Below are 52,195 nucleotides of genomic sequence, written 5' to 3' on the forward strand. Positions count from 1 at the left end.
GACTTTTTCATCCTATAAAAATGCTAACTTCAATTCATTTTTTATTTTCTTCTAATGAAAATTTTGAAAAGATAAAGATTAATTTAAATCGAGATTAATGTTAATTTACATTGGTAGATAAAAATGAACATTAGAAGGCATAACGAACAAAACTCTTACGTTATACAATATACAATATTTATTAAGCCAATTTCGTCGTGTAATTCGCATAATTGAACAACATCGCGCACTAATAATAGACGTTGTCCGTTGCGGGACTTCCGTCCTTCAAGGAGCGCACAATCGATCCTCGAGGAAAGGAACCCCGGCGTCATGAGGACGGAATTGATACATTTTATTCGAGTTGTATACGCCTCCCTGCCACCCGTTGCGACGCCATTCATTCTCGATACACGGATGCCAGCGGTTTGTGGTCCACGAAGAAGTCGTTGACACCATAATGTGACGTGCAAGAAACCCTCTCGATTCGTTCTAAAGAGCCGCGATCGCTCGATCTTGCTGATGGGACAATAAGTTGCGCCGATTCGCATTCGTCATGATGTCCTTACCGTCACTTTACTTCGCATGTCTGATCGAGCACGATACAGACAGTTTCGCTAAAATGAATGAAATTGAGATAGCGAAGATCGAAAAGTATAAAGGAAACTTTAGATTTTTTTTTAATTTAATGGTATGATATTTTTAGTCACAACTTGGAAGAACGGAAGGAAGTTAATAATACAACATGATTATTTTTATTTACAAAACATGAAAACATCATGTAACTTTGATACATGCGTTTTTCTTCACTTCAAGAATAGTTTATGTCCTCATCATAAAAACATCAAATCGGTACAGTTCCAATTAAGAAATAATTGAAGTGTGGGCTTCTATTTATTCATCACTATTATCTCAGATCAGAACATAACGTCAAAAGCAAGAAAACACGTGATAAAAATGTTTGCAAACCATGTTTGAATAGAAATATTTTTCAATAAATAATTATAATACGAAATTGGATCGATGAAAAGAAATGTTTAAATGAGAATAAATTTTTTAATAAACTGCATTTGCAATTGATATAGACTAGACTTATTATTTTATTAAAAATAATTTGGAAACCAATACATTTTTTATCTCACGGGCAATAAAAATTAAATCATATTTATTTTAATATATTATTAATTTGAAAATTTGTCACAGCTGTCTATACTTATTTCTGTTTTTTGCTGAACATCATTTTTAATGTATATATGTGACTATTTATCAATTAATGAAAGAAGAGTTTTCAGTGTATTTTACAAATCGGTTTTATCGATTATAAATTTCTAATTAATTTCTTGTTAAAGAGATGATAACAAATATAGAATAATTGCACAAATCGAATGATTATATTATCAAAATAGTAAGAATTCGAAAAACCTTGCTGGACAAATTTAAAAAACTCGGAACTGACACTTCGCGTGATCGTTATAGCATAACATAACGATTTTAATCCGTGTTTATTACATACTCTCAATCATCATTTCAGCAGTCTCACTTTCCTTGTCCTCTCCAGAGCATGAACATGGCACGGCGCATTGACATTGATTCCCTTTGTCGGAGTGCACGAGGGTGACGCGGACGCGAGAAGGACGGTTGCGTAACAATGCGAAAACGCAAGAGAGCATCCGACGAAAAGCTCGTATCGCATTCCCATAAGTGGCGGAGGGAATCCCGCAGAGACGTCCTCACGTTCTCTACCCCATACATCCCGCGTTTCAACCCCCGTCGTCCCGTCTCGCGTCCCAGCAGCTTGCACGCTCTTTCTCGCTCTTTCTCGCTCTCACGCGAAATGAAGGGGGAGGCGCCAGGTAGGTGCATACACCGACGGTAGAGCGGCACCGCGATACCCCGTGGCGAGGACTGAATAACTCATAATTGGGCCTCCTGGCCCACTGCCATTCACGCCTCCGTCGCGATACAAAGACGTCTCGTGAAGGAGCAAAACCCCCGTAAGGCTCCGCATTTGCGTTTCACTCGTTCAACTCGTATTTGTCCCTCGGGGAGTAATCGACGATCGTCCAAGTCATGCTGAAGAGTAATTTTATCTTATCGTCTACAAAGTGAAATCTGGTTAAGTATTATTGGGGGATGATCAACTACTATTTATAGCGAAGTAATGTCGTGAAGTAATTGATTACTGTATAATCAGAAAGATCACAATGTTCTTGACTGAAAACGAGATACCTTCGTATGTAAATGTATATTTACCAACGCCATTATATGTTCATATATGAGGAAAGTAGTTATGTTTATATGTATCATTGCGTCATAAGAAAATTGCGTGCTTGCAGGCATTGTTTTTTGAAAGAAAAAAACGCAGATATTTTTTAAGTGCATATTTTGAAAAGAGCAAAATACAGTCACATTACAAGCCGGATTAATTTTTTATTTATTACATTACCAACAATTCATCAAAGATATCATGACAAAGATATTATGACAAAGTGTAAAACAATTGTAATACAATTTTTTTTACTACTTATATTAAATTAATATTTACTGTGACTTTTGCGTAAGATTCAATTGATTTTGGAGACCGGTCGGTTAGTGATCCTCGTGAACGTCATCTTCTTCGTCCTCATACTCTATTTCAATATAATTCGGCAATTCATCACCATGAATAAAATCGTCGCCATTCGCGGAATAGTTCTGAACTATTTTATCATCGTTCATAGTTCGTCCGATAGCAAAATCATCCTGATAATCCAGTTTCGCAGTAGAGAACGATCGATCAAACATTACATTGAACAGTCCGACATCCCTATAATTACGTTGTATGAAATAACTCGTTGTTGCAGCAATAAATGATCATTGATCGCAAGTGTACAGTTACGATAAAACGGGTAATGTGAATAATCTCGATAACATAAATTACAAAAAAATCAAAGAAATTACTAATCAGAATAAAAAATATTAGAAACATATTTTTAAAGAATATTATTCTTTCTGAATTACAAGTCCTCAAATTTTGAAAACGCATTTGCCGACAAAAGTAAAATCCAAGCGAGAGAACTAACTTGGCAATAATTGGAATCGTGCCATTAATAATCCTAGATTGAATGTTGAACCACTTAAACACGGCGTCCGTAGAAATGATTGATTCGTTACGTGTGCTTACAAACTTTTCGATATCCTGCTTTTCCTGTTTTTTATATGAATTGATCATGCGATCCAAGCCCGTCGGCTTTTCTGAGGAAACCATTTTGACTCTATCGCTCTTTTTCTCTTTTTTGAAGCCCTTCTTGCATTCGTCTATCTCTTTATACTCGCGATCTATCTGTTCCTTCATCAATTGTCCCATAGACTTTTTATCTGCAACGAACAATTAAAGGAATTTATTACAAGAATTTAGTTATAGTTGCTGCTCTTTCATGAATCGTAATATAAAGAAAGAATTAAAAAATCCATAATTTTTTCATAGAATTTACCTTTTACAAGTGATGGAGGTGCTTTCACTGGTTCTTTTTTAAGCCTTTCGTCTACAACAACAAAAAATTAATTAAAAATTTAGTAAAATTGAAGAATTTCTATAAATTATAATACAAAAAAGAATTAAAGATTTTGAGATCTTTATGCATACTTTTAATTTTTTGGAATGGAATTTGGACACAAACTTTAGAGAATGGTAAAGCTTATGAAAAGAATCAACTTTTGTTAAGAAAACTGTGTCAACACTGTCAACACTGATACATTTTTAAGGAGCTACACGTCTGGTCGCATTATATTTGACAATGCCAGCTTACATTCTTTGATTTTATTTTTACAAAGAGACAATAAAAAAAGCAAAAACTTAAATTAGTATCGTCAGAGGAAAACGTAATGCTGCCGCGCTATCGATTATGTATCTCATATCCGGTCCAAACAAGGACGCATAGCTCTTTAACAATGCATCGGGGAGAATGTAAGTTTCTTAACAAAAGTTGTTTCTTTTGATAAGATCTATCATCCTTTAAAGTTTATCCCTAAGATCTCAAAACACTCCGTATAATAATTAGCTATAATTAAATTAAGCTAAATAATTAAATTAAGTTTATCTTACCTCTTTTAAGTTCTTTTTTTCTGCTGACACAAAATTCTTCGTGACGAGATTTTTTCGTGGATTCACAAAATTTCTTGTCTTCGTCTTTTTTCGTAGATTGATAGATTTGCGTCTTATCAGTAGTCTTTTTTCTCGACATACATTTAGCAGGACCTTTCACGCACTTTTTCTTAATTTCCTCTTTTTTCTTGGTTTCGTACTTCATTTTTGGTTTCTCACAAGACGGAGCCTGTCTTCGATCTTTTTTGTTTTTGCTGCAGTTAACATAAAATCTCTTGCTTACATTTATGCGAATGATATCGGAAATCGAATTGGAGAAAGATTTACGATTCGGCGGGACGGAGAAAATTGATTGTTTCGTAATATCGCTTGTTGAGTAATATCGCTTTCCGTCTACTTTGCTGCAGCTTTTATCACTAGTTCGGGAAGAATTTCTTTTACGGTAGCTGTTAGATCGCTTTCGATTGTTTCCGGAGCACTTTCGTCGTTCTTTCTCACTAATGTCGCACTCTACATGTTGCTTCTTGCATCTTGATTCAAATTTATCCGTTTTTTTCATAGACTCTTTACAGACTATACGTGGTTCATCAGCTTTTTCGCAATCGTCACGTTGCTTATATGATTTTGATTGCCGTTCTGATTAAGATATTAAAATAAAACATATAGTAAAAAAATAGAGATAAATGCCAAAATAAATTAATAGATTAGTGAAGAAAGGATATAAAAACGTACAATAGATGGAAAAGGAAACAGGAAAATTAGAGAATGGACAAATCAATACACCGTATAGAATTTCATCAAGATGTGCTATAAAGCTAAATACTGAATCATAATAATGTTAAATTAATATAATGATGACAATAACAGCTAATGTTAAATTAATATAATGATGACAATAACAATAATAATTTTGACCTACTATTCTGAATATATGAGATACATCAATTTCAGATGTTTCATGAAGTATATACGTAAATATTAAATTAAATTTTAATATTTCTTAACGAGAATTATTACTACTATAACAATGATTATGTCGATCTGCTTTACTTTTATTACATCTTCTGTTAATATCTTGTTTCTGTGAATAACTCGAATCTCTCGATTGCCGTGCGCGATCCTTTGATGAGACTCGTGTTTTATTCTCGTCACACTTCCGATGAGTTTCAGGACATCGCTCCTTATTCCAAGTGCATGGCTTTGGTCGGTTCAGTTCGGGACATATGTACTTTTTGTTGAGCTTAGATTTTCTCTCTTGTTGTTTCTCACCCATGTCATCTTGAGACGAGACGCACGTGTCCTTCCGTCGCGTTTTCCCGCAGATTTTTTTACTTTCAAAGCGGCTCCTCGCAATGTCTTGAGAACACGTGTCGTAACCTTTCTCGATCTCATCTTCACATTTCGATCGATATGACTTATCATCCTTCTCGCAATCGGCGGATTTTTTCGACTTTGAAGTGTCGCAGGAAAACGATTGCAGTCTCATCAGAGAAACGCGATCTGCGATTGTCAGTCTCATTAAATATCAATCGTTAGTGTATTAATATTATTATAGTTGTAAACTATACAACGCTTTCCATTGAATTACTGCATGCATATATGTATATTCAAACAATATTAACCCTTCGTTGACATACTGTGTGTGACCCACAAATTATTTTAATTCTCTCTGAAACTCAATTCTTTTATCTTATAGAACAAAAATACAATGTTTATAAAAACATCACTGTTTTTTCAATTCCCAAAATAGCCAACATTTAATATGCAAAATAAATACTTTATCCAAAACCAACTTACAAATTAATTTTTTTTTCAAAGTATCATATCTGTGAACAATTCTGTAAATTTTTAACTTTTAATATTGAATTTTTTAAAAGTTACAATTTTTCAAAGATTTTACTCATTTTTTCTCTATTCATTGAATTCAAGAATTTTTTTCGCAAAAACTGTAATGAAATTTCAATCAAAAACTATTTGAATGTATTCTACAGACCTTGAAATTGACCCATAATTTTTTTACTATTGATTGGATTCTTTAAATAAGAATGTCAGTTGTTTAAACATTGCTCTGGGTGTGAGCCACCCAGTGTAAAAAAGCGAACCGAAAAAAGAGGTGTGTCAACGAAGAGTTAAATTGAAGATTATTTAAGGCTCTTGTCCATTCGTTACGAATCTTTAGACCGATAATATCAGAAGCGGAGCAACATAATGAAAATTTTAAAGTAAATTAAAATAGGAACGTTCAAAATAAAACTTCTTTAACTATATTAAATATATTAAAATAGAAATATTTTGGAATAAAACAATATTTGTGTTTCATAGAGTATTGTAAAATATCGCGAAAACTCTTCTTTTATTCCGAAATATAATAAAATCATATCTCAATTTGATAGCTGTAATACAGCTTATGCTTTGTTTTTTGGTTAGGTATAATTTAATTTCAAATATATGGTTATTTATTGATTATCAGAATACAAAGGTATATTTTACAACTCTATTCTATTAAAAATGTTGTTTTATTAAAAAATCACATTTTAATACAGAGTATTTTTCTCGCTTTGTCATGATCCAAGATGACTGTACTGAATAGACAGGAACTTTATATATAAGCTATAAATTTAAAAAGTTTAGAATTATTATAACTAAGACTTCAAGACACCTGGATACGATCGCGTATTTCTCAAACGAATAATCAATGTATTCGCGCTCTGATCCTCTCTCTTCTTCAAGTTTTCAAACTCTCGAATAGATTGCTGAATCACGGTGCAACTTTTTGAGGAGAAAACACGACGCGATACAGAAGGTAGACACAACGAAGTATTTCGAAATCCTTGATTTCCCAAACTTCCGGAGTAGGTCAAGTTACCAAATCGAGACGATATTTTCAATGTTTCAAGTAAAGATGGTAATGGTTTGGAGATATTTGTAGGCGTTTGCAAAACACATCGAGAATTATGCAAAAACTGAATCCCTTGCTTCGTTGTGCTCGAGAGATCTTTCCACATGTAATTCTGAAATTCTAGAGATTGCGACGAGTTATATTTTCGTGAATATTGATTGTCCTGTAATTTGAACTGATCTCGTGACTCTTGCTGCTTGATTTTTACTGTTTCTAATTTTAACTTTGTGCAAGACGAAGAATCCAAATTTTTCCCAGTGGTACAAATCAATAAATTATCAGTTGATTCTTGCTCGATTGTATGATTAATTTTGGGTTCTTGACTTTCTTGAAGAGTGAACATTATTTTTGAACGGCAATCATCGCAGTGGACATTACTAGGTTTTATCACATTGTCGTTATACATAAAATCAAAATCATTAACCTGAATGTTTAAAAGCCTTTTGTAGTATTTGTCTCTAGATACTGGATTTCCTTCTAATAACTCTTTGTACTTAATGAGAGGTTTCAATGCCTCTGGATGCGTTATTTCCGTATTCACTTTGAGAGACAAAGGCAAAAAATATGTGGGCAATCGAGAATTGAAGGATGTCATAGTGATTTCAGGTAATGCCATCCATGTTGTAAAGATAGGTTCCAGATTATTGGAAACTGTTGTTAAATTAATTCTTCTGCTCTCACGAGCATTCTCTTGCTTGCGAGAGGAGTTGAGGAAATTTGAAAGACAACGTTTAAATGTATTCGTGGACGCGTGCGTTTCATGCTAATTTGTGTGTCGTAAAGAAAAATATTATTCAATCTATAAACACAATTAAATATTTTTCTATTTAAAATAATTTTAGTTATCTTTATGTATTTATATTTTATATTAATATTTATTATTTATTTTACTATCTTTATCGTAAATTAGTTTTGATCAGATTTTTAAAATTATTTTTATATATTATTTTCAATATATAATTTATTTTAAAAAATTAAAGACAAATTATCAAAACTTTTTAGAAATGTTATTACAAGACTTAATATCTTCTTGTCACATTATTTATAACTAAATTATTAATTTTTTATTAATTGAAGAAAGGTTAATTTTGTGGAGTACCTGCAAGGATTTAGTAGGCAAAATATATGATAGATCATGCAATGCCCAATTCCTGAATCCATTCATGTTTGTTCTTATTCATGTAATATTTAATTAAATTAGTTTAAATTTCGATCTACTTGGAATTTTGAGAGTTTGAAATAATACAGAAAATTTTGTTATAAGTGTCAAAAATGGTTTGAAGTTTTCAACACATCGCTCTAAAAGTGACATTGCATTCAACAATCGACAGTCGATCGGCTAAGTAAATATTTAAACGTCTTAATAAAATATCGCAAATCGAAAAACTTGAGAAAATCACATTCCTAGACGACATTATTGGATAAGTCAAATATAAGTAATATAAATAAAATATTATTATCATAAACAAGGACACTGTGTGTGTGACAATATCTTTCTTTTAATGATCGAGAGTATCGTTAACAAATATATCGGTTACAGAATTTTCCGACGATAAAAACCGCATCATCTGTACTCGCGCCTTTGAAATCGAAAAATCTTATTACACAGAAAAATCTGATCGGGCGTCGGTCGAATGTGTGTAATACAATATTTACATTTGCTGCAGTTTTTAATGTAACGTAATGCTTGTCGCGCGAACGAGTTTAATGATCAGCGAACGTGACTCTACGCTTGTTGACGTTTGCTTTTCTTCTTCCACGAGCCTTGACCTTCTTTGGAAACACAAATTTCAAAGTCTCGAGATGTTCATTAGATTCCTCCTTTGCAAACTCATCGCCATCTTGCGCGCTATAGTCGGACGTGGGCGGTTGCAACGAACTCCAAAATTGACTCTATATATACACGTAGTTACATTTATTCGCTATTAACTTTTATTATACTTTATTGTTACATTTACTTTTAATTACAACTAATAATTAATAAGTTATAATTGCAATCTATAATTTATAAATTCACGAAATTCGTACTGCGATTATTATCGTACGAGAACCTTCTTTTACTTTGATACAGAAGATTGCTCTTTATGTGTGTGTGTGTGTGTGTGTGTGTGTGTGTGTGTGTGTGTGTGTGTGTGTGTGTGTGTGTGTTCATATTTATTATTTACCTGGCACTGAGAGGTGGAAGTTGGCTGGTTCGGATCCTGTTTTGATGGTCGCGCGGTACACGAACTTCTATCCAACAGAATTCGCTCTTTGCTGTTCTCCATTGATCGAAAATTGAGCGAAATGGATCCCACAACTTTGTCTCGTTATTGTTGCAAGCATGCACCTTCGAAATGCACAAGAGTTAATCGAATCTTTGTATTTTCAACATGATTTAAATTAAATGATTTTATTAAGTCGCAATACAAAATTAATGTTGTTCTTACCGATATAGCGTTCTTGAGAGTAGAAAGTAGTCTGATTGAATTCTTAAAAGTAAAAAATAATTTTTGTGTAGTGTAGATGCTGTTTATATTCATGTCAACTTTAGATATAATTTGTGTAATAATTCTTTCTCAGGAAAAATTTAGGTTTTTATAACCAAAAAAGTATTTTGTCATCACGTTTCACATTGCGAAACAGATTACGATCGGTATTCCAGGACGTAAATTTTCATGATGTAAGAAGATATTTTCAATGCAATAAGCACGACATAAATATGTAAGCATATTCGCAATCGTGCGAAAGTATAAAGCAATCATAATTTCTCACGGACAGAAAAGACTGAAAGTTTTAATACATAATTTTCTTAATTATTTTAATATGACATATAAATTTTTTGTAATTATATGTTTTCTATTCGTCTGCTTACATTTCTAATTGAATATATTGCACATACATTCACATTATCGCGTGTACGCTCTATCGTTTACGAAGAGCATACTGTTATAATCAATGTAATCATCGCGTTGCACAGTATTGTCCGTTCAAGTCGAGTACACCTACGAAGCGTTACTTAATCCATATAAGGGTGTTGAAGAACTTGGAACTTGGTCTACGTCGTTTCCGACCGCATTAACGAGCCAAGTTCCCGTTGTTGACGACTGATACTCGCGGGGGAGTAATTTAATCGTGCACTTCGTTGCAGGCGGTGCAACGTATAGTTAATGAGTAGAATCGGCAAAGCAGTTCGTTAAAGCATAAGTACGACGGCACGAAGTTGCACAGACAAGTTATAAGTATATCAAAAGAGGCAACAGGGGTTGAAAAAAAATCAGTAGTGCTTGCACATACCCTGCAGTATCTCACCAATACTGATTACATTATATGTGATCATTAAAAACAAATTTCTTTCCAATTGGCCTCAAAATTAATCGATAAAAGGGACAACTCTCTAACGGATTTAACTACGGCGATAATTCTTTAATAAATTCATAGATCCAATTCATTCAATTTTTACAAATTAGTATCGATTATTACGGCTATTATAAATAGCTATAATAATCAATATTAATTTGTAAGAGTTAATTGGATGAATTGGATTTATGAATTTATTAAAAAATTATCGCCGAAGTTATGTTCTTTACACGTTTGCCCTATCAAAATCAATTCAACAGAATTTATTCTACTCGAGTATATTTCTACGTCTGACTGATTCAATGCTCGTGATACGGCGACGGCAATCAACTTTACTTAATGAATACCGTTCGCGCGAAACGAGTGCATTTCTCCACGGATGCCTCGAGTTCGATTAATTCGAAACAAAGTTAAAGTCAGGTGACGTCCGGTCGGCAGCGCGAGCGAGCGCAATCGAGCGAGTGCAAGCGGGTAACGTAATACGGAGTCAGACTACCTGAGCGATCTGACAGCCAGCTATAGGAACAAAATCGGTCGACGCATCCGATCGTCCGGCACAGCTGGGTTTTACGAGGCAACATTAAATTACGAATAAATTTCACATAACACATCGAGCCGAAGCGTTACACAAATATATGGTTGAAGAATAATAATGTAATCTGGTATACAAGATAGCGCCTATACTCGCGCAATTAAACGATTGCACCGACGAGTATATCAATAACGAAATTACTAATTAATGTAAATAATATGACAGTAAATTAATATTTCGTTATTTTGTTGTATATTATGTTGTATATTGCATGTTATATATATTTAGAGAAATTATAATAAAAAAATAGTATAAATAGTATTAATTATCAACGTATCCTGTGTTGCTAAAAATATTATTAGTTGTTATAAAGAATTAAAATATCGACCAATGTTACATATTTCTTTTCATATTCAATGATTAAAATTTTAATTTATAATTTTGCTGGTTGCTAATTTTATATCTACCTTAAAATTCAGGTTTAAGTTACTAAAATTACTTTGTTACACATTTTATATGATGCATATAATATATATGCATATTATAATGTATTATTACGCAATGACTCGACCGAGAAAAGCCGGTTTCATTGGAGCATGCTCTGTGGAAGAGACAAACGTCAGCGGCGAACAGATCGATTATTTGCGTCCATGGAAACCACAGTTGGACCAATGCGAAGAGGCTAGTCTCCTTTTTGGACAGGCGCATCTGCCTTTTCCACCCACGCGGCTTTCATTATTGTGTTATAAATAATTTATATATATATATATATAACTTTTCAGTGCCAAGTATGTCTTACCTACTATTATTTTATATAAGTCTTTTGCATAACATTATATATGTATATATCTTATTTTATTTTATTGTTTTATATTGATTTAATTATAATTTTATATAAAGTTCATTAATAGAATTTCATTAAATACGGTTAATTATCAATTAAATGACAACTTTAAAAGAAAAAAATTTATGTGTAATGTACTCGCATAAATCTATATACATATATGTGCATATATATATATATATATCATATATGCATAGTAAAGGTGTAAATATAGATATTCACTTATTAGCAATATACGTACCAAAATGTATAGGTTTACTATGACAAACAGCTCGCAATATTATGCTTTTACTAATGTGTTGTAGCAAATATATGCATTGCGTCTAGTAAATAAATACGTTCACTAGAAATAGTAGACATTCTTATATTTAGGTGATGTTAATTTATTTATTAATCCACATGAACACATTAATACTAACGTATTAATTAATAAAATATAAATTGTGTAGTACACGTAAGTTGAATTGTATTATGTTACAATAGAATTGAAAAGAGACAAACAAAACTGCATTAAACCAGTGTACGCGTCGTACAAGAAAGGGAAGAAGGTGGAGCCACTTCTCTCACCCTTAGCTCCGACGAGACTTCCTTGTTGTTTGCATAACTCATAAATCCCAATAGAGCATGGGCACAAGATACGATGCAAAAATGCCACGTAATCTACTGCCGCTCGTGGGCGTGAGTATCGGAGCAAGAGCTACAGCCACAGCTCGGAAGCGCATAAATCTTTCGGTATAACTTCCGGCTTTCCCGTTCTCGAGGTCTTATCGAAGGAAGAAACGATAGTTAACCTTTACCTCAATTGAAAACGCTATTCTTTTGAACGCTTGTCTGATTTTAAATATATTAGGAACATGTACAAGAACATTTACATAAAAATTTACGTGAATTTGTACATTTTTAATGCACGATATAATCTCTTTATGTGACTCTACATATAACAAATAAAACAAGAGAGAAATGTAATATAATAAAGTAAAACAGAAACTTATTTAATTATTTTTATGCAACAAATAAGTATCATCATAGTGGTAGAATTTATATGAATGTGTAATTATATTGTAACTTTTGACATATGATATTATATTATACGTTCATACGTATTTTATATTCCACATAAAATTACAATTTTACATGATGCACGCTATGCCCTCAAGCTTTAGTGTGCAATTATAATTCAGCACATAATTATTGTCACTTCAATCGTTATACTCGTTATACTTATAAGTAGACATCTTCTGTATTGTAAGTGCATGTGGTGTACGTAATAAAACATCATGTTTTTTTGTGGTCGGACTAAGAGAAAAAAAAAGTTGCAATTACCACAATTTAACTATAATTTATAGTCTTTTTTTATCATAGTTTGACTATAACGTAATCAATTATGCTTAATATAGTCACACACATATTGCTTTAAAATCTTTGAAAAGACTACAAATATATGGTATACACGCAAGTACATATATGGTATATATAATAATTCAAGATTGAATTATTTAAGCAATGAAGATCCAGCTTCGACCGTTATAAGCATTTTAATTTCTATAGTATTGGTTGTGTTCTCACATATGCGGTCTAAAATAAAGATTCTTAATATTGTTTGAAATCTTTAGTTTTTTCTTAACATATATATTTCTTAGTTATTATTATCATATAAATAATAAGTGAATGTTAAAAAATAGTTCAATATATAATTGCGATTGCATTTAATAAATAAAAACGTTTTGTCATTTACATCTTGATAATTTATTTTATTTTTTCTATATTGTTATTTGAAATTATAAATTATAATATAATTTTTTCGTATTCGCGAGATAGCTAAGTATATCATATTATTGCTAACGTTATAGCAGTAATAACCATAAATGGAGCTTCTAATCATAATAATTATTTTACCATGCAATTATAGTCACAAACACAAACATTTTTCTCTCAGTGCGCGGGAGGGACAAACGATGCTGCATCGTTTAGAGTTAAAATAATGGCAAAGTCGTTTGAGTTTGATCTTACTAAATATGCACACCAGGCCGTACACTGACGTGTAATACGTGCGTGTATGCGTGCACACGCATTTGCGTACGTGCGCGCAATGCACAAACGTATCGCATTACTCGCAGAGCAACGCCCATTATCAGTTTCGGATGGCAGAGAGCGTGCACGCGAAATCGACTGGCACGCACCAGCGCAATATGACAAACGCCGCGTGTACGTGATTGACATTCGGACGACACGTCGCGCTGCGCCGTATCGCGTAGTTTACGAAAATTGCATTGTCGGATACAATGCGGTTTGGGTACGCTAGAAAACAAACGGCGTAGCGTGTGCCGGCGCGATCAGAAAAATCATGCGGACCGATTTTCCGCGCAGCGGTCACCTTTCAGGGCAAATCGCTTTTGTGATCCTCTGCTTTTTCTCCGTAAACAATTCAGTAAAAAATTGATTTTTTTTTTATTTTTTACTATTATTATTTTTTATTTTCAACAAAGGAAGAGAAAGAAATTATAACTATATCGTATTATATGTATATTAAGAAGATATATCGCTCACTTACTACACACGCAACTAAAAATTGTCACTTTTTAGTTGCTTGTAAAAATGAAAAAAAAAAGTAAAAAAAAAGAGAGTATGTTTTAAAGCAATCTACTTTTATTTTTCTACTATTAATTATTTTATCTCTCAACATTGCATTTAAAAATTAATATTACAACTTTTTAATAATTCAAAATATTGAAACTGATATTCTGGAAAATTTTATTTTTTGTTGTGTCATTGTTGTAGCAAATGAACGATATACAATAATAATTTTATTATTTAATAATAAAAGATATAAGAGAAGTGCAATACACAAGATATGTGCTTTGAAATTTGTTTTGTATTTGAATTTATTCGACGAATTTAATTTCTTTACACCTCTTTGGGCTTCAAGACTTCTATATTTTTAACCTTCGAATTCTATAGGATATATATTTTATAGTTGAAATTTTTGATCATCAGGTACATCCGATCTTGTTTGACTCAAAAGATACCATCGCCATCAGCCGTTTACCGTTCACGATTTGTCGTTTAACAAATTGCGCGTTTGCAAAACGCAATCCACCTAAGAATCTGAGTCTCCGGAATCTGATGAAAGGAAGAGAAAGAGAAGAACGAAGGACGCACGCTTCGTGTCGATCGTATCAGGGCCCCGAATCTTGGAATTCGAATTTGTCGCCTTATCTGCGGATTCCATCGTAATTGCTTATCTACGAGGTGCCTGCACGCACTGGGACCGCCATATCCACCTATTTTATGTCTCGTCCTACGAAACACGCGCGCGGTGCAGTCTCACGTGTTCGCCCGTCACCCGACTTCGTTTATTGTCGGTAGGCACGTCGTATACACGTTGGCCCTACGTGCCCCTTTTCCACTCATCGGCGAATTCCGGTGGCGCCTCCTCTCGCGGTCGGTTACAAGAATTGATATCTTCCATCGCGTAGCAAAGTCGTAGAATCTAATTTAACCCGACTCAACTCAATTCTATACATGACGTTAAGGCCCAGTGAGAAATGACATTGGAATCGATGTCGAATCGATTCTTGTTATCTCTCACTGAGGGTGGGTCCAATATTAATAGGCCTTTTTAATTAAAAATAATCAAATATATAAAATCTATACGTACACAAAAATTAATATTCTAGAATTGCATAAGAAGAGAGAATACGAAAAAATTTATAACGATCGCAACAAATATAGGTACTTTGTAGAAATGTAAGGCTGGATGCTTCGTAATTCTTTATGCAGCTCCCGTTGGAATTAAACACAAAAGCCAACAACATCGTGGAGGGTCAGAATCGAAGTTCCGCGAAGGAAAGGTGGAGTCGTAGGTAGACTTGTACGGTCTGCGAGTGTCTGGCACGAGTCAGTATGGTAAGGCTGGCTTGGCTGGCTGGCCTGGCTTCGTAGCATGATCGGACGTAGTTAGTTCGGGACCGAGCAGCACGCATCCCAAACTTTGATTAAACGAGTCGCAGGGTCTCGCGGCCCGACTCATTTGTCTGCCGTCCGCCCTCCCCGGTCTTCTTCCACCCACCCCTTCACCTTCTTGTACCATACGTCTCTCACGTAGCTTCTGCTTGGCTCTACCAAGAATCGCGAGCATTCTTGGTAAATTTAGCAAGACCGCGCTCGAATATCTAATGTCCTCTCGAAACGACCCTGCGTTATCGCCGAGACAATCGATGACGAGCAAGTGCAATTTTCCTGTGTCGCACGCGTCCAATACATTACTGAAGGTACACAGGGTGGTCTGCGCGTGAAATTTTACAAGCTGTTTGTCTTGGTCTGAAACTTATTAAGGATACAAGTATCCTTAAAATTCTTCTTTTGAAGTTTGTCGTGGCTCTTCACTCGGACAAATGGGATACCACTGCTGGGCCACTTGGGAAAACAGTGGGACAACTTGGTTGCCTCATTTTAAAAAAATAGAACCGTTTTTTTTTCTTATATAAGTCAATTCTTCTAATCATCCTGTGCTTGTAAAAGTACTGAGACAAGATTTATGTAAGGAAAATATATGGTTTCACAGCTAAAAAATGGGAGATTCGTTCTATTGTACTCCTAGAGATAGTATCCATTTGTTTTATAAAAGACTTCTATCTTAAAACATTAGAAAAAGATTTTGTGTCTCTAATAATTTTTCCCAGAAAACACTTTGTTATTCTTTACATGGAATCATTTCCGTGTATTAGTGTCAATATATTATTTCATGAATTAGACATATTCTGTTGCTATTTACTCATCAAAGTGTTTCCAACTTTTCAATCGCACAGTAAAAAAATCATTTTCTAATCTGCACAAACGCAGTATATTTCCTAAAAGATTACAATAACATATTCCATTTACTATATATACATGTATTTCGTTAAAACTGATTCGATAACTATGATACGATTTAAGGAGATCACTTTCTTAGTTTAAATTCAACCTGGGCTAGATTGATGTCAATTGTCGTGGTGTAACTGACTTGTACGTAACCGTGCGAGTGATGCATCGAATCGTCACCGATTCGTCGCGCGTACGGCAAAATTGATTACCGTTATCGACGACTGGGCGTCACCGCGGTTCCATAAACGGATAATGGTACACCACCTCGGTCCTATTCCCTTTGGAACATCTGTATGGAAGCCGTCTGCAGGCCGCGAATGGGGCAGATATCGTGTTACTAACGTCATCGTTGGTGAAGCGCTCAGGAGAGCGAGAGAGAGATGAGGGAAGAGGAGCGGCGAAGAGGGCTCGAAACGGATGGTAGGAACCCATGCAGACCACACAGACGGTTTCCACCGGTGCGAACTACCGTTCTGGATCCCTCGATCTTAACTCTATCGCTTGGCGATCGAACACAGACACGACAGCCATCGCGCTAACTTGAAATGGAAACTCTTCGGCAAAGCACATACATTCCTCTTCATAACTTAATAAAAGATTCCTCAGAGGGAGCAATGACACGTCCTTGCTGTCTCATGAGAGAGAGAGAAAGAAAGAGTGAAATCACCTTAAATACTAGCAAAATCTATTTCTCTTAAATACTAGCAAATAACATAACTTCATAATTATTAATTTCCTTTTACAATTATGAATTAAGAAATTGCATGTTTATAAGATTCACAAATATATTAGTCGTCATGCTTAACCCTTAAACGCCATACTGCGGGAACAATAACACTTGGCGTACCCAATCCAATTTGATTGCTTATAACTCTTCTAGAAATGAACATATCGTAAATAATTTTTTTTTAATTGAACCACTTGACATTAAAGAACATATTGGTATCAAATAAACATAAGTATCTTGATTAATAAAAGAGTTATAAGCAATAGAAAAAACACTGAAAAAACATTGGAAAAGAAAGCCGGGTATGCTATACCGAAAAGGCATTTAAAAGTTAACATCCTAATCGAATAAAAAAAATGTGAATTTTTGTTACGTATAAAATCATTTTTTTGTTGTTGTAAATTAAATAATTAAAGACACGTTCTAATCTTATTTTATCATATATTATAATATGGATCATGATAACACATACCATATATTTTCTTATAAAATTTGATTTTTGTTAATCAAGTCTGTGTATAAATATAAATCATTTAAATTACACGTTGGGCCTTAATTATGTACAGAACTATTTTTAAAGCCAAGAATGTTCTACTATCAGTACGCCGCGTGTGTAAGGGCCACACATTATTACGTAATATATACATGACAGCACGATGAATGGAACATGTCAGTTTTATCTGCCTTTACGCATCATCTGTCGTTCGTCGCGCGCGCGGGTGCGTGGAATAAAGAGCGCCGAATTCTGGCGATGCACCGATGCGATGTATCGAACGTGTGTGGGTGTCACGGGGTGGCCACCTGTCTAGCGAGGTATGCGCTGATAACATCACTGGAGAGAAAACCGAACGAACGAGAGAACGAACGAACGAACGAACGAACGAACGCCCAGCGCTAAGCAAAGACAAGGGCGGTAACTCACCCCGACAAATTATAGAGTGGCCAGACAGCGCGTCTCTCTTTCTTTCTTCCTCTCTCGTTTAGCTTCTATCCTGCTTCACCTGGATCTTTTATCCTTTCTCGCTGCGCTTTGGAATCTACTCGGTCCACCGGATTTTCTTGTACTTTACAGGAAAGCGGAAATCTATTCGCATCAATGGATGACGCAATCTGACAATTTTGCAGATGTAATTTTTTTTCTTTGTTGTAAATTAAAGACATGCTCTAATCTTATTTTGCTATATATTATATATAATATGGATCATGATAACACATACCATCTGTTTTTTTAAAAAATTTGAATTTTGTTCATCAAGTGTGTGTATAAATACAAATTTATTTAGTTTAGAGATTTTTTTCTTTTAAAAATATATTGTTATAGATTTGATTGATACATCAATTCCCAGTAAACAAGAAACGTTTTGAAACATTTCAGTAATGTTTCTGGCTTAGTGGGTTTATATATTTATATCTTAATATATGCATTTTTTATATGTAATATAATATTATATTTATAAAAAGTATAAATAATTATTATAATAAATATATTAAGTGCGTGATGATGCAAGGCTATATTTTGCAAATCTAATATAAAAATCTACAATATCAAAAAAACGAATTGCCCGAGGAACAGATACATTATTACATTCCACAAGATATACTGTACTCCTAATATGGAAATTAACAAATTAATAAAATTGGCAAAAAGTTGTAAAGTACATGCTAAATTTTTAAACTCGTTCGACTAATGTTAGTCAAGAGAATTATGTAAATTTCGTTTCCGATCGCGCCATGCGTGTGCACACGCGCGTGAAATTCGCTACACATTCTAGCCCCTGACTTAGCGACTTAACGAGGCGTACCTCACCATGTAAATTACAAATAATAAATATCCGGTCGGTGGTCTTATCGAGTCCGACAGATCGGAGATTTCGGCAGCCGAGGAAAGGGAGGAGCCCCCCTTGCGCTGCGATGTGGGCGGGCCCCTCCCTCCCCTCCCCCCTTCTCTGTAAGGACCCCCACGGCTATAAAAAAGTACACCTTGCTTCGTCCCGACGGGACACTTAACCCATTGCACTCGTGCGTCGCCTGCACGCAATGCATCAGAAGTCCTCTCGCGTGAATGCTTCGCGAAACTCGATGATCGAACTATTTTTTCATCAAGCACGTAATTTCGAACAGGAACACATAATCGTTGAGATAAAATCTCGAAATTAATTAAAGATAATTTACAGCAATAATTTATAATTTTTTAAATCTAATTTAAGTTTTCTCCCAAGAATAAATGCTCGTAAATTAAATAAATAAATGGTAAGACAAAAAAGTGTGTATTTATAAAAGTGAAAGAAAATTAGATGTTTGATTTCATATGTTGTTCTGATTAACTCCAGTGTCTACACATATGATTTTTTTTTTCATAACGCTCGTGTATTCGCGCGCGCAACAAGCTGCGGACCCGGTTTAGAGAAGGCTGTCCCGTTTGCGGGACACCCCGTGAAGGAAAAATGTGTCGATACAGTTCGGTAGGTTAAGTAAGAGAGTTGCCACATAGGGGCTCTCTCGCGGTGGTAATTCAATCCCCTTGGACGTAGGTAGGTGCGTACTTACGTGCGGGCGTGTAAATGCGGCACGTAAGACCGGCCACACACCGATGCAAAAGGACGAGGACAGCAAGAGGATAGAAGGAAGTGTCTGCGTCGTGCGGTGATCTAAAATGAAGGAGGATGAATGCCGGGGATGGAGAAAGAGTTATTCAGGGACGAGAAAGGGAGAAGGGGATTTGTGGAGATTGTTGATCTGGTAGCCACCTGATGCAAATAATACTAGTAGTTGCGACAATAACTATATGCGCGGTCGACGATCTGTCACATTTATTAATAATATTATTAAATAATCTAATCCTTCGTACTTTAAACCAAGTTACGAATCTCGCCTTACCACGAATTAAATGAAATAAGATAGGAAAGCGTGATGCTTCAATGTTCCAAAATTTGTTAGAGAGTTTTTTTCGTAATTATAAACAGTGTAAACTAACAACAATTTGCATATATTTCAGCTTCCAGCATATCCGAGATTAGTATTTAAGATTTAGATGAATCAAATTATAATATTCCATCGAGAAATAATAATACTGAATAATAAAAATCAAAAATGAGGAAGAATTCTAAGTACAAAAAAATTATCCCTTTATCATTCATGTCCTTTCATCTTGTTCTATGAAGATAAAAGAAGACATAAAATTATCTTGTTTAATTGAAATAAACGTTTTTAGACGTGAAATATAATATTTGGGTTAGATGAAAGAGTACTGAATAGACCAAGAAATCACCTTGTTCTAATTACAAGAGAAAAAAAGAAGATCTAGCAAAAGTCAGGGTAGGGTAGAAGAGGGGAAAGGAAAGCCTGTGCGGAAAGACAAAGGGGGAGAAAGGGGGGGAGGGGGAGGAGAGAGATATAGATGAGAAATACGAAGGAAGAGCTCGCCTTGCATGGCGGCCTCGAGTACCGACCGACTCCCACCGGCTGGCTGCACCATCGCCATCGTCTCCACCTTCTTCGCCCCACCTCCTGCCTACCTATCCACGCCGCGTATCCTGCACCTTCAGGGTGGCGTCACGCTCAAGACGCTTCCGGTGTTAAATTACCCCGTACTTCTCTCTCTTCCTCTTCCCCTTCGTTTCCTTCTCACTCACTTTTTCTATCCTGCCCTTCGCTATATCCTTCATACACTTCTGCAATTCTTTCTGTTCTAACGACAGGATTATCACCATCCTTGAAAAGTATGCAACTTCTAAAATTCACAAACGATCTGTCGAACGGTCCTCTAAAAAGTGTTTGTCTTTACCATGTGATTGAACTTTTTTTTAAGAAATGCATAAAAGAATTTTTTTTAATTTTTAGACAGTATAGATAATTTCTAAAATAGATCTTACAAATCGTACTTAACTATCGTTTTTTAACTGAAATTATCTGTACTCTCCAAAAACTAAAAAAAAAAAAAAGATTCTATTTTAAATATAACTCCGTATGTAATATGTTACTTGTAAATTAGTCATTAATTAATTTACAAGGATTAATAATTAAATTGGTTTCATCTCCTACTTTTGTGCTCTTGTAATGTTCAGTCTCTGTAATATACCGCGAGCTCGTTTATATCTGTCGAGATGACATCTCTATAATGTGTAAACGTTGTATTATATTTGACACGAGTGTATCGAAATTGAATCTGTAAAAGCCAAAGGATATATATAAAGTTGGAGACAGGGGGAAAGAATTTTGGAAAGAATAAATACATATCTTAAGACGCACAGAACTCTTTGACGAATGCTTTTATCTAATCACGATATAATCTAAATACGTTTTCGGTCTGTATCTCTATATGTGAATATCGAATGTCGAATATTAGTTGTACTCGAATCGATATTCTAGCAATGCAGTTGCTCTACCGAATACTTAGAATTCGTCTATTTCGCGAGTGATCTAATGCAATCTAACGAGTATCCTCGTTGAATAGTTTCGACTTCACGGTGTTCCTGCCCTTGACTTATCGATTCCCGCACGGCCCTTTTATAATTACTTCAGGAGATAATTAAAACGGTCCCTCGGCGCTTCACCGCGCGCGCTTCGTGCCCCTTCGCACGTCGGAGGGTGTATAATCGATACCGACATCGAGGGGTGTCCATAACGGGAAACACCCACCCTTTCCGACACAATACGCCGCGTATCGTCCCCTAAATATACATACATCTTTCTTCCGTAAACAACCACCAAGGGTAACCTAGATGTACGTCGCGATGATTCTCATCGGAACAAAGGTACACGACATATAAACACGTGCATCTTTGACGATTAATTACACGATAATTGTCGTTGGACGTCTTGATTATAAATTAGACTGTAAGTGTTATATAATTGGTTTTTACAAAGCTATAGTATATTTTGACGCGTCTATATTCAATTATACTTTTTTATATAATCACATATCTTTTTATTAATATTTTATATCGATATAGTCGCAGTAAATCTTAAAATTATCAAAATCTTTTAGGCTATTCTGGGTTCATACTTTGTACTGTTTCTATCTCTCGAAATCTCTTTTTGCTATACGTAACTGAAAATATAGCGGCAGGTGGTCTTTCAGAGCCTGAAGCTAATCATCTTTGGAAATCTTCAATGCGTGCTGATTCAAACTGATTGAAAAAATGTTTCGGTTTTTTTAGCGGTATCTCTAAATAAGATAATTATTAATTCGTAGATTACCCCTGCACTGAGTTAGTGGAGGTCTGAAACTTAAGTTTCATCAGTTTTCACATAGATCCGCACTCACTGGGCAAAAAGCGGAAGATGTCAGAAATCGGTGTCGAGAGCATCGAGAAGGGTAGACACGAGGACACACGAACGGGCGGATGGACGGACGGATGGACGGACGGACGGACGATGTCGATGGTGGCAAACTCGCGGAGGCACCGGAGGAAGATGAGGTCGGAGGTAACCCGACACCCAGCCGCAGCGTCGGTAACGTGAGAGCCCCTTTACCCGTCCCCCCATCTCTCTTTCTCCCATCTCCTCCGCTAACCGGCTCGCCCTCCCGTAGACTCATCCGCGAATCCACCGGAGTGCTCGCGCAGAGACAAATCTCCTTTTTCTCCGTCGCACCTCTCTCGGCGACGTAGCTGCGAGGAGCGTGTATCTGGTGTGAGCCACGAGACGGAGGAGGACTCAATTATGTCCGCGGGATGAGCATAGTCGCGTCGCGTCGCGTTTGAGCACTTTTCGAGTGACTGTCACCCGCGAAGTGCAGACGCGACGCAATGCACTTCTTGCGAATTACGATCTTCGTTCCCGTTAAGCACCGTGGAAGTAAGATGCCATCTCTTAAATTCCAATAGCTAAATTCAGTCTTTTGTCGGAAATTCGGACATTTATAGCTTTACAACGACGACACTAAACTACATTACTATGAGATTAAAAGTATAGAATATAAAAATTAGACGATAATTAAAATTACTCTTTAATTTCATAAAATTATTACGTAATAAACGCACCGTAATGATGTCATAACGAAAGTGGCTTGTTATTCGAATGATGATGCATTTATAAATTGAATAAAACAATTTAAAAATACATATTTTTTTAAATAAAATTTCGTGAAATTATGTATAAATATAATTGTATATATTTATCTATGTTATATAAATGTTGTATATTAGTTATATAAATAAATAGGCAAGTCTCTCCTTCTCTCTCTCTCTCTCTCTCTCTCTCTCTCTCTCTCTCTCTTTCTCTCTCTCTCTTTTCCTCTCTTCCTCTCTGTCTTCTGACTAGATCTTGGTACATCTCTTCCTCTCTGTCTTCTGACTAGATCTTGGTACGAAACAATCGTATGGATTAGCAAGCAGTCACTACTTATCAGACTTGTTGTGCATCGGCGAGCGGAGGCGATCATGATCGACAAGCTTTCTCCAAACCTATTATCGGCCCGTCGCCTCTGGCCACGTGTTGATCCACGTGCATGTACGGGTGATACGCGTGCACCGTATTTCCATAGATCATACCATGTTGGAGATTGTAGAAGGGTGGTAAATAGGCGAGGGTGTCGCGTAACGAGATCGTGGCACCGAGAAAATATCTCGTACGAGAGAGGTAACCTTCCCATCTATAATCCTCGTCTCTCGTTGTAGCAAATATTATGATTTTATTTTACTGTGAGAAAAAGATAAAGGTAAAAATTTAAACTAATAAAAAAAATGGCAATAACGAAGTAAATTATTCTAACAGTAAAATGAATGTAAACATATACGTCTTCTAACAAACAACTATAAAACTTGTTGAATTCTTCATTGACATTTATATTAGATTGCGATAAAAAATATTACATGAAACGCGCGCATCTGTTTACAGAGTTTTCCAAGTTTTGCTCTTTGATTATCACTTTTAGAAAGATATTTTAATGTTAATACGAGAATGACGGGTGAGATTGAAGGGTACTTCTGCGAGAGGATCATACACTCGGTACCGGAGTAACAAGACTAATTTGTCGAGACACAATAATGAGGGGGTCATTAAAACGAGCGGATTGAGCGCGTGTCGGTGCCCCTACCGCGTGGCTTCCTTCTTCATCAGGGCACCCTTTTATTCAACTGAGAGACGTATCAGTGGTATCTAAAACCAAAATCGCCCATGATGGGCCGCCGACACGTGCTTCTCGCGTCGATCACGTGCCGCGAATTTCCTTTCACGCTGTCCAACTTCCCCGTTAAACCTTCTTCCATGATATAAATAAAGGAGGATACCACCCACATATTTTGTATATGTCTCGCGTCGAAACATGCTAATCAAAATAAAGAAATCTTGGGGTCTAGTTATAAAATTGAACGAGAGGGGATTCAAACATGTATAACAATATGAACCACCAGGTATAAGCAGTACAAAGACTTGTATCTAGAAAATAATTTAATTATTTTCAATGTTGTGTTTTAACTATATTAATTGTATTAACTACATATTAACATAAGCAAATAGAATTCTATATTTAAAAAAATATTAATTTTGATCGTCTTGCAGTACAGGAAATTACGAATAGAAATTCAATATAAAAGAATGATTACTGCATTTATAATATTGAGGAAAATATTTGCTTTGTTTTCAAGATTTAGATCAAGGAAACTTACAAAATTGTAATACAAGTAATTCTTCCCTTTTTATAAGTTAAACAATTGTTTGTACTAAATCTATATTAAATATAAATATATAATGAATTCGATATAATTTTAAAAAATGTAATGGCTTAAAGCGTTTTTGACTCTCCTTACCATACTATTATAGCATTATATTTTGATACTTTTTACCAAACTTATGAAGTATACTCGAAACGATTTTGTTATTTTCATATTTTTTCAGAGAATAAATTTGATTTATTAATTTAATTTTATATTATTATTGCTCGTTTTTTCGCTATCCTTATTTTGCTTTGCTTGTACTTTTTTTTATATTGAATATAATTATATTTTTCAATTTAACACACTTTTATGATATAATATACACTCTTTAACTTTAAATAGATTTTGTAACTTAATTAATTAATAATTAGAAAATAATTTTATTCTTTTATTGACATCAATTTATGTGTATCAAATTATCCCAATATTAAGTGCCGATTGCGACGAATATATTATGTATTATACTTGAATAGCTCTCAGTATATTTCGGTAAAATTGAATAATTGAGCCACATTAGTTGCGAGAAATTGACGAGATAGAATCACAAAACAATTTGTAATCTAAAATCCAATTTCCCGGGTGGCATCGCGGTGCACGTTTACGAGTCGGCGCATTATGGTCGCGTGACTTTGGGGACCATCACGTTCGTTGGCATCCGGCAATGCATCGGTAATGAAACGAGGTGGGCAGGAGGCAATAGTCGTAAATAGCTGGCTACCTACTTACTCGGGGCGCGAGAAGAAGGTGTGGCCCTTCTTTAGCCCTTATTGGCCCCCTGTTCCACTGTTATTGCTGGTCATCCCGTTGAGAGCCATTAATCCAGCGTAATAGAATCGTTTACAATTTTTTTTTCATTTAAAGCAGTATAAATTAATACTTAATGTAACTCTTTCCAAATGTCTATATTCATTATTTTTGCTGTTAGGTAAGCAGCTATTAAATGACATCGGACATAAAAAGTAAATCAAAATGAAAATTTATATAAAAATTTGTATTCAAGGATGTATCGAAAATTATATTTAATATTATAAAATTATATAATATCATAAAATAAAATAATTAAACTTTGTATAGGATATAAACATTAATATCTGTTATCATTTCGTTTACTTTACAGTTACTTTGTATTTTTTAATTAATTAACAACAGTTTTTAAATAAAGACATTAATTATTTTTATTTGAAGGAAAAGGTTTTATTTTTTCTTTTTATAATATTTCAATAATAAGAATTCACGTAATAAATTTTGATCACTTCCGAATAATCGCTCCATCGATATTGATTAGACAAATGAAAAGTTCAGTGACAATTTTATTTGCGGTTCGCAATCTAAGGACAAGATCGAGAGAAAAATTCCCAGAGAGCGGAGCGTTGAAATCAACGATCCTAGACGGTGGATATCGAGGACAGAAACGGCGGAAGTAAATGCATCGTCTCTCGAAATTGCACATTCGAGCGGGACGTTCACGGTATCCTGCGTCGCGGTACCAACGCGCTACGCGTTTGTAAGGTAACTGGATAACAGTGACCAGGTATCAGTTACGGAAAACTTCCGTGCACGCATTAACAACGTCGCACGTCTTCACGTATGTACGATGGTTGCGGCGTGAACGGATATGCGACAGGTTCGCGATGAATCTGGGTCGTGCGTTTAACCCTCATCACCATTTTCACAGTGTCTTGACTTAATTATTTCAACGTGTCATTATTTGACTATTTATTACGCAACTACTACATCTTCAAATATTTAATTTAGATGCGAAATGAGTCCAAAATCATTCTGAAAATGGTAGAAGAAAGCAATTATTCCTCATTACAGGATTTCGCGAAACCAATTCAGATTCCATGGTTAAACAGTAGGATCCTAACTTAAGGATTTTTCACTGTATAATATCTACTAAAAAATCAGTAAAAAACCAATATTAATTAGAAAAGCTTGGTCGTGAAATGTCTTGATTGAAAATAACTACAAATTATAATTTGGCTCTTAATGGCTTGTGCAGCACATGTTTTAGATAAATAACTTTTAAACAAGAGTAAGTGAATCCAAATAAATTTTTGTACGAAATTTGCAGGTAAGTACTACGCGATTTTATACATATGTAAGAATTAAGATAAACAAAACACTTACATAACTTTTCAAATCAATAAGAAAATTATACTCAAATTTTACACAGATATTTAAACGTGATAGTGGAACAATCTATGAAATTTGTATATTTTGGATAATGCTGTAAGGTGTAACATATACACCCTTAATTAGAAAAAGAAATAATTCAATATGATTTTTAATCAATTTGATAATGGATAGAATTTTTAGACAAATGCCACAAGTTATGGATTATCATTGTCGCACTTTAATTAAAAATACTCGATACCAAAGAGAAGAAATTAAGTTATAGAGAGAAGAATCGTTATAGAGGATTATCAATGATTTTGTATAAAGTGGGTAATGGATTAAGTAAATATACGTCAGATCTCATGAGAACATACGGCGCCAACGTCGCGAGGAAAAGAATGCGATGTACACTATACACCTCGAGGTTCTGGAAGGCGTCTCTTCTGAAACACCAACAACGCGCCTGCTTATATTATTGCCTGCATACATATTTATGCGTGGAGGTGGAGGAGGGTGAGAAAGGTCGACGATGGAGGAGGAAGGACTCGCTTGAGTTAGTTATTACTGAATCAATTACCCGTTCGTATTTATAGGGTGTAGCGTGTGTTTCTTTTCTGTTTCTCTCGACACTCTCGTGCTCCTTCGTGGACTACGGAGGAAATGGCAAAGCGAAGACAAAGAGAAAGAGACAGAGGGGAAGATATTACATCGAGATACGACCGGAAATTCACGGGGCTTCTCGAAATATACGAAGTTGACGACGATCGGTAAATCGCGTGTGAGATCCGTTTTTTTTTCACGCGACTTATTAAATCTTGTTGAATATTAAATCATATGAAAGATCGAGACCTCCCTTATACATCACTTAATATACGATAATTTACAAAATAATACTGTTATTTTATTTTAAATTTATTTTCGTCTAATTATTTCTAATTTATTTCTAATTTATTTTCATCTAATAGCGGTTATTATCTTCATTAATATTGGTTTATCTTTCATAAATCATTGAATATATTTTTCTTTATTTAAAATTTATTTTATAAAAATAGAATAGAATTTATCTCTTCAGTATATACATAAAGCCAAGAAGGGGGAACTTGGTTTATAACTATGATCTTAACTCACTATCTCACTCATCTATCCATACCTTTATTGCGCGTTCTATTCGAATATATACTTAAATAAATTAAAATACCACATCCTATCTCACTATCACTTTCTTTGCCGCTTTTACCTTATCTATCAAAGTAAAGTTGATGTAAATTTTATTGAAAGTCCTATTATTTTATAAAAATATTTAATTATTATTAAAATTAAGAAAGATAAAATTTCCTGTTTTTTGTTGTTATTTTCTCGTTCTATAACGTTGATATATAAAAACAATATATAAATTCTTGTATAAAAAAATTATCAATTTTTGCGTGTCGACATCTTGACGAATATTCTGATTTCATTGGTAGAATGTAAGTTAAACGAATACTACGGATTACAAATGTAGATTGGACGAGAATGACTGTGGCGGCCGCCGGGCTTAACATCTTGCACCTTCATTCGATGCTTATCGCTTATCCGGCGCGAGGCGGAACCGCAAAGAGGGAGGTTTCCCTACAGTACTACGCCCTTCGTTTGCAATTAGAGAGATACGAGACACTCGGTTATTATCTGTCGAGCGTGGCGGCGGCATGGCGAACGTGGCGCATGCACCCAACGTGCGACTCCTAATATATTCGAAACCCTGCCGTGGATTGTGTTGCGCGGACTGAAATATTCCGCGCCATAAATTTCGTGAGTATTCTCCGCAAAAGTCCACGATACGAGCCGACGCGATCCGAAGAGTTTTCCATTATCGAAGTATACGTGGAATTGATGGATGTCTACTATAACGTCTACTACATTGACTGTAGTTGATATTTTTGATTTCACGCATCGTACGATTTTTATTTAGTAATGTTAATTTATCAAACAATCTATTAACACATGTTAATGATTATAATGGTACTTAATTTTGCCTAATTAAATCGGATTACAATATTTTTTTGCACATTATTATATATACACAGAGTGTCCCATAAGTTTTAGTCAATCTCTTTTGTATAGATAGAGCGGACTAAACTGAGTCGAAAAGTCCTCTACCATTTTTGCAATTTTCGCAATAATTAACAAGATATTAATTATTATACTAAAAATGACTGAATATTGAATAATTTTTTACTCAAATACTATCAACTTTACAAAAAAACTGCAAGAAACAAAAATCTTTTATTTTCTTTTCATAAAATTCTAAGAATCTTTTCAGAATTTTTTTAGAATTTTTTAATACCGTATTTTCTCAAGTTGATGAAAATGAGAAAATGTAGTATTAAAAAGTTGATAAAAAATTCTGAAAAAATTCTCAGAATTCTATGAGAAGAAAATAAACAATTTTTGTCTCTTGCTGTTTTTCTGTAAAATTGATACTACTTGAGTAAAAAATTATTCAAGATCAATATTTGGTAATTTTTAGTAATTAATGTCTTGTTAACTATTGCGAAAATTACAAAATGATAGAAGACTTTTCGATACAGTTTAGTCCGCTCCGCTCCATCTACATAAAAGCGATTGGCCAAAACTTACGGGACATCCTGTATATATATAGACTTAAATTTTTTTTCGTATTATTTATGTATTTTTTATATTATATTATTATAAATTTAGGTTGGAGAATTCAAACTATAAATAAATTATTACAAATAATTATATCGACACAAAGGACAAAATATAATCTTTTACGTTTTCGTCTTTATACTTCTAATATAAAAACAAATATATGACTCTATTTTTATCTTTCTTTTTTATAAACATCGTTTGCAAACAGTTTTGATTGTCAATAGTTGGAGAACATTGCGGATACAGTTGGCCGACAATATTTCATGGTTATTTTTTCCAGGCCAACAAGTTTCGTATTTCACAACGTTGAACGTAGATACTGTTGGAATTTGGATTTTTATATATTTTTGTTGTTAAAAAATATATTAGTATATGTAGACGCGTTGAAAAAAGTTAGACAGTTATTCCTAAAAGATGTAAGTATTGCAATAAATAGACCTTTTTAATCATTACTATTACTATTGTCTTTTTTCTATGTCGATATGTTTCAGAACAAGAAAATCATGCAAAATTATTCTCAAATATATTTGTACAGGCACGTGTATAGATCTGTAAGTATTATATATAATTTTACTTTTTATTCTCGTTGGAAAAAATATACTAATTATTGATTATGTAAAGGGAAATTACTTGTAAATAATCAATCAGCTTGCGTACAATTGACAAAAATCTTAGACCATTTCGATATACAATCGTGGTAAAATGTGAAGAGGGATTTATGACGAACTGATAGTAATAATGCCCGGCAAATCTGTAGTTTATGGTGGTCCAGTAAGTCAGCTTCGAGGGAAAAAAGAAAAAAATATTGAAACTCGAGCTGCTATTGGGCGCGGTCGCTTCTGCGATGAGAAATTTCACCTGCGCAGGGCCGTTGAGCGCTCTTCTTGTAATTGATCGATCGCACAGAGATCAATGCAAAGCTCATAACAAATATGTATAGACGGAATATTTAGTGACAAAGAGTCATTAATGAATACGCGAAACAATTAAAGGTGTAATATGTGACACGATATTGCTATGTGTGCTATCAACATACATTAGTTTCAAAAAGCTATAAAATGTCTATACTAATCGTGGGAATTTGTCATTAATCCAAAATTTGCGAAAATTTAGTTTAAGTATTTATATGTTGTCTCTTGTCTTTTATTTCATTTGATATATAATTCAATACTTTCTTTTAATTTTTGATAACCATTTCTGTGATAGTAAAAAAGAAGAAAACTTTTATTTTATTTTAAAACAATATTATAAAAAATCTTATATTTTTTCAACATTTTACATTTTATTAAACATCAAAAATTGTATTAATACAAAATTATATAAATATATTATTATAAAAACTTGTTACGAAAAGCTATGAACCAAAAAAACAGCATCAAAATGTAAAATAAAAGAAACAAATTTAATTATCGGAAACTAAAACAAATTAATAACAAACGTCGTTTCGATCCCGATCGGGTCATCCTCAATGTTTTACACGAAAAACATATTTAAATTAAACGGATCAACTAATAACATATTTGAAAATGTTATAAATATATTATTAAAACGAGTTCAATATATCAACGTAATTGAACAGCTACATATTTAAGTTTAATTAAAATAAATTATAAGGCTGAAAGAGATTTTAATCAGAAAAATATATAATTTATAAATTCCAACAGATAATTTTGTCCATAAAAAGATAAGATATCGAAAGTTTCCAATTGGAATAGCTGACAAGAAAAAGAAGTAAAGAGACATTCGATCAATTTAATAGTCATGCATAAGTTCTAAAATACATTGCATATAATGAATAAATACAGTGAATGTTAAAATCGAATAGCAAAGGTTGGATACTTCTAACGAGAGAATATTGATTATCGAAAACGTCAGACGATGTTAATTAGTTACGACTAAGTTTAATTACTGTTCTCAGAATAATTAAAAGATTCAATTCGATCCACATTTCTTTCATTTTTGTACTACTTTTCACTTGCGAAATGTAAAAGAAAGAATTTTTAGTTAGAAGTAGATTCCTCTAACATTCTTGTATAAATACAATACAGAATATTAGTATATTAATAGATTAATAAAATCTTTCACATAACAAATGTTTATGTATATTTCGCTTGTGATATTAAGATATTCAACAAATAAATCGCTCATACTCGTGGTATTTAAATTGAATTTTTTCAGAACCGAAGAACATTAATTGCATTCTGCACATATCAAACAGCGAATCAAACGTGATGAGAAATTCTATGTAAAATCTCCAAACTCCCCGTGCGTATAATAGGAGTTTATTGAATACGGCCCGAACCTGTAGACGGCCCTGACGAGGGGGTCGCGGGAATAACCGGGAGCAGAAGGGATGGAGAGACGACGAGCTTAGGGCGAGCGGGTGGTATGGGGCCTAGGTGTTAAAACACGGTAATTAACAACGAGGAACGTCGTGGAGAACCGAAAGAAAGAGAGAGAGAGAGAGAGAGAGACACGCGTTCGCGCTCGTGAACACGTCTGTGAGTTTGCTCGTAGCGGATGCGCTCACGAGGGTCGGCGAGAGCGGAGTGCTAACCGGCCATCGATCATGTTTCGTGGATAGTTAGGAGCCATGAAACATTCATGCGCGATCGACCACCCATCACAGCCGTAGTCTTCGCGTTTGAACGGAATTGCAACGGCGTGTCGCGGCACGGAATCGCTTAAGGATTGCACTCGCTTAGACGCATCAGATATAACGTTTACAAGAAGAGACCGAATCTGCGGGAAACGAGGAAATGTCGACGGAACGAAAAATCAGCTTATACATGTTAAAATTATTCTTAGCTATTTTATACGCTAGTTTAATAGTAATTTTACAGTTTATTTTTTTAGCTTATTGTTAGTTTAATTTTGCAATTTGATTTATAATAATCTGCGCATATTTTGTATATTGAAGCCTTTGAATGTTTTTTGTTAACACCAGAATTGCCGACAGTATTTTGCAAGAAATATCGAAGGCCAATTAGTAATTTTCTATATTCTTGTTTTCGATTAAGGAAGAATTGTTACTATAATTTCTATTATTAAAAGTATTTATATTATATTGACATTATATTTTTAATATTTTGTACTGTACAGACAAAAAAAGGGAAAAAATTGATTTTGAAATGATTGGCGGAACCAAAATGGTGGGTGGAACCATCGATAGCTCTGGTCTTAAATATTTGCGTGATTCTTTTCTTGACATGACAGATGTGTGAAAATGGAAGATTAGCTCGCTGGGCGCGCAATTATCTAATCGAAGAAACGGGACCGTATATCTCGACGAGCAGAGGAGGTAGTAGGTTTCCTCGTGCGCGAGGACGACGGCATTTTCCGAGGGTGGTTGCTTTATTATTGGTGCGCGGTCTTAAATCTCCGAGTCACGGGGCCTTGCAACAGATCCCGTGGTGCTTCTCGTCGAAGCCTTCTCCACTCTCCCGGCGTGGCAGTCGAGTTGTTGCCGGCCATAATACATTATGCCTACCTAAGGCTGTTAGTGGCCGACTCGTGCTGGCGCGCGTTAAGTTATTAGAGAATCAATTACTCCTCCGCTATTGTTTATGACGGGCCCCGAGGGCCCCGAGACGCGCCCCTAGCTCGTTCTCCTCGGCTGTCCCTCTTGCCACTTACCTCCTCCAACGTAATACTTTGCCGGCTTAACATTTATACCAGCTTCTCCTCCCATTAAACGGCATATGTATTTTTTTCTCCGCTGCCGATATACGCTATCGTTATTATGGCGTATAGTATCGCGCTCGATTAAATATTTATTAATATGTAATGTGTAAGCACGTGTTCTTTTTAACGCATATCGTTAAATTTATAATGTCAAATTACAGGGTGGGCCATCTATTGGTACGTTTTTAAAAATGCGATCAAATGAGCATACATTGATATTTTTTATTAATTTTTTTTAGAGGGAGCCACATGAACGAAATCGTTTTTCATTCTTGACGCGGATACTTTTAACTTCACAATAAAAAAAAAATTAATAAAAAATATCAATGTATGCTCATTTGATCGCATTTTTAAAAACGTACCAATAGATGGCCCACTCTGTAAAAACGTACCAATTAAATTTATAATGTCAAATTATATCTAGTTTAAGTGATTTTTAATCATTTTTATAGTTCACCATTGCTCCTACCCAATATATTGTTAATTTGACAAAAACAATGAAATTAAGCGATTTAAAATAATATATTAAATTTGACTCAAATTTTTAGAATATTATTTATTAAATGCATACGTTAGATGATGTTTATTCTGAACTTAACCACATAAATGAATTGACGAAGATAGACGTTAAAAATGACAAAATGTTATTTAACTGATTAGGTTATCACTTGATATCTAGCAGTGTACAATGAGATAATATTGTTTTTTCTTTACAGATATTTCTAACGATATTTTTTGTGTTGCACTCAATTTGATTTTATTTGACAAATAAGAGCAATTAATTATATTATCTATTTATATACCTTTATGTTTCTTATGTTTAATATTCTATCCGAGGCGGTAGACGGCTCGGTCCGCCCCTGAACACAATCCAATCGATCCTCGTTCATTACAAGAACATCCATTTAGAGTTGACTCTTCGAAGCAGCGACAGCGAATATAAACGAGCGCTGTTTAGCACGCCGGAGGTGCGTCGACATGAACAGAAAGTACCCTTAATTTATGTCCGCTGCACCCATAAGTATCATGTGCATTACCTTGTTACAAATGACTCTTTTCTTGCACATTTATATTCTTTTCCGCTCTATATATATTAAATTTCTTAATATCGCTATAATTATGTTACTAGTTATATCACTGCGACATGCAGGAACCAATTAATCACGCGAGGTTTCTTTGGTGTATTGAAAAAATTATGGCTTGCAATCAGATAAGAGACAGACGGACAGACAGACGGAAAGAAAGAGAGAAAAAGAGAGGTGGGGGAGAGAGAGAAATAAATTACTACATAAAATATTGCGATATTCCAAATTAAAACAATTATATGTTGCTTTCCGTCATGGGCAGAGTAATAATTTGGAACTTGCAGCATGCAACGAAAAGGAAAATTTCGCGGCTAGGAAGTAAAAAAGCGGACGCTCTTATGGGGCGTGAGGATACCGCATGGCGGTGCGAAGCGGCCTGTCATTAGGCCCGATATATCTCACGCCGACAACAACACATCGCAAACAAGAAATGACATCGAGGTTTCTCTCTCTTTCCTTTTCGCTGCCATTAACGCGTCTGCGCGTACCTGCAACTTCGAACGCCTCCCCCGGCCAACACGATGACCAGTTATGCCTCGACAATTCGTGAGAAATCTCACGATGCCAACTTTTCTGCTTGGTTAATGATATTCTTGTATGTGCAAAGATATTCAATAAAAAATACCAGACAACACGCATGCCCAAAAACGAGACATAAGACGTTTTAAGGACGTTTTTTTTTTTAAAGACATCTTTAAACATCTCCTGTCTCGATTTTGGACTTTTTGTCGTTACAGATGGAAATGCATCCCTTCTTCTTACAATTAGAACATTGTATTTCGATCAATACGAACAAGTTTGATATTAGAATATACATATCGATTAGAAAATTAATCAGAATATATTCAGTTTATTCTGGTTGATAACAATATTTCTAATCAGTTACTGAATATATTTTGGCTTACTTCTCTATTTAGCATATAATATATATATAAACTCTTTCTCTTTTAATTAACAAATAAAACTGTTGATGTGGACACATAAAGAGAACACAAAAAATGCTTGTTAAGTCTTTTCGTTTCGTTAAATTAAACATCAATTTAACATTAATTTAACGTCCATTAGATTTATGTCTTGTGTGTGAATGTTATATATTGAAATAATACAAAGAATTATATATCGCTATATAGACTGTATACACTTAATAAATTAGAAATTTTGATATTAACTGCTTTTTCTTTGACTATTGCTTTTATGGAACACTATTTTGACGCAACAAATTATTTACTCCGAGAGAGAATGGGGAATAGGTAATTTACAATTACTCACGTAACTCCAGGCGTTTCGTGTCTGATCATTATTATACGAGCCCCATCGTTTTCGCGAAGCCAATAGTGTGCCCCTCGGGTCTTCCGTCTACCCGTTCGCGAATCAATTTTTTCCCTCCACAAGTGGACGCATGTATATGAAATTAAAAAAGAAACTCGTACGCGCGCGAGTGAGGAGGTGGGGGAGGGGAATACCCGCAAGTAATTCGATCCAAACAGTACACGTGTGCCTTGCACTTTTCGCAAAGACGCTTAATAGAACAATGCACCTTCAATGCAGCAAGATTGCACAGCCCGCTTGATGGCTTTATGCCTTCCGCATCCAAGGATGCAAATCATCCGAATTGTCACACATTATGAGCGTATTACAGTGATCTGACGGAAGGATAACCTTAATAAGCACAGCAAACTGCAGGTATCCAAGTAGGCGTCCCTCGATCGGCGGATCATCTTTAAACCACTGGTATAATCATCTTGCTCGTCCATCTCGTTGCTCTTAAATAGCATCGGGCCGATTCAGTTGAAACTACATCTTCTCTACCGTCGAGAAGTCAAATTTTAGTACCGCAAGAAAATTCACATAAACTTAAAACTGTCATATTTGCATAATATTTTCAAGTGTGGCCATTTTCTTGAATACATTTTTTAAAAACATCTTTTTATATGTAAACATTAATTTTTTGCAGTTAATACGATGCACAAATTATTTGAAATAAAAAGTGTTTTTAATAAACTCTCGTAAGTGTACAATGTACGGTGTGTCGTGAACGTTTAGAAATTTAAAGTATAAATCGTTCTCTCTCACACTCAGACAAATCATGGTGAGTCTTCCTTCAAGACATTCCCAAAGCAGATAAAGGTTCTCAAAAGTGTGAAAGATAAATAATATTGATAAAACATGTGTTGAACTATCTATTGCGTCGTTAATATTAAAATTAATCAATGTGAAAATATTGAAATAAAAATTTAAGTTAATGATAGTTATGATATAAAATTCAATTAAAGTGACACATGTATAAATTACAAAGAAGAGGAACACATCGTACTTACGAGATTTTATTAAAGACACTTCGTTTTAAATAATTTACGCATCGTACTAATTGACTCTTACAGTCCTCAAGTTTTTAATTATTATTTTATACTTGAAGATATATTTTAATTCATATTTTTTTTCAATATTAATAATTTCCAATAAAATATTGTAATATATTCACATATCGAAAAATTTGCTAACAATATTAAACTTTACGAGCTTTCGGCAAGAACCTCGCAAAAAAGTCATTCCGACTGAATCGACCTGACGTGTATCGTGGGCCGCAAGGGTCACGAGGGGAGGCCCGTTTGGGCCTGGCGCGATGTGATCTTATTATACCGCGAAGCGATGATGACCGTGTTTAGGTGTTGGCTTGCCAGATTTAAGAATACACCTCGTGCCTGGACGATTATGGTAACGAGGTCTCTTTAGTCACGTTGACGTGCACCTTGTTCGCGAATAAGGCGCGATATCCCGTACACGCACGGCGACCTGCACCGATCGGTTGGTTCGCCTCCTTATTGAAACTTTGCGGTTGCCAGCCACGATGGCGGTTCCTAGACGGAAAACTGTCAAGGATATTGTTAGCGCGCCCGATAGGCAATAAATTCAACATCGGTTTTCATTATCTTACGTCAATTTAGATGTATAATACAAAAATGAATTCATCCATCAAATGGTTTTTAAATAATCGAAACAGTACGTAGTAAGTACCAGTACGTAGTGGTACTCTCTAAGTCAATTCTCACTCTAAAGAATTTAAAGAGTAGACCAAAATACAGCTTTATGTAGTTATGTGTGTGGCTAATTTTTTCTACATTTACTTTAGGCATAAACATCCAGTTTTTCATTAATAATTTATCACAAATTGATATTTTTGTTAAAGATCTTGAAACTTACATCTTGAATACATTATAGATAATATAAATTTGTTATTATTAAATATGTGTTATTTAAAATAGTAAAATCTAAAAATATTTTAAAGAAATATGAATAAAGTTTATAATTATCAGAAATATATAAAATATTTTTCCAAAAGATACTCTTTCAGTCAACTAAAGAAAGAAATAAAAGAATTGCACAATTCAAATTATATATTAATATTTCTTTACAGTAAATTATTAATGTCTATTCATTTTCTCGTGTATCGATTCGATTTGAATAAATTCTAATCTTCTTTCATCTTAGATAGACAAAAAATCTGCTATCTGTTTTTTTTTTCGTATTAATTTTCGTGCCGACGTACATTAGACAGATTAATGACTTCATACTCGAGGAAACTCGATTCACCGATATGTCACACATTACGGGCATATTACAGTGATTCGTGCAAGAGATAACTATAATAACCAGGATCCCAAAAATGCTGGTATGCCGAGGCCGAAGGGATTCGCAAAATCATCTCTTAAACTGCCGATAATTTCTTACGTCGCGCTGGGCCGGTTTTTTTCCCGGAGGTTGAGGTAGACACAAGTGTATCGTGTACGAAATTCATTGCAACGGCAATCTCATATCGGGCGAGCGCATCTCGTACTTTGATGCACGCGGCCGTGTGAATTTGCGTACAAATTTGCGAACACGCGATGTTATACATTCAGTCGTAAATCGACGAATAATATTCGTAATATTCTATTATGCATAAATAACCATTATAAAAGTTGATCGTTTTATAAAATCATATTAATTTATTTTTACCACATCAAATAAGAGAAAAGTTAATAAATGTCGGAGAGTGCCACAACCAGGTTTACAAACACAGTATAATTTGCACGAAGCACTATGCGATAAATAATTTATATGTTCCAGTTTAAGCTTTCGCATTTGTTGTAAAAACATTAAATCGCGATTACATGCGCATAATTACTGTTATTACGCGATAACGTTACATTTTGCTTTCATTTCCAGCAATCACATATAATTAAAATATTATAATTGTAAGATATTATGATGTAAATGAAAAATTAATGTTTTTATTATACATTCTGGATTGCGTGTTCACAACTTGATACATGTACATACAATATACCATACGAGAGAGACATCTTTTTAAAAAATCTTATTTTTAGAAAACAAATATTAATTAACAATTTAATAAAATGATTGTATATATTTTTTAATTATTTTCTTTAAGATGTTTAATAAGTAAAAATATCAAATTATATTATTTGAATGTACAAAAAGTCATAGACGATAAATTTAGCTTTTAAGATCATGAACACAGTCATTTTCGCAAAGTTCTTTTGTTAATATTAGGAGAAAATATACTCATTATTAATAAATTGTCAATTAATGTTTATTTTTGATAAATAAAACTTTTTTTATAAAAATTCTTCTGTACAAATACTTTTTGCATTCAATGTATATGTATATCATGATATATTAATTTCTTAAAATTATATACCTAGAAGATTATTAGTTTTTTAATATGACTATCCAATAAACAATTAAAAGCAACAATAATACCAATGATATAATTTCTTCAACAATATAAATATAATTCCTGTATTATATACAGTTACATTGTTGAGTGTGAAATTGTAACATTCATGTATGTTACATTCAATTGATATTTATTGGGTAAAGATTAATGTCAGAGCAGTTGAAAATTTTCCGCCGTTATTAGAGTCCACGGCGAGGATGTACAAGCGACATGTATAAATATATATTTTTCTCTTGTCATCAATAAAATCAATCCCTTCGCTTTCTTCCCAGAGACACGAGAGGGTTAACAACCTAGCGGGGACAAGGAGGACGAGTGAAGAACAGCGGAGAAAATAAGCGGACATCGAGGGAGGAAGATCGAGCAACAAGATCTCACGAGGTATCTCGATAAATCCCTTTCGCTGGACAAATAACGACAAGGCTCATTACTATAAACACGTCTCGCACGCGGTCTCTGCGTGTGGCGCGTCGAGTTGCCACGCTCTCCACGGCCATTTATTTTTATATCCGCGCGACTCCCTTGTTCGTTATTATATTATCTGGCGCGTCCGTCCCAATCGCGCGCTCAACATTTTTGCATCCTCCGTCCCGACGAATATGAAGAATACAACGAGAACAACTGGAGATTCGTGAGCTTGTCACGCAAAGACATTGTGTGTTGGCAGATAAAAACATTTTACCCGTATAAAACGTTTTTCGAATACTTTTCCGTCCATTGGTTGCTGTTCCTAGGCATAAAATCTCTTGTAATAGTTAATTCGAATAATATATGTATTTACTACTTGTATATATATATATATATATATATTATATGTATATAATATAATATTGATTGTCCAAGAGTCGCTTTAAATTAGTATAAAATTTAGCAATAAATGGCTTAATCGTTTATTTCGCAAAAATGTTTGCGATTTTTTACTGATAAAAGAGTAATTATCGCAGCATATGCAATATTTGTTATAGACGTATATATTAATTGCCTTTACCTTTTGTTATTGATAATTGTGAATAGAGAATGATTTCTACTTTTTCATGTACTTTGCACCTTGTCATGCTTAAACCAGAAGCGCGACGTCATTATTCGACCTTTATTCATGCGGTAGGTAATGTAAACTGAAGCCCTGGCACCACCGACATCGATATAATGTGTCTGCAGGGCGGCCCAATCGATACGTCAATTAATTTTTGAAAGGAGGCTGCTCTCGACTAATTTAAATGGTCAGACGAGACGTGGGGAACTGATGTGTACAACACACGCGCGCAAAGCACCTGGTGGTTTCCTTCCTTTTCAACCCACATTTTTATTATTATTGTTGACTACGTTTTGATGCAATGAAATGTGCAATCAAGTAATCTGTTTGTATATACAAAAAATTCTGTTCCAAGTTATAATGGATATTGTTTAAAAATAAATTGTATAAACAAATCTGAAAAGCGATATAAATAAACAAACTGACGACCATAAATAAGTAATAATATCAAAAATATTAAATTTATGAAGCATGTACAACAATGTCATGCATGTACACACAAACATACATATAGACATTTGTGTACAATAAAATATCAAAATAACTTGTTATATTTAACAAAAGACATTTGCTAAATATAATAAGTGCAAATGCAAATATATAAATATGTGAAACTTATTTTACATAACAACTAAAAATTTTCACAAAACATGCAATATACAAAAAATTGTAAATTTGACATAACGCGCAACTGTCTTTACTTTTGAAATCAGTGCGATTATTATGAACTTTGCAATTATTACGTATATACACTATAATCTGTTCTATTTGATATTACATTTATTTCATCTATTTTACATATAAATATTTATATACATTGATATTTATATAAGTATTATTATATATAATAATTACACAATTTAATATTTGTGTTGTCAAATTATAAAATTTTAATTATTATGAGAAAAAAGATAAAAAATATAAAATGTAATTAAATTTAGTTCAAGTCCAAGCAATTAATATTAATTTAGTAATATTTAATTAAAAGTGAGAAATAACAATTAATAATATATGTAAATTGCAACAAAATAAGATAAAAAAACAAAACAGATTAATAACAAAATAATCTAAATTCGTCATTTCGCGACATCTCTCGATTTCTACCGATGCATCTTTTACTGCAAATGTCTCAGAAATGATAGAAGGAACTTCGTTTTTTTCGCCGTTTATTCTATGTCTATTGCACTTTATTTCAAATAATGCGAAACTTATGTAAAACAACAATTTTAATAATTCTATTAATTTAATAATTAGCAAATATTTATTGAAAAACAAAAATTGCACCCTTTTAAAAGAGTTAATACATCTGCTGTATATTACCTTTCACGTTTCACGTTTTCACGAAAAAAATGCGCTATTAAATTTGTAAATTTAGTTTTTAAAAACTGCATACTGAAAGATATATAGAAAATGTGAATTTATTTAATAATAATCTACAGGGGGGAATATTTATAAATTTACTTTAAAACACATTCATCGCGAAACAAAAATACTTGAGTATTTTTATAAACAATATAAATTCAATTTACATCCATGTTACGTTCAATTTATATTCACGCTTCACAACATTTTTGCGACGATCACCTCGCTTCGCAATATCTCTGCGAAAATTGTTATCCCCAATATTCCTGGGAAAATCGCTCCGCCTTGCAATACTCTTAAGCAAAATTCAATTTTGCAATTCATTTACGAATATTATTTAACAGCAATCGCAATATCGTATTTAAAAAATTGAAATTTAAACGTCGTGGCGGTATCTAAGAATTGCAATACAGTTTGCCACTCAAACAGACAAAAAATATATTCTCGCGAAAATTTGTAAATACAATAAAATTCATGTTATTTATATAATAAAACTAATCACGAACATAAATAATAATAAAATAACATATAAATAATATATGTAATATATAAGTAATATAAATTGTAATATAAGTTGTAATAAGTAATATAAATTGTAATATAAGTTGTAATAACTGTAAAATCATTGACGTAAATATTACATATATTAATTACTTAAATAAAATAATTACGAGAAAATTATGATAATTATGCAACTTAAAAAAATCAGAATTTCTTAAATTCCAAAAAAAAAACGTGCGATAAGAATATAAGAACGGAAACAGAATAAGAATAAATTAAAGAAAAAACTAAATTATGATCAATATCAATTCGTTCAAAATAATCTCAGCAAAACTTTCTAATTTATGTGATTTTAACTGTATGAAAGTAATATATTTTTCCTTGTCAACACAGATTTTATTATAAAATTAAAAAACCGGATGAGTAAAAAATTGCGAAATGAATTAACAAGCGTAAAATAATCGCAATGTTTATTTTCCATGATTTTTCATGATTTATGAAGTTCAGGCAAATACTCGTTAAAAAATCCATACAAAAAATTAAAACATCGAGAAGAGATAAGTGGTATAAGTTAATAATATAATAAATCATATTTACATTTAAAATACACGAATCATATTTTATTATATGGAAAATTAATTTTCAACACATTGCAAGATATAAAAATTACAGTTATTTTTAAAAATATTTCTTTATAATAATCAAAATATAATTTTTATGTATAGTATGTAATTCAATATTAAAATATATATAAAAGTATAGGCAGGATTATAAAATTTATAAAAATTATGAGATATTCACAATATTCTTTTCACATTATGTGAATTTGATTGTGTAAAAAAATTATTTTAAGTTATATTTCTAAAATGTTTTTAAAAATAGTCAAATTTTATCGTATATATTCTACTAATCGTATCCATAAAGATATGTCATGAAAATAAGGAAGAGAGAGAGAGAGAGAGAGAGAGAGAGAGAGAGAGAGAGAGAGAGTTAAGAGCCAGAGATAAAAAGAGAGAAAATATTAATAAATAGTTTCATTTTGATTTGCTACTTAATGTTTTGTTCTCTTTAAAACGGAAAGATTATAACTTTATACTTTTTCTGATCGACATTTCCAATGCAAAAGTCTGCATGTAAAAATCTATAATCAAAGTGAATCGCACTAATTTCAAAAACAGCTTTATTTTCAGAGAAAAAACCATCACCTTTGCCTTAAATCCTACTCACCAATTCAGCTCAGGACCACACCCACAAGGTCTATAACAAAAACATAATCCGATTAGATCAGATTTAAACAAGTTTAACAGATAAATATATGTTTTTTTTTCTAATAATCGAAATACAATTTCTATATCTGTGGAAATATAGAAACGATGTGTTACCTTCAAAATATGCATATTACCAGAGTTGACAAGTAACCCGTTACTTTGTTGATCGTCACCTTGTTATAATAACGATTGTTATAATAACGATAATGACATTGTGAATTTTTTATGGCGGTAATGCTAACACATCAAAGTTAGAAGTCAATCGTTACTTGTAATGAGTTGAAAAAGTCATTTGTTACTGAAAAAAATAACTCCTAATTTGTAATAACGCTTTTTACCTGTTATTTGTAACGAATAACGTTACCCATTACTCGTTACTTATTATTTTTTTTAGTAAGTAACGCATAATGGTGACAAGTTACTTTTCAAAGTGACTTTTCTAACCTTAATACAACCTTAGCATTTAGTTGTAGCGTTACTGCCATAAAAAATTGCAACATCGTTATCGGATTGTTTACTATAAAAAGTAACGACAAAGTAACTGAAAAGTAACGTTTGTCAATCCTGCATATTACTTAATTATAAGTTGTAAATTATAAATTAATAAATTATAAGTTGAAAATAATAAATTAATGTCATAACTGTAATTAGAAGAGTTATCAAATATTCTTAAATTCGCGCGCTCTGTAATATAATAAAGTAAAACTCCTTTGAATATTATAACATTCATAAAAGAATTATTAAATGCTATTCCTTTTGCAAAAGGAATTGAAAAGCCTGTCGATAAGAAATCGATAAAACGATAAAATAGGAATATTATATTACATTATCGATTTTAAAATACTAATTGTGATATTATCAAATAATTAGTGATGTCATAATACATCATAATCGCTCATTACAATAAGAACTAATACAAAAGTAAAATCGTTATAATTAAATCGTAATATTGTAATATTTAATTAAGAAGTCATACGAGATAGATGTTAACGCCATATACGAATATCATGTACATTGTTGTTACATATCATGCTTGCCTGTAAAAGCACGGTGCACTCGACCTCTATACGCACTTTTGAACCAAACATGTGTTTTATAATGTACTAAACAAAGCTGTGAAAATTGTTCTACTTGTACATCTCATCGAATCGAAATGAATACGCACTATAAATACACATCGTAATGTGTGTCTCTTTCTTTTTTTTCTTATCCATCTATATTCTAATTGTACGGTAAGAGATGTAAGACACATGCAGTCAAAGTACATAATCGATTTACGTACGGAAAAACTCAAGTTTTTTTTAATAAAGAGAGAACAAGGAAAGAGACATGTATTTATTTGATGTATAAGTATAAATAATTATGAAAGATAGAGATTTTTAATTAACTTACTAAGTATATAATTATTTTACTTAAAAGAAGAATTCACAGTTTATTAAATGCATTGTGTGTGTGTACTGTGATTATATTTATTTTTATATAAAAAAAAAACAGAGAGAAAGAGAGAATGTCTTGATATAAAATTTATAAAAGTTACAAATATTGTGTTTTATACAGAAAAAAATATAAATTTTTATATTAAATTATATTCATCAAATCTCTCTCCTTTTCTCTCTCTCTCTTTCTCCCTCTCTCCATTCTATTTAATTACATGTATTATTATACATTATATTAATCTTCTAGATGCTAATATCTCATCGAAGCAAAGTTTACTTTAAAGACTTGTCTTGCATTGCTGATATTAGAAAAAATATATAAAATTGAATAAAGACTTATCAAACTATAAAATCTGTTCTCAGATTTTTATCTAATTTCACAATTATTTAATATATATTACTACAAATACGAATTAATATCGCATGGTACATAGAACACCTGTACTCCTATACAGTTCAGCGACATATATCACACGCTATATTATAACAATACGATGAAAGACTGCCGTATCTCCGCATCTGTATTCTCTAAAATTTTAATTACAGCGTTCACGCTTACCACAATTATCGTCGGTCGCGTTACATGCGGTGTTCTTTCCTCGGGGCTCCGTTGTTCCACCTTCGTTTCACGGCTCGTACGTGCTCCTAAGGTGATGCCCCGCGTGCGCACGTGGAGAGAGTGTTGGGGCTCGTTCGAGAAGGCCCGCGTGTTTCATGTAATTTTCATCGAGTGGGTGGATACCCATTATTTCGCATTACAGGGTCCTTACGATCGCGTCGGTCATGCGGATCGAGCGGAACAATCTCGCATTAACGACTCGAGAATTCGCGCGAGATTTCTCGGGCCTACGTACAATTTTGCGCAAGCCGCGACGTACGACAATCGACAGGATTCCATTTCTTGAGTATTTTTTCTTAAATGTGAAATTTAATTTATTTTATTTTATTTTATTATATTTGAAATTTATTTATTATATCAAACACTTTGCTCATTTTACAACAAATATAAATATGGCTCATAGCTTATTTGTATCTACATTGTGCGTTACGTTTAATCTCTATTGCTAATTTTTTTATTTTGCAATATTTAATATTTTTTCCTATTTCTAACGTCTCTTCTATTGTGCGCAGGGCCTTATTCGATCTTGCAGCAAATTTTTAAATTGTTAAGTATAGAAAAGTAAAATTTAATTCAAATTTACAATTAGATGAATTTGAAGTCACTATTAGATTTAAAGTTACTATTAGATTCGTCCATCAAATTATTGTAGAAAGAAAGAAAATAGAGTCGCACATGGATCAGGTATGTGTGTGTGTCGCACGGTTTTACAAGGATCCATAACAACGCCGGTATATGGTCTTTTTGTTTCTTAATGCCGGATCATTAGCGGCACCGCATTAGCGGACGGTCCCGAGCGCGAGTTAACGATAACAGATTGTACAGCGGGGCGCGATGTTTGCGAGCATTATTGGCGCCACTTGTACATCGTTACCGGTGTACGTGACGTATCGGCGGGGTATCAGAGAGGTCCGCACCATCCACCATATTATTATGACGCCTCGCAGGCAGAACTATCGATCCCGATCGATGATATTAATAGTCGCTAACTACAGTCCTCCGAGCCGCCCGCTTGTGCAAGTTCTATAGCAAGTTTCAGTATAAGGCGCTTTTCAAGCCGTTGGCCGATCATCATTTTTTTCTGTAGCCATCATTTGTCGCACTAATTGTTTGTAATTGTTCCATCAAGGTCGAGCGTACACGGATATGCGCAAAATTGTTGAACGGAGACAAAATTGTCGACAATGATTCCAAGAAATAAGTACGGTCGAATTTATAAAAACAACAGAAAATCTTCAATTGTTGAACATAATTCTTTCGATAATTTTCAAACAAATCTTAAGTTTATGTTAACAATGAAATCGTATTTACAATTAACATCGTTTCAAGATTACTTACGCCTGATTGATGCGGGCGCGTTGGAAAGAAATTTTGATCCATTTTCCAAATTTTCTGCGATCTACAGCTTCTACAGCCTTCAGCTTGGACTTCAATTCCCACGAGTACTTACTGATATATAATAGGCTTATTCTTTTGGCTGAACATTACGATTTATCTTTTCTCTTTTTCTCTTTATCTGGGGAAAAAAGAAAAAAGCTGAACTAACAGTGTAAAAAGTTCTAAACTTAACATTAGAGATGTAATAGCTGCATCCAGTAGAAAAAGTAGTTTTGCAACTATTGTAAAATTCTTGAATATGTTTGGTTTATACATTTAGATCCAATAAGGAACTAAGGGCAAGACCAATCATATTGAAGAATTTTACACAGTTGCAAAGCTGCTTTCTCTGCTGAAGGCAGCCAATGTATTCTGCAACTGTTGGAAGTTTTCTTTACTGAGACAGAACTATTCCTCTAACGTCTATTTCTATTAATGTAGATTAACTTTTTAATCTTGGTTTAACTTATTAATTCCTCAAATAGAACACATATCTCAAGTCATCATGATATCAAAATAATGTTAAAATAGCTCCGAAAATTATTATTAAAAGTCTAATTAATAACTTTCTAATTAATCACAATTTAAGAAAATGTTATTTTAACGTACTAGTGTTATTTTCCTGCATAGATTTTCTTCTTTTTCTGATTTTTAAAATTAGAAAAAGATAGAAAGTAAATTAAACCGAGATTAAAGTTAATCGATCTACATTGGTAGAAATGGGGCATAAATTGAAAAAAAATATAATCTAATCAGTACGAAGAAAACTTCCAATAGTTGCAAAATGATCTGCAGAACGCGATTATTTCCTACAGTTCCCATACAGCACATTTTATCCAGAAGATGTAGGCGTCTTTAGGACGTCACTTGGAGATTTATGCTATATTGTAGGTTGCTACTGATATGCAATTATCGAAGCTGCTTTCGATCAATAACGCGGCTACTTGATAACCGCCATTTTGTTCTTTAAATTTTTTGTACAGTTTCAATCGATAAAGATCTAATTGAGGTGCGTTCCATTATTCACTGCGACTACTGAAAATCTATAATTCACGTAACGTATAATGTTATAGATTTTCAGTACTTGCAGTAAATAACGGAACGCAATCTCAGAAAATTGAATTGACAATCGACAAACAGACAATAATAATAATTACCATATTCGATCCAACGCATTTAAATATTGTTTCATCGCGATCGATGGCGGTCCACCGCGCGAAATGACGACATTCGATGGAAGAGGATTACGAATATTCATTTGCTCGATATCGAAATGGATCGACATGAATCCGACAATTGATCTGAACTATCTGAAGTCGCGCGCGCGATCATCTCCAATCATCTCACCGAGAAAGCGCGAAGACGCGCGCGAGACACGTTAGGGAATTTGTAAGTACTTCACGGCGAAACTTTTGGAAAGGCTATTACGACGGAAGGAGCGTCAGCTTATAGTGTTCCTAGAATATACAGTCTGGACAATTCGTAGACATCTTTTTATTGGTTCACATACATAGGGTGCATTATGGCCGCAACACACTCTTGCATAACGCATAATATATAGTGCATAATGGAATCAACCAATCGAAATTCTTCTTTTCCATGGAATGAGAGGAAAGGAAAGCTTCTGATTAGTTGATTCGCTTATGCACTATGCGTTATGCGTTATGCAAAAGTCTGTGCTGCGGCCTTTATTTTGAGCATGCGCACTCCATTTTGGCCAACATAAAATCAGGAGAGTTGTCGGTTGCGCTACTGTATATACTGTGGCCGAAGATAGACACCTATTTGTTTGGATCCCAAAGTGTCCCTTCGCTGTCTCATACATTTGTTACTAGGTAGCTTCTGAACCGTTTTTGTTTTTTCTCGATTAAAGGCCGCGACACAGACTTTTGCATAAAGCATAATGCATAGTGCATAAAATAATCAACTAATCAGAATCTTTCCTTTCCTCCCATTCCATGGAAAAGAAGAATTTTGATTGGTTGATTCTGTGTGCCTTCCAACAAGCGACACAGTGCGACACAGTGATCATGTCATCTTTGTTTAACATTGACAAACAACAATGATATAATGATCCATTGTGTTACACCGTGTCATTTGTGTCGCTTGTTGGAAGGCACATTCTCTTATGTACTATGACTGCGTTCGGGCAGCGCGCTATCGACGCTATTTGTGTCATGTTATCCTTGTTTCACGTTTAATGGACGATGAAGATAGAATGACACAAATAGCGCTAATAGCGTCTCCCTGAACCCAGCCTATGCGTTATGCGTTAGTCCGAATCTACAATAGGGTTTTAAGCCTTAAGCCATAAGAAATGGGCGAATCACAGTAGCTTTTTCTTCTCGGATTCGACTGTAATTGGTCAAATTCTCACGGCTTAAGGCTTAAAACATCTATTGTAGATCCGGAGTTATGCAAAAGCTTGTGTCTTGGCTCTTAAGCGGGGAGCACAGACTCTTGCATAACGCATAACACATGAGGCATAAGAAATTAAACCAACCAGAGTCCTTTATTACATGGAAGGGAAAGAAACGGAGAACTTCGATTGGTACATATTCTTATGCAAAAAGCTGGAAACACAATAGACATAGGCAATAGGCACAGCCGTCCAATCAGAGCTCTGGGATATAATATCGAACTTATACCCCAAAGCTCTGATTGGACGGCTCGTTATTCTTTGTTACCTGTGCCTATTGCCTGTGTCTATTGTGTTTCCAGCTTTACGTATTAGTCCGGATCTACAATAGGTGTTTTATGCCTTATGCCGTAAGAAACTGACCAATTACAATCGAATACGAGAATAAGCGACTATGATTCGCCCATTTCTTATGGCTTAAAGGCTATCGCACATGAAATGCATAACAGAGCATACGCGTAACATAAGACTGCTGGACCAATGAGCATCTAGCATAATGTCGCCATATTGATTTACATAATCAATAAAATAAATCAATATGGCGACATTATGCTAGATGCTTATTGGTCCAGCAGTCTTATGTTATGCTTATGCTCTTTTATGCATTTCATGTGCGATACCCTTAAGGGTATAGCCCTTAGGGCTATCGCACATGAAATGCATAACAGAGCATAAGCATAACATAAGACTGCTGGACACCTATTACACATGAAATGCATAACAGAGCATAAGCATAACATAAGACTGCTGGATCAATGAGCATCTAGCGTAATGTCGCCATATTGATTTACATAAGATGCTCATTGACGATGATGCTCATCGCACATGAAATGCATAACAGAGCATAAGCATAACATAAGGCCGCTAAACCAATGAGCATCTTATGTAAATCAATATGGCGACAATATGCTAGATGCTCATTGGTCCAGCAGTCTTATGTTATGCTTATGCTCTGTTATGCATTTCATGTGTGAAGCCCTTAAAGCGGGGAGCACAGACTCTTGCATAACGCATAACACGTAATGCATAAAAATATGTACCAATTGAAGTTCTCCGTTTCTTTCCCTTCCATGTAATAGAGAACTCTGGTTGGTTCAATTTCTTATGCCTCATGTGTTATGCGTTATGCAAGAGTCTGTGCTACCCGCTTAAGGCTTAAAACCCTATTGTAGATCCGGGGTTATGCGTTATGCAAGAGTCTGTGCTCCCCGCTTTATTTGTTTATTTTTCTACTATTCAAGATCGGTTGTTTCACCTTATTTAACAAAAGGTGGAACACCGGCCCTCGATCATTTATCGTGGTATTGTAGCATCGAGTGGGCGTTATTTTCATCGCAATAGAAGTTGTAACAATGCCTCGAAACTTGTGTCCAGAACTACGAGGTCGTATTATCAGACAATCACAGGCCGGAAGATCAATAACAGCAATTGCTGCTAATATTCCGTGTTCTGAAAAAACTGTTCGACGATGGATACGACGATTTGCCAAGGGCGGTGATGATGCTTTGAAAGATCATCGTGTAAATAACCATGGTCCTCGTAAGACCAGCCCGGAAGAAGAACAGGCTCTCGTTGCTGCAATTGCTGATCGACCTTTCAGCACCATTCAGGAAGCCATCAACGCAGCGAATGTCCAAATATCGGAGACGACCGCCCGGCGACGTTTAAACGAAGCTGGGTATTACTACCGATACCCAGCCCACAAAATTCCATTACGTCGTATTAAATTTAATAATTACATAGAACGTATTGTCAGAAATTATATTAATATTGACTTCACCAAGCATTTTCGTTTGTCACGGAAAATAGCTAATGAACTTATTGCACGCTTTGAAATATCAGACATTTTTACATCTTTGCAAGGTATTTTATTATGAATAATTTAAAAGTATTTAATTGTTTCAAGTTAACTTCATACAATAACATATTTAATATTTAATTTAAAATTATAGAACACGCAGGATATATTCCAATAACGAGTGAGAAATATATTTTAAGTTATTTGTGGTTTCTTGGCCATGAGAGTGCAGGCTATCGAGATGTATCTGATCGATTTGATGTTACAATAGATACATTGTGTACAATTATAACAAGAGTAACGAAATTTTTAATGCAACTTGCACCACAAATAATAAAATTTCCTACGTTGGAGGAAAAAGAAGCAACAAAGACACATTTTCTGCAATTAAAAGGATTTCCTGGAATTATTGGTACTAACAAAATTTATTTCTTGTGTATTAAATTGAAATATGTATTAAATTTATATTTATTTTTATATAACATTTATTTTCAGGCTGTATAGACAGTACACACATAAGAATTGACAAACCACAACAGGATCATGAATCGTACATTAATAGAAAGCAATATTTTTCTATTCATATGCAAGCAACTGTTGATCATAACATGAAATTCATAGATGTTTTTATTGGCAATCCAGGATCCGTCCATGATGCAAGAGTATTCAAGGAATCTCCTTTGTACAAATCTCTTCAAGAAATTTGCTCAGGTTAGCAATGATTGACATCAGTATAATTTTTTTTAAATTTATATCTAGATAAATAAATCTTATTTTAGATGGATCTTACTTACTTGGAGATAGAGCATATCCATGCTTAAAAAATTTAATAATTCCGTACAGAGATACTGGACATTTAACTCGAGCACAAAAACATTTTAATCAAAGATTAAGTTCATGTCATGTTAAAGTCGAAAATGCAATTGATTGGTGGAAACAAAGATTTAGACAATTATATCATTTTAAATTGCAAAACATCGTACATATGGTTCAAATTATACATGCTTCTTGTGTTTTACATAATTTAGCAAATAAAGATGATTTAGAGTTGTTGTTAGAGTCTCCAAGTAACGATGATTATCCTGATCCAGAAGCAGTAATAAATATTGAAAATGATGAAGAAATAATTTATGAAAATCAGCATGGTTGTGAATTGCGAGACAAATTGTGTCATCAACTA

At 33.9% G+C, this 52,195-nt stretch overlaps 2 protein-coding genes across 3 annotated transcripts in view; one reads left to right on the forward strand and one right to left on the reverse strand.

The window, feature by feature from the left end:
- Positions 1-200: 200 nt before the first annotated feature.
- On the reverse strand, positions 201-9,573 carry LOC108759793 (uncharacterized). Of its 2 annotated transcripts, XR_001940051.1 has the most exons (11): positions 9,392-9,573; positions 9,128-9,291; positions 8,062-8,855; positions 6,723-7,725; positions 5,114-5,563; positions 4,064-4,699; positions 3,453-3,503; positions 3,042-3,336; positions 2,525-2,785; positions 1,493-2,052; positions 201-596 (listed from the first exon to the last, which is right to left on the reverse strand). XR_001940051.1 is itself a non-coding variant. In XM_018505423.1 (9 exons), the coding sequence occupies exons 3-9, from the start codon at positions 8,125-8,127 to the stop codon at positions 2,569-2,571; spliced, it is 2,718 nt and encodes a 905-aa protein (XP_018360925.1). In that variant the 5' UTR covers positions 8,128-8,855; positions 9,128-9,291; positions 9,392-9,573; the 3' UTR covers positions 2,402-2,568. The 2 variants fall into 2 exon arrangements, 1 of the variants encoding a protein (XP_018360925.1); XM_018505423.1 differs by lacking the exons at positions 201-596; positions 1,493-2,052 and having other exon boundaries at positions 2,402-2,785.
- Positions 9,574-50,407: 40,834 nt separating this feature from the next.
- LOC108759737 (putative nuclease HARBI1) overlaps positions 50,408-52,195 on the forward strand; it is a 1,855-nt gene continuing 67 nt past the window's right edge. Inside the window, exons 1-4 of the mRNA XM_018505328.1 lie at positions 50,408-51,080; positions 51,170-51,427; positions 51,511-51,726; positions 51,795-52,195. The exon at positions 51,795-52,195 is cut by the window's right edge and continues 67 nt beyond it. Of these exons, the coding sequence (XP_018360830.1) occupies positions 50,570-51,080; positions 51,170-51,427; positions 51,511-51,726; positions 51,795-52,195 (1,386 nt within the window). The 5' untranslated portion in view covers positions 50,408-50,569. The remainder of the gene's footprint in view (positions 51,081-51,169; positions 51,428-51,510; positions 51,727-51,794) is intronic.

The sequence above is a fragment of the Trachymyrmex cornetzi genome, unplaced genomic scaffold (genome assembly GCF_001594075.2).
Source record: "Trachymyrmex cornetzi isolate Tcor2-1 unplaced genomic scaffold, Tcor1.1 scaffold1051, whole genome shotgun sequence".
Taxonomy (NCBI): domain Eukaryota; kingdom Metazoa; phylum Arthropoda; class Insecta; order Hymenoptera; family Formicidae; genus Trachymyrmex; species Trachymyrmex cornetzi.

Excerpts from the sequence above, each read along its gene's own strand:
- LOC108759793 (XM_018505423.1), bottom strand. The coding sequence starts at position 8,127 with ATGAATGGATTCAGGAATTGGGCATTGCATGATCTATCATATATTTTG. Across the intron at positions 3,337-3,452 it reads ACCTCCATCACTTGTAAAAG|ATAAAAAGTCTATGGGACAA; the intron begins GTAAATTCTATG and ends TGTTCGTTGCAG. Across the intron at positions 2,786-3,041 it reads ACGATTCCAATTATTGCCAA|GGATGTCGGACTGTTCAATG; the intron begins GTTAGTTCTCTC and ends ACGTAATTATAG.